This window comes from Camellia sinensis, chromosome 9, assembly GCF_055761805.1.
Source record: "Camellia sinensis isolate YWXY chromosome 9, ASM5576180v1, whole genome shotgun sequence".
Taxonomy (NCBI): Eukaryota; Viridiplantae; Streptophyta; class Magnoliopsida; order Ericales; family Theaceae; genus Camellia; species Camellia sinensis.
In genome coordinates this window covers 41,310,196-41,382,284 of record NC_138969.1, presented here as the reverse complement: position 1 = coordinate 41,382,284, position 72,089 = coordinate 41,310,196, and the positions used below count along the sequence as shown (strand labels likewise).

The window sequence follows — 72,089 nt, the reverse complement described above, 5'->3', positions numbered from 1 at the left end:
CCAAGAAACGAAAGTCTTCTGGAGAAAGTTCATCACAAGGCTCTAAAGGGGGGGATAATAAAAAGTACAAGTTTAATGCCAAATGTTACATCTGTGACAAAGAGGGACATCAGGCCAAAGATTGTTGTAGCAAAGGCAAAAGCAAAAGCAAAAGAAGAACAAGCAAGAAGACTGCTCAAGCCCATATGACCGAAGTGGACAATATTTCCAATGGTGTCGAAGACATCAATCTTTCTGCAGTTGTTTCCGAGGCAAATCTTGTCGGAAATCCTAAAGAATGGTGGGTGGACACTAGTGCTACTCGCCATATTTGTGCCGACAAAAAGATATTCACATCTTATTCTTTAGTGGACAATGGTGAACAACTTTTTATGGGCAACTCCTCAACTTCCAAAGTTGAAGGACAAGGAAAGATTGTACTCAAGATGACATCAGGAAAGGAACTCACTCTCAACAATGTGCTGCATGTACCAGACATTCGCAAGAATCTTGTTTCCGGATCTTTGTTGAGTAAGAATGGGTTTAAGCTAGTATTTGAGAGTGATAAATTTGTACTTACTAAAAATGGGATGTATGTAGGAAAAAGTTACATGTCTGATGGCCTTTTCAAGTTAGATGTAATGACTGTTGTACCCTCAGTTATTAATAATACTACATCTTCTTCTTATTTGCTTGAGTCTCCAAATTTATGGCATGGTAGACTAAGATATGTTAATTATGGATCTTTGCGTAGATTAATTAATATGGAATGTTTACCTAAATTTGACATTGATTCAAATCATAAATGTGAAATTTGTGTTGAGGCAAAATTATCTAAAACTCATTTTCATTTAATTGAAAGAAGTACGGAACCACTTGAATTAATTCATAGTCACATTTGTGATTTTAAATCAATTCAAACTAGAGGAAGGAAAAAATATTTTATCACTTTTATAGATGATTAAACTAGATATAGTTATGTTTATTTAATTCGAACCAAGGATGAAGCTTTGGAAACTTTCATTCAATATAAGAATGAAGTTAAAAATCAACTTGGTAAGAAAATCAAGAAAATTAGAAGTGATAGAGGTGGTGAATATGAATCACCTTTTGGTGAGTTTTGTAAAGAACATGGAATAATTCATCAAACTACTGCTCCTTACTCACCTCAGCAAAATGGAATTGCTGAAAGGAAAAATAGGACTTTAAAAGAAATGATGAATGCCATGTTAATAAGTTCTGGATTACCTCAGAACTTGTGGGGGGGAAGCAATACTTTTTGCTAATTATATACTTAATAAAGTACCCCGAAAGAAAGTGAATCAAACACATTATGAATTGTGGCATGGAAGAGTACCATCCTACAAATACTTAAAAGTGTGGGGGTATTTAGCTAAAGTGGCTATTCCTAGTCCTAAAAAGACTAAGATAGGTCCTAAGACCATTAATTGCATTTTCATTGGTTATGCCAAGAATAGTAGTGCATATCGGTTTTTGATTCATAAATCAGAACATTCCGAAATGCATGTAAATACTATTATTGAATCTCGAAATGCATCTTTCTTTGAACATGTATTTCCAAATAAGACATGACAAGAGACTAGTAACAATAAGAGATCTCATGATGCTATTACTAGTCAGGATCAAGAACATGATCAAGAACAAGAGTTAGATCAAAATAAGGAAGAGGAACTTAGGCGTAGTAAACGTGCTAGAATCTCAAAATCTTTTGGTCCAGATTTCCTAACTTTTTTGTTAGAAAATGAGCCTTTAACTTTTAAATAGGCTATGTCCAGTCCTAAAACTCCTTTATAGAAAGAAGCTGTCAACAGTGAAGTTGAATCCATCTTGCAAAATCACACTTGAGAATTGGTGGATTTGCTACCAAGTTGTAAACCTCTTGGGTACAAGTGAATTTTCAAAAGAAAATTAAAAGCGGATGGATCAATTAACAAATACAAGGCAAGACTTGTGGTCAAAGGATTTAGACAAAAAGAAGGTCTTGATTACTTTGACACATACTCACCGGTTACTAGGATAACATCCATTAGAATGCTAATTGCCATTGCATCTCTATACAATCTAGAAATTCATCAAATGGATGTGAAAACTGCTTTCTTAAATGGTGAGTTAAATGAAGAAATTTACATGGAACAACCAGAAGGTTTTTCTGTTCCAGGAAAAGAAAAGAAAGTGTGTAAATTGGTTAAATCATTATATGGTTTAAAACAAGCGCCAAAGCAATGGCATGAGAAATTTGACAAGGCAATGATGTCAAATGGATTCAAAATTAATGAGTGTGACAAATGTATTTATATTAAAAACACAGACAAAGGTTATGTCATTGTATGTCTTTATGTAGATGATATGCTCATCAAAAGTAGTAATAATGACATGATTAAAACTACTAAGAAAATCTTAAATAAACATTTTGACATGAAGGACATGGGCATTGCTGATATAATTCTTGGTATGAAAATTACCAAAACATCAGAAGGATATGCTTTGTCACAATTTCATTACTTTGAGAAAATACTTGACAAATTCAGCAATGATGATGATCATCTTGCTAGAACTCCTATAGATGTTAATTTGTATCTTTCTAAGAATGTACAGGAAAGTATTTCTCAATTAGAGTATGCCCAAATTATTGGAAGCTTAATGTACTTGATGAACTGCACTCGCCCAGATATAGTTTATGCAGTAAGTAAATTAAGTAGATATACGGGTAATCCGGGAGTAGAACACTGGAAAGCAATTATAAGGGTTTTTAGATATCTCCGATTTACTCGTAAGATTGGGCTTAACTATATTAGATATCCAGCAGTACTTAAAGGATACTGTGATGCAAATTGGATATCAGATACTAGAGACTCGAAGTCCACCAGTGGGTATGTCTTTACTCTTGGTGGGGCGGCTGTATCTTGGAAATCTTCCAAACAGACTTGTATTGCTAGGTCTACTATGGAATCTGAATTCATAGCTTTAGACAAAGCAGGGGAAGAGACAGAATGGCTTCACCACTTCCTTGAAGATATTCTAATTTGATCAAAACCGGTGTCTGCTATATACATACATTGTGATAGTCAATCAGCTATAGATAGAACACAGAGTCATATGTATAACGGTAAGTCACGACACATTCGTCGTCGACATAACACCGTAAGACAACTACTCTCTAATGGAATTATTTCCATAGAATATGTTAAGTCTAAAGACAACATAGCGGATCCACTAACCAAAGGGTTAGCAAGAGAGTTAGTTGAGAATTCATCGAGGGGAATGGAACTTAAGCCTATTAAATAAGAGTTACCTCAACAGCAACCCAACCTAGTTGACTGGAGATCCCAAGATCTAGGTTCAAAGGGACAACTGAGTTGTGATTGACTCAGAAGGATCACTGAGAAGTCAAACTCCTACCCATTTCTATGATGAAATAGTGATGACTGCAGCGTTTGAGGTTAAGTAAAATTTTAATAATTCTTATATCTAGGTAAACCCAGTGAAGTATGGCAGGATACTCTTCATAAGTATCACCTATGTGAGTGTGAACTGGGCCGGTTCTATAAGATTTATGAAGGGCTATAAGTCTTTAGAGCACTCATGAAAGACCAGGTTGTTCAGGGCTAAAATGAACACAATAGTGAGAACTAAACTGTGTCTGGGAATATACTATGTGAGTTCTATTGTCTTGGTTTACACAAACGGTTGAACAGTTCAAGACATCATGTTCACTGGTTAGCTAGTAAATCCGATAGTGTCTCACAAGGGAAGGTTCAAAGCCAAAGCTACCTATCCTTTGCAGAATATTTCCAATTTCTGTACTCTCTGTATTTAGATCATGTTGTTGCATTTTCTCTCCGTCAAATTCCATTCATGTGGGGGATTGTTGGAAAAATGGTTTAATATAGGCATATTTTTTAGCCCAAATTTGAGTAGGCCCCAAACGTTGTTTGGGGTGGGTCCAAAGAGGTAAAGACAGAACGTCAAAACTATTTATGAGTAAATGGGAAATTGACGTCGTTTTTCGAGTCTAACATTAAGTTTTTAGATAAAATTCATTTGAATTTTTTCAATAAAAATTATTGTGGGAATTTAATTTAAATCTAAATTCAAATTTTGGATTCCTAAGTGGTTTCCTAAAGTTTATAATTGTGGGAATTTAATTTAATTCTAAATTAAAATTTTTGGGTTCCAAAGTGATTTCCTAAAGTTTGTACCTCTTCCTTTATTTATTAAACTATTCAAATCTTTTAATATATATATATATATATATATATTCTAATTGTTTAGTATATATATACCAAATAGGGAGTAGAGAATGAGACTAATGATGTACTCTTAGCCCGAGATCTGGATCTTTTAGAAGAAAGAAGGGAGAAAGTTGTAATTCAGCTCGCAGCGTACCAGCAGTAACTTGCCAGGGCTTATAATAAGAAGGTCAACCCAAGGGAATTTCAAGTCGGCGACCTGGTCTTAAGAAAAGTCATCGACAACAAGAAGGATCCCAGGGAGAGCAAGCTTGGCCCAAATTGGGAAGGACCCTACAAAATTACTTCGATATTGGGCAATGGGGCATATCGGCTTGAAGATAATGAAGACAAAGAGTTGCCAAGGCCTTGGAACACTTGCAATTTGAAATTTTTCTATCGTTCGAATTTTTTGTCATTTGCCGAAGTAAATAAATAAAGTTTTAGCTTGATTTATTTGTTTATACACTTGTGACTGATAAAAATACATAACGTTGTTTTCTGGAATACATGTATAATGAGAACCCATATGGAACTTCGGTTCACATTAGGGGGTAGAGAGAAGAAAATTGGTTTTAACACTTGTTGAAACTTGAGAAAAGTTTACAAGTTGAAGTTAAACCGAGATGATATTTAACACTTGTTGAAACTTAAAAAGTTTACAAGTTGAAGTTAAATCGAGATGATGTTTAACACTTGTTGAAACTTGAGAAAAGTTTACAAGTTGAAGTTAAATTGAGGTGATGTTTAACACTTGTTGAAACTTGAGAAAAATTTACAAATTGAAGTTAAACCGAGATGATGTTTAACACTTGTTGAAACTTAAAAAGTTTTGTTAAACTGAGATTATGTTTAACACTTGTTGAAACTTAAAGAAAGTTTACAAGTTGAAGTTAAACCAAGATTATATTTAACACTTGTTGAAGCTTGAAAAAAGTTTACAAGTTGAAGACTAAGATTAAACACTTGTTGAAATTTTATGAAAAAATTTACAAGTGAAACCAAGGTTGTACCAAGAAAGATACTTGGGTACTTGCTGAGGTAAATCATCAGTTTGCATAACCGAGGTGTGTCACCCCGAGAAGGTTGCACAAGGATTGAAGTATATATTAAAGATGTACAAAATATTCTAAGTATAGTAGCATACAAGGCAAACATCCAAGCATTCAAAACAAAAGAGTTGAATTAAAGGCACATCGGCGATGTAAAGAGTTTACATTACTTCAAAAAGAAAAACAAAGTACAAAATACAAAGGAAATAGACATCAAAGTCAAGACATCAAAGTCAAGACTCTTCGGCGACGACGGACGGTTGGGTCTGAAGTTCGGATGACTGCTGGGAAGACACCTCGGCAGCCTTTTCCACCACAAGGTCAGCATCAATTTCTTGAAAGGTTTCATCAAGGCTCTTGTCGGCAAGAAGCACGTCGGCTAATGCCTTCTCAGCTGTAGCATCTTCGGGAACCTCCTCACCCTCCTCATCTTGATTCAAGTCCAGGACTTGCTCATTCAAAGAAAGGGACTTGGTCCCATCAGCCTCCTTTGGTTTCCTCACCAAAGTCTCCTCCTCAAACTCAGATTCGTCGTCGGGTTGACTTGGAGTTGGAGAGAATGGAAGAGGAATGACGTCGGCGTTTCTGAGGGGTGAGTCCTCGGGGACTTCAAGCTTTTTTAGCAATGTCATCCAACCAAGGGTAAAACCCTTGTTGCATGCTTGCTTTACTTGCTTTTCATAATCCACCGTGACATCGGCCACCCCTCATTATAGCCCTTTTCATCGGCTGCCTTGAGCTCGGTGTCCTTCGTGGCCAAGGCCTCTTGCAATTCTTTTTGGGCCTGGGCTGTTTTCTCCTCGGCCTCCCTCTTTTCAGACTCAAGGACCTTCTTAATGGCCTCAGCGGATTCTGCTTTTTCTTCGGTGACATTTTGGGCCTTGATGGCAGCCTCGGCCTGGTTTTCTAACTTCTTCATTTTTTATTGTAAGCTTTTGTTGGCCTTTTGCAGACTAGTAACTTCTCTCTTCTTATCAGCCAGTTCTTTCCGATTCTCAAAAGATTGAATTGAGAAGGAATGAGCATGCTGGATGGCCTGAAAGTGAACAAGACAAAAGTCATTAGAAAATTTTCTAAGTACAAGAAAGGAAGAAAAATGACCAAGTAAAGACACTTACTTGGACAAAACGCTGGAGCATGAGAGTGTAGTTTTCATATTCACTCAACTTGGTGTTCCAGTCGAGATCGCCAAGAAGGAGTAGAGCGGTACTTAGGGCAACGCCGACGTTTATGTCATCGGCACTATCGCTAGCCCTAACTGGCTTATCCTCTAGTGTGATTTGGGGGGCCCAGGGGGCACCCTACTTTTGAGACCCCGATGTGGTCGTGGCGGATGACCTCAGCCTCTTTGATTTTGGGGATTCAGATGGTTGGGCCTCAGCTGGCCTCTTCTTAACAGCAGATGTAGTTCTCTCGCTCGAAGCTAATTTCGAGATCGGCAAAGTATCTTTGGTGTCGACCTGAGTCACCTTTGCCTTAGGCTGAGCCTTCTTGATCCTTTTTGTTTTTGGCTTTGGCTGGGTTGGCGCTGATTGGGCATCAACTGAATCAGGAATATCGGCCAAAAGATCCTTGGCAACTACTTTTTGGCGGCCTATTTCAGCAGCAAAAATAGTTCGTCGCCGACATTGGCGCTGGGATATTGGGATCAGATAAGGAGCCGAGATTGACGGCTGCTCGGCTGGATCAGAGGTCGATCCTTGATCTTGCTGAGATGTGGAGGTAGTTTGAGGAGTTGTGGCAAAAGGAAGAGACAGACTCTTCTTCTTCTTCTTTTTCTTGGGGACGTCGGAAAGAGTTGACTTATACATATGAATAAAATTAAGCAGAAGAGGGGCTTTCCATTTGTGGACTGGCAGATCCAAAAGTTTCCTCAAGTCTTTGCTGGGAAAGAAAGACTGACGGATGCCCTTTGGTGGCTGAGGAAGAGCTGCAAGAAAAACAGACATTAGAAACAAATAGAGTATCGAAGACTTTGAATCAAACAAGTAATATGGACATAGGGCTCTTACCATTGCCCTCTACAAAAACTGTTCGAGGAAGAGAGTAAAGATGAAGGTCCTCATCTGGAGCGAACTCTCAGTTCCCCGAGGTAATGAAGTAGTCATCTCCAGCTCCCTTATTGGAGTCTGGGAGGTCGGCTACGATTTTGTACTCTGTAGATCTCGGCTTGAGGTAGTAAATGTAGCCCGTATCTTTTTTGAGGCCAGACATGGTATAGAAAAACTGGATATCGACTAAGGTAACCCTAACGTTTTCTTGTTTGGCTAAGGCTATGATGCCATTAATAACTCGATAGGAGTTGATGGCAAGCTGCATTGGGTTCAATTTATAGTAGTGAATGATCTCACGAAAAAGGATATTGAGTGGAAGGCGAAGTTTGCACTCAATGAAAGCTACAACAAGAAGGGCCATGGAATCAGCTGTGGGCATGATAGAGTCATCCTCCCCAGCCAACCTCAGATGAACGTCGGCCGGGATGTCAAACTCCTATCTAAAGTGCTCTAATTTGCTCGGGGTATCTACCCTATGTTTCCACATACCCATGATATTGGCCTAACTAGGCGGAACTAGGTTTCAGAATGAAGGTGTTTTAAAAGGGTTATTGGGACCTCGGCAAAAACCTAAAGTATGTGCTGGTAAGAATTTGTGGAAATAGTTTCAGTTTTTCCTAATAATCGAGGGTTCTATAAGCAAATCCCAAACCTAGATCTATGGAAACGAAGATTGAAGGCACGAATCTGGAAAACAGAAAAGCAAGAATGCGCTTCAGAATCAAGAACAAAGATGGACTATCAAGAACATTGTAAATACGAAGGGTATAAGGTCAAGAACAGTGGCAAAAGTGCAGAAGAGTTGTGAGCAGTGCGAGTATTCAAGACATGGGCAAAAAACAAAATCGTGAAATAAATATGCTCAGATACAAGATTCATAAATCAAAATCTTGAGTAAAACAGCAATGGCGACCAAATGATGAAGTAAAACTTCTTAGAGAGCAACAAGAAATAAAACAAGAAGGAGCAGCGGTTTACCAGGAAAATGGAAGCCAGAATGGGGATTGCCGAAGTCTGACAACTGTTGTAAAGGCGGAGGATCGGTAAAAATCTCGCCGGAAGTGATAAACGGAGCAAGTTGCAGAGCTAAGAAAGCTTGAACGATGGAGGGTTTGAGAAAGCTAAGAGCTAGAGAGAGAAAAAGCTTGAGGATTGAACAAAAAGTGAAGCGACAAAGAGAGGGAGAAAGTTTTGTTAAAACTTGAAACGGCGACAAGACAGAATTAATGTGCCTAAAACAACGTGTGCGTCAGACGGCGCATGCATACGCGAGACGATTTAGAAGCACGTACCAAGTACGATCCAGTAAGAGAAGGACACGTGGCTGAAACGGTTGAATTGTGATGCATGACAGCTCATACGCGTGAAGGAGTTCAATGGATTTCTTGTTCTTTAAAAGACATATCGGCCTGTATGATGACCTCAGTTAAGACACTTTAAGCCGACATACTGGCAGGAAGTAACGATATAGGTTCCATCACCTTAGAATGCCGAGGTAATAGAACTTAGGGGGCAGTTGTAGGGATATATTTTCTGAGTCCCAACACGTGGCCAAGGTGACACCGACGTGTCAGCCGAGGTGTCACGTGTCCAAGTTATGACGCTGAGGTTATCTCCGAAGATATCGGAATCCGGGATAAGCGGATAAGGGACAAGGGTCCTAGAATGAGGAAGGACTTTAGCATGGATAAGGATAACACTCTTAGGGAGTTTATCTTTATCTATTGAAGAGTCCAGGATAAGCACTGAGCGGAAGTCCACTGAAGCTAGGCTTCTATGGGGACTAGGATTGAGGTAACTATAAAAGAAAAACACTCCCGATGGGTCTAAGGTACGCAATTTATATTCTGAACGGTGAGTTTAGCACTACTGATTATCTTTGAGAGATATACTAACTTGATCGTCGGAGTGCCCCGGGTGGACAAACCACCGCCAGAATCTTCTCTTTCTGTTGCAGGTCAGCCAGGTGCCATCTATTCTGCCAGTACTCTCCAGCTGAATAACTAAGTTGGCAGTGTGATCGGAAATTCACTCACACAATGAGGTAGGAGGATAGTATGCATTAGTGATGTATGATATAATCTAAGTTACATACGATCTGGATGAAATCTGAAACTAATGAGTAGAAAACAATTCCTCAATATTTCAATGCAAAATCAGAGCACAGATTCAAAAATTAAATCTAAACCTACCAAATTGAATTAGACTGATCAATTTGCAAATTTTACGAATTCATTACTCAATCTTATATACTTAGACAACCGTAAATCAATTGTTCACAGTTACGCCGTGAATAAGCTTTTCCCTTCTTGTATAAATCCGATTTGTTACATGATCGCATACCTAATCGTATTGTCTAAATTAGAAAACATGATTGCTTCGTGATCATAGATTGTCAGAAATTGCTACAAGCTTACCAATACGTACATACTAACATATATATATATATATATGTGTTTGTGTGCGCGCCATGTTTAGGAAACAACTTTGGATTAAAATAGTTATATAAGATAAAATATATTATTTTAGTCAAATAAGATAAAATATCACATTTAATTTATAATTATTTTATTTTTTCTCTCTCAAAAGAAAAAAAAATTAAAAAGTCTATCACAAACGAAATTTTTTAACTCTAGTAAAAAAGTCAAAAAGTTAACTCATATATTAGTGTGGAATACCCCTGGCATGGATTATTATTGTAATAAATTTAAATTATAAAATTATAAATTTTTGAATAAATTATTTTATTTTATTCAATTTTAAAAAAATAATTAATTTTAAATTTTGAAAAGACAAATCTTCTAACATATTATTCTGTTTGATTTGATTTTTAGAAAGTTATTTTTACACAAGTTTTCATGTATTTTAATGATTTTTCTCATATTTTATTCCTTTTTTATTTTTTAAATTTAAAGGATAAATTACACTGACATCCTTGAGGTTTCTGTTTAATACAGATTCCTTTTACATTTGAAAAATTACACTTACTCCCCATGTCAGATTAAAATAACATATTTATTCTTTAGCCTTTATACATATAAAATAATAAAATAATACAGATATTTTGTTCATGTCATTTCATAGAAAATAACAATCATCTTCTTCAGTTTAACTTACACAAAAAATTGAGTTTTTTATTTTTTATTTTTTTATTTTTACTGAATTTTTTTAATATTTTAAGCAATTTTTGTATTATTTATATACACCTAATCTAGATATATTTAAGAAGTATAATATTTTGTGATTTTGTTTTTTAAAATTAACCCAATACAAAAAAAAATTAAAAATACAAAAATTCAATACATCATCTTATTTTGGTTGTATTCAATGGATTTTTTTTAAAAAAAAAAATTGTATAAATTTTATACTTTTTAAAAATATATTTAGATTAAATTGATCTAATCCAGGTATAATGTTGGAGATAAAAATGAAAATTTATATTCATATATAAAAATTTATACAAAAAAATATCATGAAAATGTCGTGATAGTGATATTATTGTAAATATAAATCATGTTTATGGGTGTTTTGTTTTAAAGTGAAAGATCACTATTATGCTATATCATTGTACTAGCGTATGCCCTTGCTTGAAGGTACGGTGTAAATAATGTTGTGATCAAAATACAGTTATGATTCATACGTATCATATTAAAATTTATAAAGTCTATAATATTTTTTGACAAAAATATTGAAAAAATATTTTTAAAAAAATATTATTCTTTTTAAAAAATTGTAACAATTTTACTTGTATCATACGTTTTATAAAACTCGAATAAAATAACAACAAAATAACCCAAAACTCAGGTGATGCAGCCGACAGAGAAGCACCGAAATACTCCCACTGTCGGCAAACAAATAATTATTCTGTTGTTTATAGCCATTGATATATATACTACCAGATCAATAATTATTATGTTGTTTAAGAATTTCAATTTAATAGTTTGTTTAACAAACAATAAAGCTAAATAAATTAAGATTCTAAAAATAAAAATAATAATAAATACAGTATTGTGATTTCTCAAAAGTCGTGAAATTTTCGGACCCCCTTCCCTAGTTGGTGGTGGGTCACCCAAAGCTTTTTTTATCAAATTTATTGACTTAAAATAAATTTTATAAATTTAAAATGTAATTTATCAAATTTATTACTTTGAAATGAATTTTGTAAAAGTAACCAAACATAAATACACCCCAATAAAATTAAAGTAAAAATTAAAAAATATAATTTATTATAAGAATTTGAAGTCAAAATTCTATTAATAAAAAAACTCATCTTTTCAGTTTTTGAACAAATCACACCACTCCCATTATTTCACCTCTCTTTCTCAAAATTCACTTTTATGATCATTTTTTAACATAACCCAATTTAAACCTAATTTAAATTTTGAGTTCAAATTTATCGACACACACCAAAAAAAAAAAAAAACATTTTCTACATAAACATTACTCCTAAACTCAATTTTCATACAAATTTAAATTCACCATTTTTTTTAACAGAGCTCAATTTAAACTCCATTTAAATTTTGAGTTTAAATTTATCCACAAAAAAAAAAAACCAACATTTTCTATGAACACTAGGGAAAAGACTGGTGTACACTAGGGAAAACTAAAACTAAATAAGCAGATGGGGCCTTCGAGCCACTGGTTTCCTTTAGCTTCAACACATGAACTTCACATTTGGGATGAACAGAACGAGCCCTAGGTAAGACCGAGGAGAAGCCAACATTTAGATCCATAGATAGGGGTTCAGCCGATCAAAAACTGGTTTGTGGTCCCTTCTTGAGGTCTCGACCGAGCTGAAAGCCAGAACCGAACTAGGAAGGCCAAATCGGCCAGATAGTTGAGCAAAGGTAGGGGGTCGGACCGGTCAAACGCCCCAAAAAACTTTTGTCGAACTAGGAACATTGACATAGAAGTCGCGCTAATCCTTGGACTTATTTGTTAATAATGCAGAACAAACTAGGACCGACCAAGCCCTTTCAGCGTTACCACCGGTGAGGCTCAACGTCCGAGCAAACACTGACCAAATTTTCACCGAGATACGACCTAAATCACCCCACTAAATAAAACCGGGATAGATAGAGAAGTACCAGTTCATGGTGAGTTCTCCCGGGGCACTGGCCGAGTTCTGTAGAGAGTACAATATTCCAGATGATGTACACTTGGAGCTCGCCAAGAAAGGAGACACTCCTTGGGGCGAGCTGGACAAATGCCCCTTCACGGTGGTGTCCATTGTAGAAGGAGGCCTGCGCTTCCCGGTCCAACCACTGATCTGCGAGCTTTTACGGCAGACTAGGTTGTGCCTAACCCAAGTCTCCAACAACACATACAAAATAATAAACGGTGTGGCCGAGCTAAATAGAGTACTCAGTCTGAATCTCGGCCTTGCCGAGATATTTCATCAGTATAGTCTTAGCAAAAATAAGGGTGGGCTTTACTGGTATCTGAAGGTCTGAAAAGGCCGAGCAAAACTCATCGAAGGTAATTCGGACAAAGAAACCAATGATGACGACTTCTTGTGAGTGTCCGGTCACTATGAAGATACCGAGGCGCCCATACCGGGCTGGTACATTAGAAAAGGTTTTGGGAGTGCCGGTACGCATCTCGGCGAATCATATTATTTTCTTTCTGAATTGGTGTTTTTGTCGCCGATCTAACACTTGCCCTTCTTATTGCAGATTAGAAGCTTTTGGCCAACGATTATTCCCGTGCAAACCAGGAGGCCATCAAGGTTGCATTGCGACATCCGGCCGAGTAAAGGGAATCACACAAGCTGCTCGGCTTTGACCCGAGCTATCGCTACACAGCGCCTCGCAAGAGCAAAGTGACCGACTTCCTGCGTACACCTTCTCCAGAACCAGATCCCAGCCTTCCACCGATCAAACTGGTGCCCTTGACAGCTGAACAAGAAATGGCCAAAATCCAGGCTATAAAGTCGATGATCACTGGGGAACCGAGCGACTCTCAGCTGCTAGAGGCAGCGGGGGGAACTTCTTCTCTATCGGCTGCGCAGGAGAAAGGGGCTGTGCTGGCCCTTGCCAGCGAACAAATTGCAGGCCGGTCAAAGAAAAGGCCGAGAAGGAAACCCACCGAACAACATTTGGCGGATAAGGAATCCACCGAGGGTGCTTCACCCGACTTGGGGGGCCAGACTGAACAACCGAGCATCGAGCCATCGTCTCGCTCCCGTGCTCACCCAGTCTGGTCGCCTGAGGTGACATACAAGGGCCGGGCAGTCTCTACGGCCGATTCAGTCTACGCAGATAAGGACTACTTGCTCGGTTTTAACATGACCAAAGGGTTGCTCCTTCCTGCCGACATGAAGAAGTATGACGAGCCGTCCGACTTGAAGGTCCTCCGTTCGGCCGCAAAGTCGATAGTTTTGGTAAGTTGGCAGTCTCTCCCGTCATCAAGTCATTACTCGGTTTTGCCGTCCTGACATTTTCGTTTTCTTTGCAGGCCACGCAGAAGAATTACTTGCCCCACGAGCGAATGATCTCCGTGTGGAAAAGCCTGTGGGAAGCTATCGCCGACAACAAGACCAAGACAGCCGAGTTGTCGAAACTGAAGACCGCGCAAGAAAAAGCAGTGCTCGAACGCGACAAGCTCTCCGAACGGTTGGCCCGAGCGGATGAGGAGAAGCGGAGGGCCCTGCAGGCGACCAAGGCTCGCTACATCGCCGAGTTGCGCAAACTCTGCAACGCCCATAAAATAGAGTTAGAGAAGCAGGTTGAGGATGCAGAAGACCGCAGTTACGCCGAGGGTGAAAGAGCATACGAACAGCAAGTTCATAGGACCAAGGACATCTTTTTCCAGTGCGGTTGGAAAGCCGCCATGGAAAAACTTGGCCTTGGCCCGGATGCCGAGGTGTTTCAAAACCCTCATGCTGCCTTCATCCCGGTCCATATGTAAGCTTATGCCAGCGTGGTGCAGAAGAGGCTCATCGAAGAAGCTAAGCAGGCAGCTGAAGCGGAAGCCATCACCGTGCAGCCAGCCGAGCAAATTTCTCCTGAAGCTTCTAAGGGGGCCAAAGATCAAAAGACCGAGCAGGAAGTTGTCGCGGTGGTGGACGCTATAGCAGATGGGGCCGATGAGGGACTAGCTGAGCAAACTGTTGATGTAGATTTAGACTGATTCCCTCTCTTTTTCCTCTTCTTTTTTTTTTGGAATGTAATCGGGCTTAGCCCCACTTTTGTAATCCCGCTTGCACAATCAATGAAAAGTTCTACTTTTTGCTCGCCTCACATCTATTTTTGTGCGATTGTTATTTTCTCGGTTATAATGAGCAAATCTTCTTCAATGTGAATTGTTTGTCGAATACAAGTTCCAGCTCGGGTGAGTAAAATTGGTTAGGCCCTATTGCAAGTTGGACAAAACGCCAGTATTTTATTTGGGCGAGCAAACTTAGTTCGGGCCTTTTGCAGGTTGGGCGAAACACCACTTGCGCGAGCAAAATCAGATCGGCCTTTATGCGAGTTGGACAGAACGCCAACGTGTCAATCGGACGAGCAGAATCAGCCCAACCCTTTTGCCATTTGGGCAAAACGCCGAAATTTCATTTGGGCGAGCAAAAATCAACTCGGCCCTTTTGCTATTTGGGCAAGACGCCAAAATTTCATTCGGGCTAGCAAAAATCAGCTCAGCCCTTATACGAGTTGGGCAGAACGCCCACATTTCAATTAGGCGAGCAAAATCAGCTCGGCCCTTATGCAAGTCGAATAAAATGCCCACATTTAAATCGGGTGAGCAAAGTCAGCTCGGCCTTTCGACAAGTTGGACAAAATGCCAACATTTCACTAGGGTGAGCAAAATCGGCTCGGCCTTTCTACAAGTTGGACAAAACGCCAACATTTCATTTGGGCGAGCAAAATCCAGCTTGGCCCTTATGCGAGTTGGGCAGAAAGCCAACATTTCTTTTGGGCGAGCAAAAATCAGCTCGGCCCTTATACGAGTTGGGCAAAACGCCAATATTCCATTTGGGCGAACTGTTTGTACGGCCTGTCTCCGCACGGGTGAGTAAAAGTCAGCTCGGCCCTATGTAAGTTGGTCTTTTTGCCCCTGGCATCCATGGTGGCCCAACACCATTGTGATGTCATTGCACAAAAACACATAATATAAGAAAAAAATAGGGCTATCTCTCATTACATGTCAGCGATTTACATCAAAAGCCAAAAGGCTAAGGTTCAAAAAGCAAAGGAACAAAAACGATTACATTTCAAAAGTAAAAAATCTTAAGATTAGCTGCATTCCATGGTCTGGGGATAGCTTTACCATCTAAGTCTTCTAGGTGGTATGCCCCTTTGCCTGCAAGGCCAGTTACCTTATACGGCCCTTCCCAATTTGCACCGAGTTTGCCTTCGCCAGGGATTACCGTGTTATCCATTACCTTTCTCAAGACCCAGTCTCCGATCTTAAATAGCCTTGGATGCACGGCCTTGTTATATTTCCTGGAGAGCTCTTGCTGATAGGCTGCTATGTGGATCAGAGTCCGTTCTGTTCTTTCTTCAGCTAGGTCAAGTTCCAAGGCCACTGCTTCATTTTTCAAGTCTGGCTGAAAACTTTCAGACCGGATGGTTGGCATGTCGATTGCCAGTGGGATGACGGCCTCCATTCCATAAGCCAAGGCGAATGGTGTTTCCCCGGTCGAATGTCTCGGCGTGGTGCGGTATGCCCAGAGCACATTGGGGAGTTCTTCAGCCCACTTTCCTTTGGCTTTTCTAGCCGCTTCTTCAGCCCATCTAGGATGGTCTTGTTTGAGGCTTCTGCTTGACCATTTGACTGAGGGTAGGCCGGTGTTGAGTTGTAGAACTCGATCTTTAACTCCTTGCAAAATTCACGAAAGAGTTTCCCATCAAACTGAGTGCCATTATCAGAGATGAGGGCCTTCGGTATACCGAAGCGGGTGATGACATTTTGCCAAATGAACTTCTTCACATCTTTTTCCTTTATGGTTGCCAATGGCTCGGCCTCAACCCACTTAGTAAAGTACTCGGTAGCAGCGATGAAAAACTTGCGATTGCCCGGAGCTGTTGGGAGTGGTCCCACAATATCCAACCCCCAAAGCGCGAACGACCAAGGACTTGTAAGGGGGAGCAACTCTCTGGCCGGCTGGTGGATTTGGTGAGCAAATTTTTGACATTTTTCACACCTATGAACGTATTTTTGTGCGTCCGCCTGCATGCACGGCCACCAATAACCTTGGGAAATCGCTCGGTTAGCCAAAGACCTTCCCCCAATATGACTCACGCAGATGCCTTCATGAATCTCATAGAGGAAAGTTTCCACCTTGTCGGGGTGGACGCACTTCAGATACGCCCCAGTAAAAGACTTCTTGTATAAGGCCCCAAATAGAGAGAGCCAAAACCGCTTTGATTTGGCCCGGATTTTATTGGCCGCCTTTTTTTTTTTGGGTAGAATTTTATCTTTTAGGAAGGCGATGATGGGGTCCATCCAGGATGGTCCCAGGTCAGCGTAGAGTACTTCGGACACTTCTGGTTCCTCAATGCTTGGCCGAGGTAGGAATTCTATCATCAAAGGATTGAAGAAAGTTGTTTGCGCGGATGCAAGGCCGGCCAGTTCGTCAGTTGTGTTATTTTTTTCGCGGTTTATTTGTTTCACTCTTATTGCGGCGAACTTTTTGATTTCTGCGCGTACCAGCGCCTGATATTTGGCTATTCTTTTATCCCTGGCTTCATACTCCCCAGAGACCTGATTAACCACCAGCATGGAGTCGTTGAATACCATAAGGGCTGACGCTTTCATTCTTAATGCACTTCTCAATCTGGCAAGGAGGGCCTTATATTCCGCATCATTGTTGGACGTCGGGAAACTGAGCGTAACTGCTTGCTCGATAACCAGCCCGTCCGGGGAAGTCAGCACGATACCCAGCCCGGCACCATGTCTGTTGGAGGCCCCATTGACGAAAAGCTTCCACATCTCGCCAATAAACAACTTCCAGCAGTCGGATGGGTTTTGGGAGCTCCTCAACTCCCAGGTACTGGTTGGTTCATTCTGGTCTCTATCCCTGTCTCGGTCGGGCCTGTATTGCGATAAGTTATCTGGTTTCTCTATGTCGACTTCCATTTGCCCTTCTTCCATTTGTGATCCACTACTTGTCTCAATTACCTGAACCGGGGGCTGCGCCAAATCCGTGCAAGCTAAATCAACCGGGCAAACAGGATGCATTCCAGGGGCAAATTCCGCCACAAAGTCGGCAAGAGCTTGAGCCTTGATTGCAGTGCGCGGTTGGAACTTGATGTCGTATTGCCCCAATTCTATGGCCCATTTCAAAATTCTCCCGGTAAAGTCCGCATTTTCAAAGAGCACCTTAAGTGAAAACTCAATTAGCGCAACTATTGTGTGGGCATGAAAATAGTGCGCTAGTTTTCTGGAGGCCATCATCAGGGCCAGGGCTAATTTTTCTAGCGGTAGATATCTTGATTCAGCCGGGAGCAAGGACTTACTTATGTAGAAGATGGGAAGGTGCTGGGTACCTTCAGCATGGACTAGGATGGCGCTCACCACATATTGAGAGACTGCCAAGTAGAGATACAGTTCTTCGCCCCGTTTTGGTGTGACTAGGATAGGGGCTGAGGAAAGGTATACTTTTAGATCCGCCAGCACACGGCCACATTCGTCATCCCAAAAGAACTTGGCCTTCAAAGTTTTGAAGAAGGGCCTGCAACGATCTGAAGATCGGCTTATAAATTTGTTCTACACGGCTGCCATTCCGGCAAGATGTTGCGCGTCCTTCGTGGAGTTTGGGCGCTCCAGCTCTTGTATCGCCTTCATTTGGGTAGGGACGGCTTCAATTCCTCGATTTGTGACCAAAAAACCTAGAAATTTCTCGGTACCGACTTCGAAGGCGCACTTGGAGGCATTTAGACGCAACTTGTGCCGTTTAAGTATGGAGAACATCTTTGCTAGGTCAGCAATGTGCTGAGACTTTTCTTTGCTCTTTACCACCATATCATTTATATAAGCTTCCATAGTACGGCCTAGAAGGGGAGCGATTATCTTGGTCACCATCCTCTAAAAAGTTGCCCCGGCGTTTTTCAGTCCGAACGGCATGACTTTGTAACAATACAGGCCTCTTGGAATGGTGAATGAAGTGATCTCTCGGTCTGGTTCATACATGGCTATCTAGTGGTAGCCTTGATACGCATCTAGGAAGCTAAGCCTCTGATGGCCAGCGGTTAAATCTACCAGCTGGTCGATTCTCGGGAGGGGAAAGCTATCTTTGGACAAGCGCGGTTGACCGTCTTATAATCAACGCACACCCGCCACTTGCCGTTCTTTTTTGACACCACCACCGTGTTAGATATCCACTTAGGATATTGCACTTCTTCTATTGCCCCCGCCTCCAACAAGTTCTTGACCTCCTCCGCCATTATCTCGGCATGGTGCAAGGCCGAGCGTCGGGTCCTCTAGATGACCGGCCGTGCATTCGGGAAGACATTCAACTGATGGCAAATGAAGCTAGGGTCAACGCCAGGCATATCGTAAGGCGTCCATGCAAAAGCTTCCATGTTGGAAACCAAGAAGTCGACATAATCGAGTCGTTTGGCGCTGGACAAAGATGATCCCAAAAGAAAGAACTTAGTTGGATCGTTCTCGTCGATGCGCACCTCCACCAGATCTTCGACTGATTTCTCCTCGGCCTTTCTTCCTACGTCTTCTAGGACTTCCTTTCCCTCCGGGCCCTCTATCATTTGAACAAAGCCTTTGGTGGCTCGGCTGCCATTCATCGCAACGAAGCACTATTTTGACATTACCTGGTCTCCCCAAACCTCTTCTACCTGCCCGGTTGGCGCTGGGAAGCGCAGAACCTGATGGTAGGTTGATGTTACTGCTTGCATGGCGTGCAACCAGCCCCTGTGTCCAGAATTTGACTTACTTGGTGACCGAACCCGCTTTGACCGGCAATATAATCTTCCCGATCAGCCATTCTAGTTGAGAGTTGAAGCCGGCCAAGGGAGACGTTACAGGGGCTAAGTCCTTGTCCTCTAACTTCATTTGTTTGAACGCGTCATAATACATGATTTCGACTGAACTCCCTTGGTCAATCAAAATCCTTTTGATGTCAAAGTCTTTGATGCATAGAGTCACTACTAAGGCGTCATTGTGGGGCACTTGAATTTTCTCCAAGTCCTTACTTGAAAAGGTAAAGATATCTTTCGTTTCGGTCTTTTCTTTCTTCACAACAGGCTGAACGGAGAGCACCTCCCTCATGTGCTCGGCTTTCTTGATCATCCCTCTCAGCTTGCAGACCTGTGCCAGTTCAATGATTTCACGGATGACATTGATTACGCCTTGTGGCGCTGCGTCCAGGGCCGCTAGGCCGTTTGGCTCGGTCTGTCTCAGCGGGGCGGCTTTCATACCCCCATCTATGTATTGGTCCAGATGTCCCGCTGCCACCAGCTCTTTCAAATGTTGTTTGAGCGGCAAGCAGTCCTCCATTCGGTACGCCTGTTCTTTATGGAAGATGCAGCGATATCTTGAGTTGAAGCCTCTCTGTGTATTCCCCAACTTGGCCGGCCAACGAACGAAAGGTTCACTTCGGATTTCACTCAAGATGCGGTAAATAAGGATTTTAAAGACCGTGGTGATACCGGTTCGCGCTTTCAATTTTCTCTTGGCATCTTCCTCTTCATCACGAGGTGCGTTAGCTCGGTCGTTTCTGTGACCTTTGCTTCTATCATCACAGTTTGAGCCACGTCGTTGATCTTTTGACCGGTCGTTTGGGCTGTTGTCCTCCTGCCCCACCGAGTGAACCTTCCCCGCATTCCGTTGTCCGCTGCAACCGAATTAGCTTTCTCAGTTGCGGAGGCGGCATCATCCTCCACACGGATGTGTTTGTTGATCCGTTGCATTAAGGACTCTATGGTTGCGGGTTGGTGCATTGTAAGTGAATCTCGCAGCCTATGTCCGACTGGGAGACCATGCTTGTATTGGGTAATTGCCATATTGGTGGGGCAGTCGAGGATCTCATTATAAGTTTCCCAGTACTTCGCATTGTATGCCTTCAACGAACCTCCAGACTCCATCTTGACGCCCAGGAGATGGTCGACCTCCTTTGGTGTTCGAGTGTTGGTTTTGAATCTGGTGACGAAGGCCTCCGCTAGTTGCTGCCATCCCTCGATACTCCCCTCCGGAAGCCTTTTGAACTATTTCAGGCCCAGTTCTCCCAAGCTAGCTAGGAATATGAGGCACATCAAGACGTCATTGCACCGGTGTCCAGCCATTACTTGTCGATAATGACTCACGTACATGTACGGATCAGTCTTGCCGTCGTACAACATGAACTTAGGCTGGTGGAATCCGGCAGGGAGTGGTGTACTCTCGATTTCTGGAGATAGCGGCGTAGTTGTAAGTCTCCCTAGCTCTTTGTCCGCAAGCGCTGGGGCCAACACTCTGGGTGCTGGCATTGCCATTTCCTTACTACAACGGATTTGAGAGCTTAGCCTCTGCAATGCCAGCAATCTCTGAGTCTCCCTACGGCGAGCCCTCTCCTCCAACACATCTCTCAGGTCTCTCAAACGGGCGAAAAAGAGTATCGCGATGTCGACGACGGGCGTGAGGGACGGTAGGTGCTGTTGCGAGTGTGAGATTTGCCCACTTGTGGGTCAGAGTCCCCGACCCCATAGCTCTTGGTGATAGAGAAAGAGAGGGCATTCTTTCTTGGCGGCGACTGTCAGAACGAGGAGACGGGGTGCGCTCACTGAGGCTGGCCTCTCCAGCAACACCATTCCCCTTGATCTGACGTTTCAGCACCTCCATTTCAGCCGCCATCTTGAGAATGAGGGTGTCTTGGTCTCTGATTTTGTGCTCCAGGAGTTGTGCATGCGACTCCCCCCGCCGTCGACGGCCCTCTGGACTCTTCGAGCGATCAGTACTCCTTGCGCGTTTGTCTCGCGCACCTCTCAAAGAGGTCTCCAGGCCCGCCATGGATAGAATAGCAGGGGGGCCTTCTCTCCGTCGAATAGACTCTAGCGTGACACCATCGACGACAGACATTGGAGTTTCATCATTGTTAGCCATGGAAACGGTCGAAAAAGCTTGAAGAGCAAGGCTTGTGTATCAAAAAGTTTTCCCACAGACGGCGCCAATTGTACGGAGGCGAAATATTCTCTGTTCTCTATACTTCTTGAACTCAAGCTCCACGTAACGTCTCCTGGCCTGAAAACAGAAAGACGGTGAGCTGCCCGGCGGTATGTTGCCGGATAGTCCCTCCCACGATCAAATTAGACCACTTGAAGAAGAAGAAAGCGCTTTTTTAGAGAGAGAGAGAAAGAGAGAGAATTGTTCAGATTGCTTGAATTGCTTACCTCTAACGTTTCCCACTTCTCCTTTTTCTAGGCTGGCCATGCAGCCTCAGGGATTGTGCGCGCACTACCTCTGCTGTCCTTCCCAAGATAGATGTCAGTGCTCTCCTCTCGCTACCTTACGCGTGTAAAGGCCAAAACCTCCAAACAGCATGTGTCGAACTGCCAAACGGTATTGACGCGTGCCAGGAGTGGATTTCCCATCCATCACACCATTGGTCTAGGTGGCACACTCAACCGGGATATTAAGATCGACCTATCCCTTGGGAAAGGAATACCACCACGACCGAGATGTCCGAACTATAAGAAGTTGGTCCATCTGAGTTGGCCAGTTGTGAAGGATGCCGGCCTTCCGGTCCAAATTCACCCCGGGCTGTGCTCAGCTCGGTCCAGACGCACCCCTGCAGATCCAATCCGAATATCTAGTTGAGTCACAGCTCGGTTGGGCACATGCACGCATTCACATTTCGATCAGCAATGTAGCTCGGCCAGACATAATACGCCGAGAGGCCGTTCTTTCTTAACTCGGTCAGAAATGGTCTGATCCTAGCAGGACCCGCCGTCATGACTCACGACACCATAGCTCGGCACAAATCCCCCTCTCACCCATTTTTATCTTTCTTTCAAAAAGAAATTTAAAATTCAAGACAGTATTTGGAGATTTTGTGAGGAGCTGTTGGATATGGTTGTGGGTCATGTTTGGATTTATGAATTTGTGGAGAGGAAAAAGAAAAATGTAAGAAAAGTAAATGAAATAATTTTTTCTTATAATTTTCTTTTCTATCTATATATTTTTATACAAATTCAAATAGAGGCTTTTTATTGAGTTTATATGATAGAAATTTCTAATATCATTTGTTTGCCCCTGCAGATAGAGTTCTTAGATTGCTTTGATTTTTGGAATGGTGAGTTTGCAAAAGTTGTTTCCATTTTTTCATATTTATTTAAAGAAGAGAGAGAGAGAGAAAAGAGAGAGAGAAAACCATCCATAATTTATAATCTATGGCTAAGATTTACCCATGAATATTCACCCTATCAATTCTTGGTAGATTTTTAATTTTATTTTATGTGTAATGAATGATTGAGCTAGCTGAGTCATCATTAGAGAGATATTGTTGAGTTTTAGTAAGTTTATCGTCTCAAGTTTATTTGGATAATTTGAATTATTTATCTTATTAGTCTTAATATGTCAATCATTTATAAAATAAATAAATAAATAAAAAATTCAAGTTAATCAAACAATCAATATTCACATGGTCGAATCACATTTGTGTTAAAAAAATTTATATTCACATTTGTTATTTATTTTGTAAAATAAATATGATTTAATTATGAATCATTTACTTAACAAATCTTCCAAAATATATGGTCTCTATTATCAAATTTCATAAACCACTAACGAAATACTGAATCAATAAATTAGCTAACGGTGCACAATTTCATATGACAATCAAGGAAGCAATTAAAACCTAATCCAATGTTGTTATTTTAATTATTAAAATATATGAACTTTTTCATTAATTTATAATAATAATAAAAAAATTGCTGCACCTCTGTGCAATTATTTCCCCTAAATAAAACTAGCCATGTGAAAATTTTGAGATAAAAAACATAACAATGAATAATATTAAAGATAGATAAGAGGTCAAAGAAAAAGGATTGATATGTTTAAGAAGAAAATCAAGTAACTATGTATTTTACTGAGCATTGTGCTCACAACTACAAAACAGAGACGAAATAAATTCCACAGTAACATCAAATTATCCTTGTTTCAAACAAAGTAAATACCACTAAAATGCATGTATGGTCCTCAAAATATGTCATTTTTATTTTATTTTTCCACTTTTATTTTTAAAGTCTTTTTTTTTTAATTTAAATCAAATTAGTCGAATTTTAGAAGTTCATCTAAATTATTAAGGAAATAATAACAAAATATACCTATATTCATCATTCGTCTCATTTTAGTTCCTAAGTTTTAATTATTATTATTATTTTTTTTTTCACTTTGGTCTTTAAATGATGATCAAAAACCCAAAACATAACCTAAGAATGTTTAGGAACTAAACTAACAAAATTTCAATTTTGTCAATTTAGTCCTTAAGAGTGTCACTTTAATTCTTAAAGTTCTAATTCTGTCAATTTTATTCATAAAGTTCCTAATTTGAATAATATTGCTCTAATATCAAATGTTCATCTAAATTATTAACAAAATAATAATAAATTTCACTTATAGTTCTGAAAGTATGTGTTTCGTGTTAATTTGATCTCCTAAATTTCAATCTTGCTAATTTAGTTCTAAAACACTCGTGGGCTGTGTTTTGAATTCTTCATCAATGTTTACAAACCAAAGTAAGAAAATTAAAAATTTAGAGATTAAAATGATGCAGAACGCATAGTGTAGAGATCATTGTATATTGTATTAATGATTTAGACAGTTTGTTTAAAGTTGGACTAATTTGACTTAAATTAAAAAATTTAAGAACAAAATTAAAATTGATAATAATACTAAAAGAAAAAAAATGCATACTTTAGAGACAATATATATATTTTAACAATCTATATAATAATTAACCTATTTGAGGAACATAGCTAAGATTGAAATTTTAGTTTCCTTATATTGGTACTGACTTTAAATTCATATAACACAGCTAATTTTCAACTTTTAGTCCAAAAATGATACCCCACTTTGCTTGCTAGCATTTATTAAACACATGCTAGCCATTATTGGGATGTGATTGGGATGGTATTTGTCACAATCGAAGTGGAAAGCAAATATGGTTGAAGAGGACATACAGTGAGGAGAGGTTTTTCAAATTGGTTGCCAGCATTTTGATACATACAACCCTTTTTTTATCTTCTTAAATGTCAAAATAGGTTTAGCTGAAAATGATTCGGTGTGCCAATGGATATTACGAGGTTTATGTCACACATCAATTACCAACTATAATATCTTTTGTTATTGTTCTCAATTCTTAATATAAAATCGTAGGTCTTACTCTTTTTATCAATCACAATCTTTAAAGACACTCGTTACCTATGGTATCATTAGGGACTACTATCACATCGAATAATATTACTGCAAAATTTTAAACATTTTGGTACGATTTACAATTAGCACTCAATCTTAACATTACAAACTTGACTGTGAAAACTAATGCTTTGTCATTGCAGTAACTTGTCATGGGAGAAAAAGAATATATAACCATCATCTTAGCTAGCAACATCATTTTTTAAGCACCTTATGACCCTGTTCGTTGTGACAACAAAGAAACATATGTATCGAGAAGCAAATATGTATGCAGATATTTTTGCAAATGAGGGCGAAGGTCTAATTATCTATGAATGTTGCAAAATAAATTACCCATATTTATAAGATGGAGTTCCTAAACTATTATATGAGTAATTTTATCTATCTTTTGCACCTCGATTATCAAAGAAAAATAATTCTCTAATTCTTCTACTCCACCTTGTACTATATAAAATTAAATGAATTCATTCCTAAACTATACATATTCACATCAAATTTGACTCATTTTGTTACCATACAATTTAATCAAAATCTACCTATTATTTAGTCAAAATCTCAAAATCTACGATACACACTTTCAAAAGGTACGCATGGTACATATGCTCATGGACTTCCTCTTACTACTATAAGATGTGCATGAAGTTGCAACATGATTTAGTGAGTAGTAACTCAAAGATACAGTTCAATATGTTTGAGTTGTAACTTTGAACACATGACATCACAACTTCACACACATTTATAAGAGGTCTGATGGACTTAACCATTTCAACATGAGCTGAAACTGAAGAAGCAAGCTTTAGATATATCCAACCAATTTAAATTCATGCTTGAATCATGAATTTAGAAACGAAATGAAAAATGATAAAAAAAAAAAAAAAAAGGCAAATTACATACACCTCCCTCGAGATTTAGCTAAATTACAGATATCTCCTTGAGGTTTCGGAAATTACAGATATCCCCCTGAGGTTTATATTTTCATAACAAATTGCTCCTTGAGGTTTATATTAAATAACAATTTGCCTCCTAATTTATTATGCAAATAGTACCTTCAGGGGGGTGTCTGTAATTTCTCAAACCTCAAGGGGGTATTTGTAATTTTGCTAAACCTCGAGGGGTATATGTAATTTGCCAAAAAAAAAATTAACTTATATTTTATTCCCATTTTTAATATTTTTCTGTTTATATCCAAACCAAGATTTATTAGAAAACAATTTGGAAGTTGATAATGTATTCCGTTGTAGTCTAGTTGGTTAGGATACTCGGCTCTCACCCGAGAGACCCGGGTTCAAGTCCCGGCAACGGAATTTCTCCTTTTTGTTTTTTTGTTTTTCAATTATTTTCCACCCCCGGTGACGGTGTTTATACGACAGACCAGTAGAAATCAGAGGAAAAAACACAGCCAAAACTGGTGCTCTGATTTTTGTTATAAGCTTCCCTATCTTCCTCTTTTTATATCACTCTGTAACCTCCTCCTCTTTTTTTTTTTTAGGTCTTAATTTGGACTTGTACAATAATATGAATTGTCTACCTTATAAGTTTTATAATAAAAGTCATTCATATAAAAAATAAGTTTCATTAAAAAAATTATAAATTAAAAAATATATATATATTTTATTTTATAAAATAAATAACAAATATGGTTGTAAATTTAAAATATTTATTTTATAAAATAAAATATTTTCCTTCTGTTTAATATTTATAATTTTTTTGATAAAACTTATTTTTTATATAAGTAATTTTTATTACAAAATTTAGAATAGACAATTTGAATTATTAGTTTAGTGGGATTAAGGTCTCATGTGGCAATATTACTTTTTAGTTTAAAAGTAAAAAAGTTACTAAACATATCAAAGCCAACAACTTATATAAAAAAGTAAAAAATTCTCTTTTTTCTTTACTTTTTGCACATCATTTCTTAAAAAATTAAAATGTCATCTAAAATATATTAATTTTTTATATCATATTTTAATTAAAAATTTAAAAAATTACTAAAATTTTTTGTTCCGAAACGAGACAACCGTGAGAGAGAGAGAGAGCCAAAAAAAAAAAAGCATAGAGAGATGAAGGTGGGGGCGAGTAGGGTTGCAAACGAGTCGAATCGAACTGAGCTAAGCTTTAGCATGTTTGTACTTGTTTATTAAGATTTTCACGAGCTCGAGTTTGAACTGAATAAAAATTTAACGAACCGAACTTGAGTTGAGTTGGCTTAGACTCGACTCGAGCTCGAGTCTGTTCACGAGCCTTTATAAGCAAAAAAATTTATAAATTCATACATGCATGTGAAACTAAAGTTACGATTAAAATTTTGATTATACAATTATATATACAATATATATAAGCATACTAAAAAAAATTCATATTTTATTAAAATAATAATATCTACTACCACTATTATATAAATGTACTATCTATAGTTAACTATTATTTATGTTTATATTTTTTAAATATATAAATAGCATATTTCTTTTATTTGTTATACATATTTTTATATTATTTAATATATAAATAATAAATAATAAACAAGCCAGTTAATGAGCCGAACTTGAGCTTGTTTATTAAAAATTTAATAAATTTAAGCTCGAGTTCAAATATAAAAAAAAAAATTAACAATTCAAACTGAGTTTGAACCTGCTTACGAACTACTTTGTTCATTTGTAATCCTAGGGGCGAGAAGCCTCCCCTAATTTTGGCGCGAAAAGAAGACCCATGTGTACTTTATTATTATACAATTACACATAGATACAGATATATATGAAACAAAGAAAGCATTATGATCTGAGAGAAGAGAGAGGAAGTAGGGTTTAGGGTTTTTGGAATACGAAAATGGAGAACCGTAGAATACGAAGCAGAGGAATCGAAGTCAACACCATGGCCATCCTCGACGCCTCTGGATTCGTAAAAGCCACCCAAGACCTCAGTGACGACAGTTACGTATATATATATACTCACAAATTCATATCTCTTTGATCAGTTTCTCAATCTTTTTTGTTTTTTTTTTTTTTTTTTTTTTTGTATAGGGATTACATTTCTCGAAGCTGTTCGCTCTGCTTCTCTGGTTCCAGATAATGGAATCGCCCCAACCTAGTATTTCTCTCTCTCTACTCATATAAATTGATTGTTGATAGTTTCCAATATTTGCAAAGCCAAGACAAAACTCACTGTTGGTTCCCTCCAGTTTTTGCCCTAAAACAATCAGTTCCCCTTTATATGGCCAATTTGTTTCGATCCCTAATTTGTTCTGATTCTAAACATTGCTGAAACTTGAATTTGGCTGTCCAAAACAGTTGATGTTTTGTAGGATTTATTAAGTACTAGCGGCATCGTGTGTAAATTCAAAAGAAGTACTGATTTTTTTTCTTTATTAAAAAAGATGACTATACATCACAAACTCATTTAAAAAAACAGATAGAGAACACTTACAAATTTGATATAAACAAGTAAAATAATAATTCTTGAAAAATTAGTACTCTTTTTAAAAATTACAAACCTAAGATTCTTAGAATACTTAAATTTGGTCGTCCAAAACACTTGATGTTTTGTAGAATTTATTATGTATGTGATTGGATGTAGGAAATTGAGAAGGGAAATAGAAAAGGTATGTGAAATGTGAATGAAATGTACCTTATCTAAATCCGTGATCCAAACATAGCCTAAGTTGGATGTGATCTTAAAAAATATGGAGTAACTTGAAACCCTTAAGTTGTGTTTGGATCATGGATTTGGGTAAGACTTTGGAAAGGAAAAGGGAAATGGAAATGGAGAAAAACTTTAGTTTATATTTCATTCACATTTGTTTTGGAAAGCACGGATACGGATACGAGGTACGGATACGATACGATACAGATACGACGATACGACAAAATCTAAAAAAGTAGGATACGGATACGGTTACGGTTACGGTTACGGTTAGGATACGTTTGTAAAAAATAAAAAATAAATAAATTATTAACAGTGAGTTACACATAAGGTCAAGAATGTTGAGAAACCATAGTAACTTTATAATGCAAAATACTAATCTTTAAGAATTAGATATTAATTTAAGCCAGTAATTAGTTTAGTTTTTAAATTTTCAATAGGTCTCGTAAATATTTCATTTCAATATCAAGTATAATATGTTGATATTATAATATCAAAATAATTCACAACTTGATCCCATGTTTTTTCCTTTTGCACTAGTCAAAAATATTTTATGCAAATTTATTTGCTTATTTATTTATTGATATTTAATTTTACTGTTATTATATTATCTTATTAATCCTTATTTCTATGTAGTTATAGGAGACATGCATGATACCATGAAGATATGTCAATTTGATGAATTTTATTACTTTAGCTTACTATGTTATTTTTATAAAAAAAAAAAACTAAGCAAAGTATTGTAAAAATATTCTATTTATCCTTACAATTATATTATATTATGATGTTATGCAATAAATGATACAATTCTAATTTCGTAAAAAGAGTAATACATGACTTGGAGCATTTGATACTTCAAAATTAATTAAGAAGTATCTAATAATATGTGACTTGGAGCATCCGATACTTCAAAACTAAGTATCCGATACTTCAAAATTAATGAAAAATTAATTAAGAAGTATCCGATATTTTTAATAAGTATCTGATACGTATTCGTAGTTATCCAAGGAGTATCGGTATCCGATACGGAATCGATACGGATACGTCTCCCTATTTGAAATATCTGTGCTTCATATGATTTGTCTACCTTTTTCGTTTTTCTTTTCCAAATCACTACCCAAACCCGTGATCTAAACACTGCTCTAATGAACTCCTTCCTTGTTAGCACTCTGTGGTGCAGATCTTGGATAGTTTCAATATCTAGATTGATGGTGACAATTTTCGTCTTTGATTATCAGTTCTGCAGTAAAAATTGATTTCTTTTTGTGTGTGTGTGTGTGTGTGTTGGGGGGGGGGGGGGGGGGGGGAGCGCTAAACTCTGAACTAGTACCTCCTTGACAGTTTACTCAGCAACTCAACCTGAGACCTGAAAGTAATTAATATTTGTATCCGTGTAGTCAATGTAAATATTGGACCTTTCATTGAAGCTTTAGATTAATGTAACGGTATCATTTATATTGAGAAAATTTATATTACGCGGGAGGTCACATTTTCTTTGAGTTTGTAGCTTTTAAAAATGATAGAAAGCTTCTTTCACTATGGGAAATGCAAGTTTAACTGGCCTAGTTTGTTATTTTTTTTGTTTGTGATCTTTCTTGGGTATCTGATTATGCAAATTGGTCAAACAGCAAAATGTTTGAGGCAATTTTCCAGATCTTGAAGGAAGAGAATTCATTAGAACTGATAATGTCAAGTTATCAGCTTCTAAATGAGCTAGATAAGGTATTTGATGATAACCCTTTTCTGTTTCTCTGCAGATTTTTTTCGTGTTTACATGCTCAAATATTTTAACACCATTATTTTTCGGTTTTTGTCCGTTTAATGTAGCGTTACCCTCGCGTGTATACATCCAAAGTGGAATTATCAAAATTACCTTCACCTAGCAATGCTCCTGAATTAGTTGTGGTCGAAGAGGTATCACAATTTGATTTTGTGTTACAATAATCTGAGCTATACTACTCATCATTACTTGTAGCTTTTATGTCATTTGTGATAGACCTTACTACTCTCTATTGCATGTCAGGCTTGGTCACCATTTACGTTTGCCTCTGATAGTGAGAGGGATGGTGCTAATAAAAACTCTGGTGAATCATTTGACTCCACTGTGAGTTGGATTTACTATGCATAGCTCCATTCTACAGTTCCCTTTGTTTTGCAGTCTACTGTAAATAGAAAATTGTTATGCATTACTTGAGTAACTTTATATTGTACTGCTTTTTTTGTTTTTATGCTTAATAGTCCATTGTAGATGGCATGGCATCTCAGTTTTCAAAATATTCTTTATACCGTTTGTCCGTAAAACTCTATCATAGTAGCTCAATCACTGTTGTTTCCGCCTTTATTGAATTTTCCTTTCCATTTTCAGAGCTTTCATCTTCTAATACAAGATCTTGTTAAAGTGGTCGTTCAAACAAAGTCTGAAGAATTAGAAACAAAGGTTGGTTATCTTATGTTTTTAACACAGGACTTTAAATCTTTCAAAATATTTACTTATGGATGTATGACTTGGGTGACATGGTTGAAATACGGAAAGAGGCTCTTCCTATGCGGCGGGGTAAGATTGTGTATATTTGGCCTTTCCCAAACCCTGCAGTGGCGGGAGGCTCGTGCATTGGGCTACCCTTTTATGTATGAAAGCGTATGACATGGATCATTATAATTTTTTACACTGACATTAAACATTGTGTAGTCAGTTAACTGAAACTTGAGGTGCTTTTCCAGTTGTTTTGTCTTGTTCAAAACCCTTTATCAAGAAGTTGTCAAGGCCTTAGTTTAGTCATAAAGCACTTCCAAGCAGGCTACCATGAAATATGATTGCATATGTTTATATTCGTTATTCCTATAAAGTCTCTGGTTGTATCTAAAAGGAGCCGAATACACGGTGGAATTTTAAAATTAAAAAAATAAAATAAAAAATTTATTTCAATTCCTGTACACATGATCATGTTTGTGATGTATACAAACATCAATCAACCATCTATAGACATAGTTGGGATAAATACTACTGTGGGTTCAATTTTAACCATACTAAAGTGAAGGTCATGAACACAAACTTTGGTGTCACGAAAGTTGCCTGCAACCACAAAGACGGTGTGCACTTGTCGGCTGCAGTGCTCAACTGGGAGGTACTCTCCAAAAGTATCCACACAAAACAAATCTCAAACACAAAAGCTACCACAAGCTTCACAAGTTTTCTAGAGTGTGTAGAAGAGAGGTAGCCAATTAAAGTGCTAGCTCTTATGTGAACTCCTTATTTACAAAACTAAGTAATTTAATTCCACAAGGATTAGTCTATCTTGTCGTCCAAATACAGACTGTCACAATTAACCCTTACTTACAATAAGACCCTTCCTAATTAACTATTAATTTGGTTTAACTTCTAATTCCTTCATATTATACATTGGCCCTATTGTATGTGACCTTTTAGGTTCACACTTATCTAGGCTATATAACTAATTAGAACTCCTAACTAAACCATGAATTCTATAAATCATAACCAATACATATTATGACCACTATAGAGAGCATGAATATACGAAGTGAACACTTCAGCTAGTAGTTACCATGCAACTGAATCCTTTCATCATACCATATCCTATTTAAACCAATAGTATATGGAAAACTGTCAAACCCCTAAATGATACAACTCATGTTAGTGTAATTACAAACTCCTTTCTAATTATCACCCTGCCCTAGCAAAGGTCTTCCTTGAGTAATATTTTCTTGCTTTATTGGAGTGCATTTTTATGAGGTAGCTGAAGTGAATTATTTTCATGCTTTATTGGACGTAACAACCATCAGAACAAGTCTAGGTGGCAACTTCTTTCCCTTGAGATGTACCAAGTAAACTGTTGAGATGGCAGACACCTTAGCTTGACCTTTAGGCCTTGTTTGGCAACCGAACTTTTTAGCCAAAAAACCAAAAAGTTACTAAATTAGCCAAAAAGCCAACAACTCATACAAAAAAGTCAAAGATTCTCTTTTCTCTCTACTTTTTGCACATCTTTTCGTAAAAAATCAAAAAGTCATCCCAAATATACTTAGTTTTTTTTAGCTCATATTTTAGCCAAATAGTTAAAAAGTTACTAAATTAACCTGTTTCCAAACGAGGCCTTAGTACAGTAATTCATGAGGTAAATTGGGTGGTCCAATGTGTGGGCAGAATCCTGAAGGAAGCCTGACTCTGTGTTTTCTAGAGGCTCCTAGCCCTTTATGTAGGTTTGTAGGAAAGTCATGAGTAGAGCAGCAACCTTCTTCGAGAGAGTGGAGAACCTCTCTACTTCTCAGATAGGCCATAACGATAGGCACCTCATTCATTCATAAGGAGCACAGACCTTGGCAAGCCTCCAATTGTTAGGAAATCATATCTTCCTAACCAAGATCGGTGAGACACAAAAAAGCAAGAAAGATAAAATAGATTAAAGAAATCACACACACAAGAACACGAAGATTTATGTGGTTCACCTTAGAATAGGGTTACGCATGGCTACTATGGTTTTCATTATGATCAAAAAACAATACAACTCTCCACAATACAAGAGATATCCCCTTCATTTGTTTATAAGCATAGAATTAGAGCAACATGGAAGCAGCAGGAATTTACTAAAGTACCCAAAAATTTGGGCCGATGGAAGTACCCCTTCCCTTGGGGGGGAGACTCCCCCAAAACCCCCATTGGACCCAAGGCCCATGGAACAGTACTTGTTAGGGTCCACAAGACCCAACACCAATCTCTAGCCTTGAAGAGGAAGGCCTTCAAACTGTCCAAGGCTGGGAGACTCCCCAAAACCCCCATTGGACCCAAGGCCCATTGAACAGTACTTGTTAGGGTCCACAAGACCCAACACCAATCTCTAGCATTGAAGAGGAAGGCCTTCAAACTGTCCAAGGCTGTAAAGTTGTCCTGCTGTAGTTGTCCTTCATGCCCCAACTGGACTCTGCTAGTAGCTTACTCTGGTGTCAACCATCCAGGTGCAGTGTTTTTGTCCTTAAATACCTTTTTGTCTATATTATTTTGGTAATGACGTTAGCTCTTATATGTTTGTTTGATTTCAAATCATGTACATTCCTATATTGTGACATCCATCTCTTCTATGCATTTACTTTTTCTTGCAATTATATGGTTTGAATTGTTATGAGAACCTAAACTATTACATTGTATTGCAGCGTTAAATAATAACGAATTCACGACTTTGGTAGGTTATGAGTTCTAACTTGATCCTTTCTGCAGTCCCTAAGGAACATGTTACTCCTCCAGTACCTCACAAGTGTTCTTGAAGGAGATTTTGTACCTCGTTACTCCATTTGTAAAGGTAAGTTGTTGTTGGTAACTATTTGGATTTTGGATTAATTAATCTCATGGATTAAACATTTCTTTTTTTTATTGCAGACATTATGAACTGGAACCTTTTGAGGGAATCATTGCTAAACATGCTTCTGGTACAATATTTGAGCCTGGTGCCCTTCAATTTTTGTGAATTTTATTCTATATCCTTTCATTATTGATAGGTTATTATTATTAATTATCTCTCATGTCATACTTCTATATTACATAAATTGAATTATTTTTTGTTGTACCATGAAGCATATTTGTGAAAATTATTTCATAGGGGTCAAGAAGGATAAGTTACAAAGGTTTAATCAAGGATTGCGTATCAATTATGTGTGAAATGTCTCATGTTCATACTGAAATCAGTCATGACATTAGACTGCCCGAAAATTCTGCGGTGGAGCAATTAGAAGATTGTGATGCTGCTGTTGCAATTTCTTTTCCTGAAGTAAAGAAGTGTACATGTATTGCTTTGCAGAAACTTCTGTTGATGGTAAGATTCGTGAGCAATACTGAAAGCATTATGCATCACTACTACTAACCATAAACCTTTGGACCCGTTAGGCTATGGAGCTAGATACATCAAAGAAGAAAGCAGATATATTAGGCCTTACCACCAGAGCTGATGGTTTGAGGTATTTGCTTATTTTTTATGTAATGAAAACTGTGTGTGTGTGTTTATTTATCTGTCAATTTAGGTGTGTGTGTGTGTGCAAATGTTCATGCACCAAATATGTACTAGAATTTTTCTTTGCTTATGTATGACCATTAAGCTAAGAAATGATATGGCTATTGGATTTGGTGCAGAACCCCTGCAGTGGAAATAATTCAAGATGAACTTACTTACAACAGAGATGCACTTTTCCCATTTTTCCAGGCAACTTCCATTAACTCTGTGTGTGTGTGTGTGTTTGTGTAATGGGCCTCCTTGCATAGGTTTGCTGAGTGCCTCCAATGATGTTGTTAACAATCCTGTAGTTCTTTTAATAATACTAGAGATGGGACCTCTGCACATGTTCCCACCTCACTATTTTTTCTCTTAAGCTGTTATTTTTTGCTCACTTTCTTGTCAATTAAATATCTCATATTGCAAATGGCATCATTTAAAGAAAAAAGACCAAATTCTGTTGGATAGCTTTGGGTTCATTTTCGAACAGCTAGCTTTTGGGACTAGTGGTGACTTAACGTGGTATTAAAAGCTTAGGTTAGGGGAGGTCTTTGTTTCAAGTCTCTATTTGCATATATATTTCTCATTTGCATTTTGCTTCTCCCTATCACTCTATGGCCCTGTTTGGTAGGGCTTATTTCTAGCTTATTTCAGCTTTTAGCTTAATTTAAGCTAATTTGATGTGTTTGGTTCAGTTTAATAATACAACTTATAGCTTTTTGTAAGTCAAAAATCAACTTATTCTTTGAGTGAGGGAGGAGAAACTTAATTTATAAGTAAAAAATCAGCTTATGTTCACAGTTATAAGCTAGAAGCTGTTAGGCTATAAGTTATAATCACTTTCCTACAGCTCTACCAAACGGGGCATATGTATGTCTTTTTGCATCTCCATGTGCAAGATAGGATTGTACATGATATACATTGTCAGGTCTATTTTAAGCTTTTGGGACTAGTGTTGACTTAAAAATCCACTCACACCAAACCAAATTGGCATATATAATAAAAGACATACTGATTTTGATTGTTTGGCGACATCACTAGCGTTTATCAACATCCAATCACTTATATGGTTTGTTAGAAATGATTGTAATAGGAGATTTAACATTTTCATTTGGAGGTTGCAAAATTACACCAGCAGTACCTATTATGATCCTCCTTTGAGGTCCTCAAGAGATGTTTATTTCGTCAATTTGTGGTGACATGATTCTCTAACTGCATTTTGAAAATGTTGCTTGTCAAAGCTTTGCTTATGCTACTCATGATTCCTTTGTTTTTTTCTTGGCTGACCTTGAGAATGGTTTGCAGGTCTTTAATGAACCTAAATGGAAGCTAGAATTAATTATACAGTATTTTCAGAAGTACATCGCTAAAGTGAGTTGTCTATTTTGATTTTCATGGCAAATCTATTTAATTTCAGAATTCAGATCATCACGGAGTTTTTACATTTATACTGTCGTCAAGGCGTTTGCAGTTTCTCCATGATGTTTGCCTGTTATTTCCTGAAATGAAGTATAGTCATTCCCTGGGAAGTTGAGTTTTGAAAAGTGTAGGTCTACTCTCCATTTATTTCCTTCTGGTACATTTCTCAGAGTGACCTATAATAGTGCATTTACGCAACCATTTGCCGAGGGGTTCCTTTCATCTCCACTTCTTCCAAGCAGAAAGGCACACTTACCACTTACCCATTATATCAAGAGGGGAAAGCCGTGCTTTCCATTTATTTATATTTGCACTACATGGAAATTATCTGAAAAGCTGGGATTAAATACTTCAATCACCTTACGAGTTTGCTTATTTCGGGGACATGGAGCTGTACTCCATGTAATACCCTCAAGATGGTTGGACAGTTTTCAAGGTCCTTTGCTTCTTTTTTTTTCCTTTTATAATTGTAACAACATTGGCATGAGTTTTCCTAGACCAAATCTCCATGTGAATTGTACTACCAGGGAAATTTAGGAATAGTTTATACAAATAGCTGTGTTAGATCTACTCAAATAACCATGGAGAATAGCATATAGATAATAGATGAAAAGTGATTGGGGACTCTTGAACAAACAGAATTTTTATCAGAACATTCAAATAGTTAAATGAACTGCTTTGCAGCCTTTGATATTTGCTCTGGGTTGCAAATTTATTAGTGTCAACTGTCAACCACTTGAGATGAGCACCTGAGTTCATGACCTTGGTTCTTTTTGTCCCATTGATGTATTGCCAAGCATGTGAGCTATAGATCTATTTCTATTTATACAAGCTGCTCAACAGAGACCTCAAAATTTATGTAGGAAAGCCAACTTTTCCCTCTGAAAATAATTATTTATTTATTTTTAACTCTGTAATGCAGCCTTCTACCCGCACTCGGCAGTCAAGTGATCCAATAGACGATGCAACATATGATGGAATTTTGAAGTCCTTTTCAAATAGCAACTGTGCAAAAAATATCATAAAGAAAATCAGTGCAGAAGTAGCACAATTGCTTCTAGCGCATGCTTTTCAGGTGATTGTTCAAATTTAGCAAATAGTCTAGTTTTTCACTTTATATGTACAGGGCGAGGCTCTTGCTCTATCCTATGCACACTGGTCTAGTGCATCTGGGAATGTCTCATTGCTTATTCGATTTTTCTTTCCCTCTACTTTGAGAACAATAATTAATTTGTTTAGTTCATGTAAAAAAAGGTGTATGACTTTTGGTTCCATATGCTAGATACATTTAGTCCAAGTTTTTAACATAAATGTAGAAGAAATAAACAAGTAGGGTTCTTTAAAGTCTGATCACCTGTTGTTAGCTTGAGTTGCATCTCCTATCACCACGAACAGGGTACAGGGTGCAAGCTCCTTTTGGGATATATCAAAAGTTTTTGAGTATGACTTGACTTCTATACATCCCTACTCTCCTTACCCCCAAATGACCATGCTTGAGGAGTGTTTTTGTTGTCTGGGACCATTTTATTTTTACAATTTGAACTTAGTTATGTATCATAATTTTCTTTCAGGCTTATTTGTCATTATCATCCCAACATTCAGCTGAAGGCATCTGTCAGTCTAAGGAAGATGTCAGGGAGAGCTCTCTGGTGGAAATTTGCAAGAATATAATATCTGCCTTTACTAATCTTAGAAGAATAGACGAGTAAGGTTCAATACTATTTCACAATATGTTATTTATAGCATTTGCATTTTTGTCTGTGCAGAATATCTTCGTACTTGCATTCCATAATACTTAATTTGCTTGAACCATAGTATTCTTCTCCATGTGTTTCAGAAAAATGTTTCATGAATCTAACTTGAGCCCCATAGCCCCTATGCCTTTTCCTATTACATGCAAGTGTGCACATGCGATGCTTGTGCTATGAGAAACTCATTAAACCACACTTTAATTATTCACGGTTAAAAACTAAAGCAGTTGATAGGGGTTGAAGAATCAGAAACTGAAACATTTTAACTAAAAATTTAAAAAGTTTCTTATGTCAATTTTGGAATTAGAGAAGTCACGAAGTAGCTTCACCTTTTGGCTGACACCAAATAGGGTTTCTCACTTAATACATGTTACGATAGAACTATGGCTGACAATATACGGTATCACGTCATTTTTCTATGATCTGTCTTGGTTTGTAGATTTTGGTCTGAAAACGTTAAATTTTCTATAAATTACAATAGTAGCATCCATTTGTATAAGTTATCTTTTTTATTGATTATTTGTACTTTTTCATTACCTATGGTTAATTATGTCTTATGCTATTTTCCCAAAAAAATAGTTTTTTCCTGTCTATATCGTTAAGAAGTATGAAGCCAAGTGCCCCAAAGAGAGTCATACTGAAGTCAGCATACCTCATTTTATAGATGTTAAGAACTATTAAGATTTTTAGGGTATATCCAACATCTAATGTCTCAGAATGTAATGTCTCTAATTATATCTACTCAGAAAGATTTCTTATTCAATATTTTCTATTTGTTGTACACATCTGTTAAGTTGGCAACTCGGTTTTGTCACCCCTGATCCCTATATTTGTTGTGTTTGCACCTTTTTGTTCCATTCAGTTGTAATTTAATGAATCATGGTGCAGGAACATGGAAATTTTACCTTCTGGAAAAGAAGCATTGTTTACAGCAGCAACCATCCTCTCAACGAAATCATAGGGTGCATCGTTTGATTTCGTTGTGACTCGTGCTGAGCTAAACAGAAGCTATATTGCAAGCAAGGGTATGTGAACACGAATACAAGTATGTGACTGGGCACGGCCATTTTGTGTAGAACACTACGTACACCAGCAAGCTAAAAAGAGCAGCTATCTATTTTTTTTTGCCTAGGTATGTTGGAAACATTATGATGTAAGTTCATATGTGCATGTAAAACTCAATCGATGAATTGTGGTGACAATTTTAAATTCCTTTGACAGCCCAGTGGCATTGTGATTTTGTACATTTTTTGTGCAACCACTAGTATATCATTTCAATTAAAGATCCTTTCAGCGATAGTATATGATTGAAGTTGTGTAACCTATGTCGGTTCAAGGTTTTTTGTTGCCCAAATTCCATTTTATTCTCCCAACTACATTCTTGTTTTACCACTCCACCATGTCAGTCCATAGTCTCTTCAAACTGCAATTGTTATCTATAATGTTTACAACCCTTTCCCGCATCATGCTCAGTACATGTATCAGAAAGCATGGAATGAAATTTTGAGAAGCTCCCATAAACGTTTTTCTTTTGAATTACCATAAATTGATTTGAATGTAGTGACATTTAGCAAAGCAATCTCAGTATGAAATCATAACACGGTTCTTTAAAAAGGCAAATAAACAAGACAAGTCATAGAGCAGTTTTGTTTTTTATAACTCGTGCCTTTTCGCCAGCTACGTAAAATATTGTGGGTCACAGAAAGATTTCAGACCCGTAGTTGAATCATTCTAATCATTTTAATTGATGGAAACCAACCAATTTATGGTTCTTCAACCGCATCATTTGTATTCCTGAAACAGTGCATCATAAGTTCAGTTTCATACTGATTGGAAATAACTCGAGAGACATCATAGAAACTCAAGCCATTGGACAAGTTCATTGTGACTGGTATGTATGTACTCACTTGGATGGTTGTGACGAGTCAATCTGCATTGTGACTGGTCCATCGTTAACCAAATTGACCTTTCCGCCATCATAAGATCATGGTAAATTATCACCCTCCTCCAACCCAAAAAGATAAACAAATATAATAAAGAAAGTACTCAAAAAAACTGATTTAGGGCGCCTCACCTTCATCATTGCTCCAAATATGCCATCTGTAGATAATGACAAGGATGCAGGAAAGACAGGTAAATACAAGATGGAGAATGCATTTTCTAACATAATGATTAAAAAGATGAAATGTAGCGACCATGAAGTAAATCGAGTGACATGACTACAGTGAGCTAGAATTGGTGAGATATCTGCGTCATATGTGTCAGACTCGATCCCACAGGTGGCAGTACAATACAACACTCCGATACTACATTCTTTTAATTAATCATACATCAGAGCTACTTCAGAATAATGTCACCATTAATGATATGCATGATATGATTAAATTAACAAGATTTTTAAAAAAAATTACGGGATTGGTGAGAGCAACACATAACACTAAACCCTGCTTTGATTGATACCAAATTTTCCTCCTAAATAAATTCCTTAATGCAATGGCTTGTCAAAATTTCTCGGCATGTAACTGTCAAAACCTGAGTCATTTGCAAATTGCAATTAAGCAATTTGACAAAGGTTTTACTGTCCGACCAAAACCCGATTCAAAAGGGCATAGTGAAGATAAACTTAAAGAGAGAAGCTATTTAATATGTAAACTTTCTTTGAAGCTAGAAAATTTCTAAACTTGTTTCGGAGAATCAATTTGCTGAAAAACTAAATGCTATTCCAATACCACTGTGACCTTTGTTGCACTTCTTCCGCTAAATTCCATTCTGTTCTAGAATGTTAATGCAAAATCATCAACTGCTATCGTTTTAGGAGAAGGAAGAAGGAATACAAGAAACGCCAATTATGGTTGCTAAAGTTGAATTCAGATTAGCAATGAGTTCTTTAATACAAAAAATTAACTTCTTAAAGCACTTCTAGCTTGCTAAATGCTGCTGCACATATAACCTGAAGCTATTATGCATTACCACTGGTTGGTAGGTGCAAGCGATTGCAATTTTACATTTAAAATTTTAAACGATTTGATGAATGAGAAAAACAATTTAGCAGTTATTAGATATGACAGGTATTGAATATGGAAGACAATTCTTGGAAGAAAGAAAAATAAAAAAATCTTAACAGTGTTCACACTTTATATAATAGAATCGATAAACAATGCCAAAAGCTATCATTATCCAGCAATACCAAAAATAAACAGATAAATTCAAAATCTAATAGAACTAACCGGCATTAAATTTAACAATGTCATATAGAAAATAAAATAGTACCAGCTAAGAAATAAGCACACAACAGAAAAAGCACATCTACCTTTTACTGCATCAGGGTTGTACAATCTCCGGAATTTATCAACTACAGAAGTGTAGAAGGGCTTTGCTCTCTCAGGCGACATTGCCAAATGAAAATCTGGCTTGTTACCCTTCAAAATCCCATACAATGTAAACTGACTCACTGAAACATCCACACAAAATTAGAACTACACAATGCTTTTAAAACTCAATTCTCAGCAAAAGAAAAGTATTTTGGAGAATTTTCCTGTATTTTTGTTTTTCACTTTGGGTAAAAGAGGAATTTTTTATTAAAAGCATTTGAATTTAGACATCCCCTTTTTTGCCAAGTTTGAAAGAGTGGGGAATGTAACCAAAAAAAAAAAACAGAGATGGATATTTAAAACAAAAGAAAATCAAATAAGTAAAAATGAGATTATAGGGTGAGGTAACAGATGATCTTTACCTCACCGTATAATCTTTATTTACTTTTAGTGCAAATTTTTGTATAAATAAGATATCTACTTCTCTCTCTTAGCCATCTTGCACTCTCTCTCCCCCTAATTTACTCTCTCTCTTTCTCTCCCCTACTTGTACTTATCCCAATCTCAAACTCCACATGGAGCTAGATACTTCAATTTGAATTCTTTCAAATGTAACAGGGGTACCAAGAAGAGTGTCTGCTTTACATAATCGTATTGCATACATGGATACAAATGTCAAAAAATTTTGTAGATATAAAATGAAAAACGGGCAACAATAATATTAGCAAAATTATAACCATGTTATGTACCTAGTAGAACACCATAATTCTTCTGCATTACCTGCAAATGCACATCAAATAAATATTCAGCATGTCATACAAATTTGGAATTTGGGTAAATAAAAGACAGTTAAAAGGAACCAGACAGTCCAACCCGGAGTATGCTGGCACCACATTGCTGTTTTTGATAATCCAATCCAATCATTTTCTAGTTTTAGGTGTATAGATCATTCATGAAATACAAAAATAAAAAAATACATAAATAAATAAAAGAGTAAATTACTCCAACCTCCCTTGAGATTTAGTGAAAATACATTGAACCCCACAAAGTTTGATATAATTACATTATGCTACCTTCAAAATTTTAATTGACATTCACTAATCCGCTTTTCATCAATAATTCTCTAATAGTATAGATTAAAAAAAAAGTGATGTCATCGCTATTACACTCAAATATGCATATTTTACCTTGTTTATCCATGTGTCTATGCACCATTGAACGTTTAAGCCTTACTAAAAGAGAAACCAGTATAATTATACCAAACTTTATATAAAATTTGTTTGGTTTTGAGTATTCAAAAACAATTTTTTGAGTTTTTAATTCGTATTTTTGTATTTTTAATATTTTTTAAAATATTTTAATCAAATTTTTTTTTAGATCCACTTAATCTTAATATATTTAAAAAGTAAAAAAATTATATAAAAATCTTTAAAAAATTCATTGAATACAACAAAATATAAATTTTCATATTTTTCATATTGGATAAATTTTTTAAAGTTTTTTTTTTTAACAAATATTATAATTTTTTAAATGTATTTAGATTAGGTGTATTTAAAAGATAAAAAAAATTGCATAAACTACTTAAAAAAAAAAAAAAAAAAAAGGCCTTGTTTGGATTGTATTTGAGAAACATGTTTTGAGATAAAAAGTACGAAACTTTGTTTGGTTTGATTTTTCTTCAAAAAATATGTTGAATTTTTTTTTGAAAAACACAAACCAAACCAGGCCTCAATTTTCTGAAACCATGGTGATTATATTATATTTTTTCTAAAAATAGTCAGTGTACTTTTACCCTAATTAAATCCCTCTAATAATCATAATCATCATGTTCACATATAAAGAAGTGAATGGTACACTCCCAAAACCATAGTACCCTTTCATTATTTTTTGTGATTAAATATGCCACAATGATTATCTGATTAATTTAATTTTTTCCCTTTTATGATAATCAACACACATAACTGAAAAAAAATCAAATCAGATTACCAAGATGCCCTACTGGAAGAGAGCGAGAGAGAGAGAGAGAGAGAGAGAGAGAGAGGGATTTACATTCTGGTCCCAATTTTTTCCAGTTTTATCATTAGAGAACAATCTCATGTTCAATACTTTTCTACAGATGTACTCAGCATCGGACTCCACATCCGATTCGTGAATCCCGACGAGCACCAGAAGCCCCGGCCCTATCTCCGATACAATTCGACCTTCCACCTGCAGGTGAACCACTTGATATACAACCAAACACATACATATATATATATATATATATATATATAGAGAGAGAGAGAGAGAGAGAGAGAGAGGGTTGATTTTCTTACTGACCTCAACGCTGGCAGAGGCAACTCTCTGAACTACGGCCCTCATTGTCGTTGTGCTTGATTTTGCTTCTTTCTTTCTAGCCGCCCAAACACAATTTCCGTATGGTTAAAATATATCTGATGGAAGGTAAATGGGTCCGTTTGGCCCTGGCGCCATGTTTGGTGGAGTTTTTTTTCAAGTTAAAAGTTGATAATTAAAAAGTAAGATTAGGTTTGGCATAACTTAAAAATGTTAAAAAGTTAAATAATCGTTATTCTATTTAAGTTATATTATTTTATTTAAGTTATATTATCTCTCTATCATATTACTTCAAACTCAATTTATATTTTATAAAAAATCAAAAAGTATATTTATTTAGATCATCCCCAACTATTCCTAAAAGTTCAAAGTATTTTTATTCTAACTTTTAAATAATCAATTTTTTTAAAGCTCATTTTAAGCTATTTCTGTCTAATAAAACTATAAGTAAAAGTCGTGCCAAACAGTCTGACATATACTCTCAAATCAAAATAAGATGTAATCACCCCCAAAAGCTATAACAAATAGTCCCTTGAAGTATTTATTGCCTGGTCTAAAAGTATGGTAAAATTCTATTTCCACACCCATTTATATCTGTGCACATTATTTTTTAACATACATGTTTATTAATTTGATTATATGTTATTATTCTCATTCTATACATCATATATTTTAATTATACTTTTAACTCATATTCTTGTACACATACCACCTAAACCCTTCATCTATATAAATGTTCAAAATTTTAGACTTCTTTTCAATTTCACCGACATAAAAACAACTCTATTGAAGACCATCCATTGACAACTTTATTGAAGACCTTCATTGCATTGTTGAAAGTGAATATCTCCTTTTCATTTCGAAATCTTTTATCTCATTTTGTAATATTATCTCATTTTGTAATATGTTATTCTCTATGCACTTAATTGACTACCTATAATTGTATCTATCTCTTATTTTTCATTAACTCTCGTTTTGTCTTATAAGATTTTTTATTCTGCACATTCAGTACTTGTTTTCTTAATGGAAAAGGTATTATTTAGTTGTTTACTTTCAAAAATTTTACAAATTTTTAGAACTTGATTTTCAAATTTAATTGTTAAATTCGAAACTTGAGTTCCGAATTTGCTAAACAATATTGATATTGATTTGCTGAATGAAAATCACGAACAAAAAAAAAAATTGCACAAAAAAAGTTCATATTTTCATCGCTGCATTTGTTATAACCAGAGATATCTTTATTTGAATTTAAACAATAAAGTAAGTGAGAAACAATGGAGAAATTAAAATTTAGTTTGTTTTACTCAAATGATATTTGAGATTTTTTGTTTTTAAAAGATGTGTATAGAGAAAACTTTGATTTAATATTAAAAGTATATTTTAATATCCATTATGGTCATTTTACTTTAACATATAATTGTTATTAAAATTATATTTCATTAAATATATACACAAAGATAAATAAATGTGTAAAAATAAAATTTTCATGTGTTTTCCCATGTTTATATCTCCCTCCCATTAACAGAATCTATTTTATTCATGGAATAATTTGTATTAAGAAATATATTTGTTTATTATTATTAACTAATAAACATTTTATTATTATAATATTATATAACTTAATTCCCAACACTAGACTTAGGACTTATTTGATTTAGTATTTTATAAGTTGAAAATTAAATATAAGAAAATAGAAGCAAACCTCTCGTTTTTCACTTCTCAACATTTTATTTTATTTTTAATACTTTCTCATCAATCACCACAAGTCACAACTTACATTTATGATTAAATAAAATAAATAGTATTTCATAAAAAAAAAATTAAAAAAAAATCAATAAAATTTTCTCAAAACTCAAACATTCACAAAACCTCATGTACATAACTTTCAACAAAATAGAAAAAATATATATGTAATAATTGAAATGTGACAAAGATGATGTAAAATGAAAAAAAAAAAAAAAAAAACAAACAATCAACCGAATTATGTGAGAATCTCGAGACAGATAAAAACAAATGATTATGTGCCCAAACAGCGAATATCATAGCATATGCATGCTACAATCTTTTCTTTTCTCCCCACGTGTTCTTCCACTTTTCACACCAATTGAACCCATTTTCTCCATGGCCACTACAAATTCTTGAAAAAACTTTTGCTTGTCCTTAGCTAGTTCTTGAACCAAAGGCCGAGTCCTTGGGTCCAAAAACAAAGCTTGGTCTGTTTCTAGCAAGCCCAATTTAGCCTCTAAATTTCCATAATAGGCATTGTCAAATGAGAAAGGTGTGGTAACATCAAATGGTGCAACAATGTCTACATTGCCACCAAAATGTGGGCATGACATTTTAAGGGCTTTGAGGAGCCTTGGATCAACGGAAGGGTCAGGTTGCTTGGAGCCCCGGTAGTCATATAGTCGGGTCACAAAATGTTCGCAATGGGCAAATCCGATTGTGTGCGCGCCTGAGAGGACAACTAGGTCATGGAGAGCTAGGCCTTTGGATGTGAAGAGCTTGAGAAGTTCATCAATGGTGGAATTTGCGCGGGGAAGGTTGGCGTGCACCATGGATGCCATTGATATTTTTCCGTCCCACCTACCTTTCTTCACTTGATAGTATGGTCCCCCTGCCTGCACCATATGAAATCAAGGTGTTTCAAGTTTAAAATAAAATTAAAAAAATAAAAAAACAATCTTGGACAAGCAGTTTTTAATAATTGCACAAAAACAAAATGTTTTATGATTGCAGAGAAATTTTAACGATCAAAAAAATGAAAAAAAAGACTACATACAAGCCATAGAAATATTCATTTGGGGTAGCTTTAATGGCTTAATTTATGTATTTAGTGATTTTTTTTTTTTTAATTTGAGTCAATGTTTTACATTTTAGCTCCATTTAGGCTAAATAATCTTAAAAATTGAAAAAAAATAAAATAAAATAATTTGAACCAAGCCAAGGGTGAACCCACAATCCCTTCAACTAAATTCTCCTGTCCATTTAATGAACCGAAAGGAAGGTCTGTCCCTTTTTAAAATTTTTATTTGTTTCTACATTTTATTGGCTTTAGTCCAATTAAATAATTACATGTATATTGTCTTCACTATCCGAAAGAGAAACATCTGATGTATGTAAAGGAAGAAAATCCTGTCAAATTCTCATACATTTGACACATAAATGTAAGCTCATTTGATAACAAATGACAAATAACTTTTTGCAATATTTCTACTTTAAGGACTTGGTTGATTGGGTTGATTATAGCATAGGATTTGGAATTATTAATTTATAAGATTTACATTTCATTATATAATTGCAAATTTTATTATTCGAATCAGATTTTAATGGCCATTTTCATATTTATTACAAAACATATGTGAACAAGCAAATTATGTATTTCAGTAATCCGGTTGACAACCAATCCTACACTAATATCGCAGATTATTAATCCCTTCACTATTAATTTTTATTAATCAAACAGACCCTAAAAGCACAATAATATTACAAATTCAAAAAAAAAAAAAAAAATCATTAGTCTACAATAATAGTTTTGGGTGTGATACACATCCCATAACTTGAAATATTTTCATCCTTGACATTATTTTTATTAAAAGCATCAACCACCACTAGAATATTTTTTGTTATATAGAGAGAGGGAGAAATTCATCATCACTATTGATTAATCGACCAAAAAGTGATATGTATCCAGTGTTTCCAGGCTGAGCATATGCAGCTGTCATGACCTTTACTATGTATTTGGTTCATTAATTTAGAAAGCGATTTGGAAAGAAAAATAGGAAATGAAATGTGTATAAAATATAATTATATTTCACACAATTTTTCTCTCCATTTTTCTTTTTAAATCTCTTTTCAAATTCATAGACCAAATATACCTTTAAGATGTATGAACTACCGAGCCAATGTCATGTGTTAGATTTTAACTTCTAAGAAAATTACAAATTTTTTTCGATCAGACAACATAGGAAGTGAGTAATGCTCAATTTGTTCACTAGTATCATTTCCTACCATAAAATAATAATAATAATAAATGTTATGTTATAGTGATTAGATTTGATTATTGAATTTTGAATGCTATTCAATGTGTTACTAATGTAATGAATTTTGAATGCTATTTAACTAATTTTGTTATATTTTGTTACAATGGTCATGGTTGGGGGACGTACTCCCATGTAGTTTACTGATAAAGTGGATATGGTTTTGTTTGTTAAGCAACGTTGAGGAAGCAAGATAATTGGTCACTAATTCTGAACTATTGACTCTTTGTGATTATGTCTTTGGTGGGGTTAGAGTTAGGTTATGATTTAAGTTTGTTTTGAGAAATTATTTATTGATTTTTTGTGTGTAATAATCTGTGTGATACTGGAGTCAAGTTATGACTCAAGCCCATCTTAAAAAAGTACTTACAAATCTCTTGTATACAAAAACCTCACATTGTTAGCTTGTCTAGACATCTTTTGTATATGAGACATTAAACGATCGCCCGTCCTACTTTTTGTAATAAAGCAAAAAAAAAAAAAAAAAAAAAAAAAAATTATAAAAGGCCATGATCTAGTCTTCACCATGAAGTATTTTTCAATGATTGTGTGAGAATTAAAGACATGCCCTCTCATGGGCTTTCCCCTTAATCTAACAACAATGCTACCAAGTTATAATAAGTAAAAAAAAAAAAAAATTCAAATTTTTTTTTATTTGAAAAAATAAATTATAATGATCAAATTTATTGCGAAGACATTTCGCGTCACAATAAATTTAAATTTATACCATATAGAAGAATTTTTTTTAATCACTTTTCAAACTATATTTTTTTTGGCTTCTTAGTTTTTTTTTTCCATAATTGGATAATAATTTCACATGATATGACAGGAATTATTTATGAAAATAAAATAAAATAAAATAATGCCACTATCTTACCAAACGAACAAAATCTCTAGCTGCAATTGCAAGAATGTCTGCACAAGATACAACACCAGGACACTTGCTCTCCACCACTGCCTTGGCCTTTTCTATGCTATCATACGCCTCCTTCGCTAGGTCCTTGTTATCCTGCGCATCCCTCTCCGCCAACTCTTTGCTTCCCGGACTTGTCGATATCAATATCGACCCATCACAACCCTTTAATTAATATAACCATGCAAAAAAATGAAAATAAAAAAAATCATTAAAGTCATTGGACTAATTAACTGGATAAATAATATTTAAAATAAAAATAATATCATATAAACAAAATTTTCAAATAAAATTTTCATTCAGAATGATCTAAAAACACTCATATTTACGGTTTATTTGGGAATGGTTTATTTGGAAATTGATTTTTTTATTTATTTTTAAATTTTTACTAAAAGACGAGTAAAAAAAAATAAAAGAATGAATTAATTTTTTATACTGACTTTTTAACTAATTTAACTACTTTCTAAACAAGGCTTTATAATTGCAAATATATCATTGCTACATCATTTCAACCTTGTTTGGAAATGTGAATTTTTCTTTTAAAAAAAAAAATTACTATAAATTATCACATCATTTTCTATACATCTTTTCGTAAAAATTCAAAAGATCACCCTGTTTAGTTTAGAATTTACTTTTCAAAAAATTCTACTTTTTCGTTTTTCATTAAAAAAAAAAAATCACTGAATTTTTTTAATATTTTAAGTGATTTTTTTAAAAAATTTTAGACACAACTAGCATTAGGGGTGTAATTTTGACCCGGCCCGGCCCATCCGGGCTCGGGCCAGGACGAGTCAGAAAACTAGGCCTAGGCCTAAGCCTAGGCCAAGGGTATTTGGGCTTTGGGCGGGCCTAAACAGTTTTTTAAATTTTTTTTTATCTTTTTCACTAAAATTTTAGGGGGATGCACCAATAAATCCCAAATTAATAACTTATGCACTGTTTAGTCCTAAAAGTTTTTTTATAGACTGAAAGGTCCTATTACAATGTTAATAACATCAGATACAATGTTAATAACATCAGAGTCATGTTACAAACATTGGATTTCAAACATCTAATGTTCATCAAATTTCAATAATGTTTGAAAATATAGGATGAAAAACATCTAATGTTCATCAGATTTCAATAAATTTTGAAATTATAGAATGAAACATCAGATCATTTACATCATTCACATCATGTTGATGTAAAAATGGGACTAAATGGAGCATAAGAAAACTTTTAAGACTAAATGGTTCAACGTTTCAAAAACTAGGACTTATGAGTAAATTTTCCAAAATTGTATTATTTTTCATCAAAAATAATACTGAGCATCGGGTGGGTCGGGCGGACTGGGCCTCGGGCCAGGCTTTTGGACGGGCCTTAAGCGGCCAATGGGCCGGACCGGACTTCAAAACGATGGCCCAGGCCTTGAGCCAAGGCCTCGGGCTGGGCTTGGGCTCAGGCCTTAACGGGCCGGGCTCACCTCGGGCCGCTCATGGGCCACGGGCCAAAATTATACTCCTAACTAACATAAATACGCTTAAAAAGTATAATATTTGTTAAAAAAAATTTAAAAATTCACTATATGTCAAAAATATGAAAAAAATATGAAAATTCAGTATATTTTTCGTATTTTTATGTATTTATTAATTTTTAAAAATAATTTTTCACAAATATTTCACTATTTAAATATATCTAAGTAAGGTGCATCTAATAAAGTAAAAAAAAAATTACTTAAAATTTAAAAAATATTCACTAAAAAAAACACGAAAAATAAAATACTCAATTTTCACTGAATTCAAAAAATTAAAACCAAACACACTGATGGCTATTCAAGTCTAAAAATTAGACTCACTTTTTAAGCCCAAAGATGTAACAATCAATTAGGATATTTAAGACAATACTTTCTTATATCTTATTGAATTACCAACTAATCATATAACTTGCACATTATTAAATCTAAAAAATAGATTTATATATTATTTTTTAATTCAAAAAGCTAATTAGTCAATTCTTAAATGAGCCCTTCATGTAGATCCTTAAAAAATATATATATATATATATATATATATAAATTATGTTTGTAAATCATTTTTATTAGAAAGCATTATCAGCTAAAAAAAATGCACTAGGATAGCATATCGTGCTGTGATCGGCTAACATGCGCGGGGATGAAAAAACCAGGGAATTTGTGATATTACTTGAACGAAACAGTCATGGAAGAAGAGGCGAATGGTGGCGGGACCGGCGACGGGTGAATCCTTGAACTGCTGGGCGGTGACGGAGGCGACGAGTTGGTCGAGGTCCGGGCAGGACTTGGCATAGTAGTCCACGGAGAGTTGGCGGGGCGGGCCAGCGGCAGCATTGGTGGTGGTGGAGTGTGAGGTGCGTAGGATAAGGAGAATGAAGAGCAAACTGGTGAAAAAAGAGAAAGGAGTGACAAACATGTTGGTTGCTGGGTTATCTCAAGTGAGCAGTTTAAGACAAAAAAGTAAAGTAGTAGTTAAGTTTAGTAGTAACTAAGCAGAGAGAGAGAGAGAAGAATTCGTAAAGCGTAACCAAAAGCTATTGGCTACAGAGCAAGTTGGGCACTTGCTTTGCTCTGTAGTTCTGGTGCGCCAGAGATGGGCTTGTATAAGTCAGAATCATAACCCGTGAATCCACCAACATTAATAAAGGAGGAGATTCGCTCCGCTCTAAAATCTGGATTCGAGGAGAATTCGTAAAGCTTATTACGGATTTTATTTTGATAATTTAAATTATTTATTTTGTTAGGTATTTTTATGTTTTATTTACAAATCTAAATAACTCCCTTCAATTTAGATTTTGAACTAGAAAAAATCTGCCTCCGTTAATAAAAGTTAGAGAGAGAGAAGGAAAATTTGTGTGTTTTGTGTTGAATTTATTGACGAGTGAAGAACAACATGAACATATTAGGATTGTTTTGTCGACATGTCAAAAAAGTTAAAAGTTAATTTTTAATTTATTTTAAGTCACATTATTTCTTACATAAAATTAAAAAAAAAAAAAAAAATTAATTTTTTAATCATCTTCTTAAAATACCCCTTACTACTTGGATTGGATATAAGTTGCCAAAAGAAAGCCTCTAGTATGTAATCACTTTTATGTATATACATGTATATTTTTATTTCTACTTTTTTTTTTTTTTTTTTTTTTGTTTTTTTGTGCTTTCCTTGCCTATGCTGTGTTTGTTTTCATTTTTTTTTATTTTATTTTAATGTTTGATAGAATAGAAAATAGAAATCAATAAAAACTAAATTTATTTAAACAAAAAAGTATTATTATTTTTAAAATATAAAAAAAAATGTTTTAAGTCTAACTTTTTACAAACGGTGATGCTACAGAGCCCGAATGCGCGCGGCTCGAATGGCTCAAAAAAAAATTTTCTAATTTTTTTTTTTTTTTTTTTCTTTTCAGCAGGGGAAAGGAGGAGGAAGACGAAGAAGGGAAGGAGGGGGAGGGGGAGGGGGAGGATGGAATGGAGGGGGCCTAACAAATGGAGGAGGAGGGGCTGAGGCGAGGCAGACGCGATCGGCGGTGGCCGACGCGATCGGAGCAGGCGACGCGATCGGCGGAGGCGACGCGATCGGCGGAGGCGACGCGATCGGCGGAGGCGACGCGATCGGCCGCGATCGGCGCACGGCGCAGGCGACGCGACCTCTCTCTCTCTTTCTCTCCCTCTCCCTCTCCCTCTCTTTCTCTCCCTCTTCCTCTGCACCAGAGGTTGAAAATGGCGGAAAAAAGGAAAAAAAAAAAAAAAAAAAAACGGAATGCCCAAAACGACGTCGTTTTGGGCATTCGGGCCATTCGGGGCAAGCGGATTCGGGCCCCCAAACATTATCCTTTTACAAAATATCTTCGACCAACTATCATCACCGTCACCTTTACCATCCCATCAATGACCTCTATCCCGCCACCACCACACTTTAACAAGTCACAATGAACCTTTCTTTTTTCTTTTTTTTGGGTTACAGGAAAATGCTCCCTGCCCTCTCGCAGGTTCAAGAGAGCACCCCTTACAGAGATCATCAGAGTGTCCTGTTAATCGTTTCAAGCGAGGAGACTATAACCTGGGAACTTGCCCCGACCTCTCAAGCGAGGAGACTATAACCTGGGAACTTGTCCCGACCTCTCAAGACAAATTCTGCTTCAGTCAGGACTTGCACAACGGGAGAGCAACCCAACTATGCTTCGCCCAGGAAATTAGCCTGGGGGAAAGGGGAATTGAACATGTGACCTTGGGGCTTAAACCCCAAGCCTTAACCACAATGCCACCCACCCTTAGGTTATCACAATGAATCGTATTTTTATATATCTACTTTCTTTGAGACACTAATTTTTTGAAGAATAATTACTAACAAATTATGTTGATTAAATTTACTTATGTACTTAAGTTTTATGTAATTTTTTTTTATCTATTTATCCCTTATTTTGATAATGTAAAATTTTTGAGATTTTGTAGATGTGCTTTGTGTTTGTGAAATGATCATTTAGTACCAATAACAAAACTGAAAATTTTATCAAAGTAATAAATAATTGAAATATTTGATTTTTATATGTAAGTTTCGATTTATTTTTAATTATTTGTATTAGTTTTTCTATTGAAATGTGATGTTGAAAGCGTAGGTAATTAAATAATTAATTTATCATGAAAAATCAGATTGAGATTTTTTGATAAATAAATCCGATTCGTATAACCTGTTGGCAACTATCCCTAATTTTTAACTAGTCACTAAACATGTTAAAAGTTAAATAATGGTTAACAAGTGGACTAATGATGAAAATTTTGCTTTAGTTAAACATAAATTAAGTGGTAGGTACTTCAATATAAAAATTAATAATAACTGCCTATTCACGGCCATAAACCATTCTTCTTTGAAGACAACTTGTAATATATTTATGCTTTTTTGGATCAAGCATTAGAGAGAAATTTTGTAACTAAAAAATAAAAAATGAAAATAACTTATATTGTATTCATCTTCTCTTCTTTTTTTGTTTTGCTTCACAACTTCTTAGTTTAAATTATTGATCAAAACACAATTTTAATAAAATATTTTTTTACAGCAAGAATGTCCAAATTGTGCCATTTTTTTTAATATGACAAACTAATGAATTAGCAAAACTCTAAATCAATTGCCTTTTCTTGCAACCAAACTTGCCAAGTTTGAAAAAATAACAACAAATATTCTATCAAATCTATCAGCAACATTTTTAAGTTTCGATTTTTATAACATGATTAGCCAAATCAATGAATTATATTGAGGTACTTATAATGTTTTAGTTTTTCCCTTATTATCATAAATAAATAAAAAAAATTAAAGTGAGTTGTGATATAGCAGCAAAGAATTCACTTTTATAACGGCTAATTACATTACTTATTTTTTAAAATAAATTAAAAATGCTAAATGGCACTTAATTTTGTTTGATTTTATAACGGGCAAAACCTAAAAGTCATTTGGTGTATACTAATAGGGAGCTGAGGCCCAACGGTAATATTGCTTTATTGCAGTTTTGAGTTCAACTTTCATGATAGATGACTTTGTATTTGTTATAAGAGTTAATTACATTATAATTTTCTTAATTATTAATGTACGGGAAAGAAATAAACATTCTCGTATGATCCTGTTGATCAAGTCTGCGCTTCTCCGTACGTCGTCGCTTTATCACCTGAAAACACAAACGTGAGCTAGCCGGCGGGTGTGTGCCGGAAATCTCTCCGATGCCTAAGTCAGTAAGCTTGACAAATAGACAGAAGCTCTGTGTATTCAGAAAGCAAAGTTGTGTGTTACCTCTCTAAACGTGATGCTTGTGAGCTTTTATAGGTTTCGTGTGGCACAATCCTAGTAGGACTTCTACTCCTCCATGCAGAGTCTCCCTAAGATTCATACTTTTGAAGGATAATGCTTATCCTACAACACCCCCCTCACTGCTTAAACCAAGTGAGATGGTTTTTACCATGGCCGAACTCCAACAGGACCGAGGTAATCATGGCTATGCTGAGTCGTAGAGTAGGCCGAACCGTCTTCAGTTCGGTTCTCGTTTTCACTACTCCTTATCTCGGTTCCTCATGTACAAAGAATGGTGTGGTTAGACCGAGCTACCGAGTAGCAAGGTTCTGACCGGTCTAACCACAATACGTCATGACCGGGCTAACACTGAGACCGGTCTAATTTCAAAGCGTCTTCAAACCGGCCTAACTCCAAGTCACTTTCGAACCGGAGTAACTTTACATCTCTTCCGGGCCGGAGTAACTTTACATCTCTCTCGGGCCGGAGCAACTTTACGGCCTTTTTACTCAGCTCTTAGTACTGTGGCCCATAACAACTCAGCTCGGCCCATTAGCCAGTTCAGCTCAATTTTCATATAAATTACCCTCTCAATTAATGAATTTTACCTTACTTTCCTGGTTAATAAACTTGTATACTTTAATGTTTTAAATTATAAAAATCATACAAATATTTCTTCTGAAGGAGTAAGAAGTGATGAAAGTGATGCATTTGTACAAATATTCCATTTGAAGGGATAGTATATGGTAAAATGACACATTTTATAGTTGAGGAGGTTAATGTATACATTCATAGATAAATGAGGTGAGATGTTTTGACAAATAGCTCAAGGGTCTTGGTGTAATTAACCTTGTTATAATTGTTAGGCTTGTTATATTTCTAGTTCTCTTAGGACCCGTTTGGGAAGTAGTTTTTTTGGTGTTTTTTGGCTTGAAATAAGAGGAGAAATGCCCAATATGTTTGGGAAGAATTTTTTGACTTTTTACAACAAAAAAGTATAAAAAGTAAAATGAAAAAAAAGAATCTTTGACTCTTTTATAGAAAAATGTTAGGGACCCCAAAAGTTTTACTAAATTTTCTACTAAATGTCTCATATGGGTGTGAAACCCACACCATATGGATCCCATGCGAGTCTCATATGTGGTAAAAAGTTTAGTAAAATTTTTAGAATATCTAACATTACTCTTTTTATATGAGATGAAAACTTTTGACTTTCTAATTTTTTTTAGTAGCTTTTTTACTAAATTAGCCTATTTCCAAACAAACCTTAATGCTTATAAATTAGAATTAGGCTTGTGTCCAGTCTAGAATATTCTAGACTAGACGTGTTGTTCGGGACCTATGATGCCTATCATGGGTTTCATTTTAATGATTTAAACTGTTCATTTTATAAAATTTCAGTGTACATCATTTATGAAAAAATTTAGATTTGTGAACCCCATAGATTCAGACAATACCAGATTCTGAACTGTTGGACTGAAGAAAAACCTAATCTTAAAAATTATTTCATATTTAGTGTGAGAGAGAGAGCGAGCGTTACTTAGGCCTCGTTTGGGAACAGACTAATTTAGTAATTTTTTGGCTATTTGACTAAAATATGAGCTAAAAAAAACTAGTATGCTTGGGATAATTTTTTGACTTTTTACGAAAATATATGCAAAAAGTAGAGAGAAATTTTTTATTTTTATTTTTTGGTATGAATTGTTAACTTTTTAACTTTTTAAATAATTTTTTGACTTTTTTTATTAAATAAATTGATTCCCAAACGAGACCTAAGTACTTTTTAAAAATATTATGTGTCCATTGCTTATGTGCCAAACAAATGAATCATAAAACACATGGGTCAAGATTAGTTTTATGAATAACATGACATGACACGTCAAAATTACTATAGACAATAATTCGATAGATAGGGTCTCAGGAAAAGCTAATCCTAGTAGAGATAGAGTGAGGCCTCGTTTGGGATTAGTCGGTTTAATTAAAAAATTAAAAAGTTATTATAAAAATTAAAAAATTAACAATTAATATAAAAAAGTTAAAGATTTTTTTTTCTATTTTTTGTATATCTTTTCTTAAAAAATTAAAAATTATCTCAAACATATTAATTTTTTTTAATTTATATTTTAACTAAATAATCAAAAAATTATTAAGTTAACTTGTTCTCAAACGAGGCTTGAGGCTCATTTTTACAATTTTTAAGAGAAACCATGCGCAGCATGGGACCTTGCCAGACCTAAAGTACCTTTTTCTTAACATAAGACTAAAACTTGGCCTGGACAGCAGTGTTGCTTCCAATTGCCTAGTACAATATTCAGTTTGTTGCAACTTATGAAAATATTTATAACCTCTTTTTTAATTAAAAATCTGTGTTAAAATGTTTGAATTGCAAATAACTTATGAGATGAAAATAATTTGAATAAATTGTCTATTAAAAAAAAGAGAAAGAGAGAGAGAATATACTTTTTGACTAATATTTCAAGAGCAATGTTAGAAATACAAAAACTAATATAAAATAGGGCATACATGTCTCAAAATAATGGAACTCACATATGAGTCTCATTTTTTGTGAGACGTGTGTTTCATTTCATATTTAGTCCTCTATTTATTTAGACATATTAATATTTCAATTTATAAAAAATTATACCAAATAATCCCAGTAGCCCCTTTCAAGTAGAATGAGGTTTTTTTGTTGCGAGTAGAGTAAAAGCTGTGGACCAATCTGCTGTCTCATGCCTAACTTTTAATGGTGATGAGCACATTAACGGGAGGCAAGTGAGGCGGGGACCAAAAGGCCCAAAAGTTTTGTTTTGGAGTGGGTGTCCACTTTCAAGGATTGTATGGATAGTGTGTACGGTGCGATTCCGACAGTTTAAGAGTAAAATTATAAATTGAATGGTGAATTAGTAGATTAACAAATTATAGTGTGAGTGATTTTAGACGGATTGACGGATTGAAAAATATTTTAACTAATTATCAAGCTTTTGTATAATATATAATACTAATTTCTATAATATTTAAATATATATAACACAAACTAATTTTACATAATATTTTTCATATATATAACTATTAATTTGTAATAAATTTTATATATCAAATATCTTTTACACTTATTTTTACTTTGATGTTTCATTATAAGTTGAAAAATATATATGTATTAACTATAACAGAGCAGAACAATTTTGAAGGTGAATTATAAAGTTTAAAATTTAAATCGTAGTTAACGGATAGAGTTGTGCGAATTAATACAAATTAATATAATTTTAACGAATTATATGATATTTTGTACCGCTCTAATTATATGTATATATTGACTCTCTCAATATGGTTACACATGGATTGGAATGGTTTATGTTTTAGTACTTGTGTCTTGGTTCAGCCAAGCCCTGATTAGTTGGATGAGGAAATTAAGGGATGTAAATTGAAAGTTGTTTTTTTTTTTTTTTTAAAAAAAATTTGACTTTTTTTAAAAAAAAAAATCATGCAAAAAAATAAAGAAATGATATGATCTAAAAAAGTTAAAAAATTAATTTTTAATCAACTTTCCAAAATAGACCTAAATGCATCCACAATGGATGAGTTAGTGTATTTGTTAGTGTCAGCTGCCAATTTTTAACCAACTAAAAATATTGTTTTGTGCTGCAATGGAGCAGCTAAGGGGTGTTAGTATCGGCCATTAGTGTCAGGTATTAACTTATGTGTTAACTGTGATTAGCAATATAGCCCGCCATTGTGAGACCCACTTGAATATAATAATATTTTTCAAACAACAACCCAGAATCAATGTTACTGTTGCAACTAGACATTTGCTAATTCAATTTTTTTATCATTGTGCACAGTTTGTCTTTTTCAATAAAATGCAAACCTGTATCTATTCTTAACCATTTCCTATTCTCAACCCTTCCATTAAAAAGGATTTCAATTGTATATCAGCCAAAACTTCCAAAAAATGAATCCTCCATTTTTCAATAATCAATTCAATCAGCAACAAAACTCTCGGCCACCATTGCAATTTGATTCTCAAGCATTTTCTCAATTCTTTTCAAATCCACAATATTGTCAGACTCCATTTACTAAATTTATTCCAGAGCAATCTCAATTACAATCTCATGAACCTCCTCCACCAAGTGACATACATCTATCCACAGCACACAAAATAAAAAAAAAGGGAAATGGTGAAGTGCAACAAAAAGAAAGAAATCAAAATAGGACAAAAGAGGAAGATGAAGCACTTTGTAAAAGCATGGTTGCATGTCTCAGAAGATGCAGCTACGGGTACAGATCAATCGAGAGCGAGGTTATGGAATCGAATTCGGGATGAGTTCAATCAACTCTTGGGTTATCAGAGCGATCAAATCAGCTCGGGTTCGATGCATCGAAGGCCCAGTATTCAATCTCACATTAACAAATATTCTGGATTTGTTCACACAATAGAGAGGACTTCGATTAGTGACTATAACCTTGAAGATTCGGTAAGTTATAGTTTACACATTTTTCTACTCAAATGATTTAATTGAAAAACTATTGATTTTTGTTTCTAATTTTTTATAGGTAGGAGATGCAAAACAATTGTGTTATAGCTCACAGGATCACCACTTTAAGTGGCATGGTTGTTAGATAATCCTCAAAGATAGAGCTAAATGGTTTAACCATACAAAAGAATAAGAAGAAAAAAAAAAACAGAAAATTTGTCGAAGAAAGAGAGGTGCTTTCAATGTGGATGTTGATCAAACTATAGATTCCTCAAATCCGTCTACTCTGGCAACAACACCCAGTTCAGCTACAGGATCAATTAGTCTTGACAATGATGATGATTCTCTTTTTACTGAAAAAGCTCATGAATTACCTCGACCCGTTGGACGAAAAACAACAAAAAATATGCATAGAAAGAACACTGATCAACTAGAAGCTATAAACTTATTTGTTGCTGAATTTAATATCTTGAGAAATGAACAAAAGGAAATTGTTGGACAAGAGGTCATAATGGAAAATGAACGAGAACGTCTGAAACTTCAAGCTAAACAAGAGCGAGAACAACGGAGGGCAGAGGTTAAACTCGAACAAGAGCGAATGAGAATTGCAGCCAAACGTGAGCAAGAACGGATGAGGTTTGAAAAAGAGATTATGATGACTGATCCAAATTTGATCCCTACTGAAGAAGGAAAAGCTTGGGTCATTGCACAATATAAAGCAATTTGGGCACATACGAAACAATGGGGCCTTGACGATGGATCAAGTGGTAGTGGTTTAAATTAGTGATTGGTAATTGAATTTAGTGATAACCTATTGTAACATTTAAAGTTAAATTTGTAGTATCATGTTTTAACTTTGTAGTACCATTTCACATCCACGTATTAATTTTAAGAAAAACTTGAGCTTTCTTATGAAATGAAATGGTTAAATTTTGTTAGCTCTTATATGATTTTTAGTTTTTGTTGATTTTTCTCATTGATATATTTAGCTCTGATATAGTTGCCCTGATAGAGAGATTGAATTGAAGAAAGAAGGGTTAGAAGATAGAATGAGAAACAACATCATTAACTCATTGAGAGTTGAGATCAATTAACAACTTCGATCAAAATGTTTTCATCATAATGTTCCTCTTGAGTGAAAAATAAAGCTTAAATAGTTATTAAATGAAGCCATGAACAACAGCAAACGAACAGCCAAACAGCAGCAGCACATAGCAACAACAAAGAAAGTTGGCCCAAGAAGGGGCGGTCGTCCTGCCGGACGTCCGGGAGGACAATTGAAGGTGGTATTTCGGCCCAGAACAGCTTCATTTTAGCTCTGCTCTGTATGCTTGACGACCACGGATGACAACCTTCGCAACCAAGCCTCACGAGACATCCGAGAGGACATCCAGAGAGACATTTAGGGGGACATCCGAGGGGACGTCTGGGCGGATGACTACCAACCTCTGGGCGGATGACTACCAAGAACAAAGATGGGTGTAAATAGATGGATGTAAATAGTTGCCAAATATAGATAAAACAAAGATAGGTCTTCTTGATTACTCTTATATATTCATTCATATATAAAGTTCTCTATTTTTCTAGATAAGCAAAGCACCTTAGGTCTTCCTTTTCATCTTTCTCCAGATTCTGAGACATAATAGGTTGTGGCTTTTGAGTTTGGTTTTCAATTTCCAGAGGAACAGACGAGACACTGCTGTGGTTAAGATTAATCCAATAATGTAATGTATTATATATGAACTGACAAAGAAGTTAACATTATGAAAGGCGATTTATCCCACAATCTAATGTATTACAACAAGTTAAGATTAAAAGGTAGTGTGATTAAACTAACAACCTCTTGTATCACACTTTATGTCATTACAAATTTATATCTTCATCACCAAATTGATTCCACAAATGTTCCATTAGATCAATTCTAAGCATTGCATTAGTTCCTCTATTTTGAATTCTTTTAAGACAAGATGAGATGTGTGCCACCAAAAGTGTTGGGTTTCGAGCATATTCTGGGGGAGATACAGTTTCATCTGTCGGAGGCCTCGAACTTTCAATGTCGGTTCTACACTCGTCTTCAAAGATCATGTTGTGTAGTATGATGCACGTTTTCATTATCTTACAAACGTCTTCTTTTTTCCAGTAACGCACTGGTCCTTACGTTATACCCCACCTTGTCTGTAACACACCAAATGCTCTTTTAACATCCTTCCTAACAGCCTCTTGCTTTTGAGCAAACAACTTTTCCTTTCTTATCTTTAGGTGCATGATGGTTTGCATTAGAGTTGCCCATTGAGGATATATACCATCAGATAAATAATAACCTAATATATATTCATGCCCATTCAAATTGTAATTAATTGGAGGCATTTTACGATGTATGAGATTGTCAAATATCGGGGAATGATCTAAGACATTCACATCATTGTGTGAACCTGACATACCAAAGAAAGCATGCCAAATCCATAGGTCTTTTGATGCAAATGCCTCTAATATAAGGGTAGGTTTATTGTAATGGCCCCTGTTAGTATATTATTATACTTTGTATATAATATAGCATTGTTATAGCATTAGCTTTCGGCGCCTTTGTTATCATTGTGTTTGTTCCTTTCGGCTAAAGCATTAGCCTTGCCTTTCGGTGCCTCGCGTCTCGCATGGCATGCCCAATATCAGTCTATAAATAGAGAGCTAAGCTCCCTTTGTAAAAACACACAACAAATTCAATATACACATTTATTCATTTGCTCTCTCTCTCTATCAATTTATTTTACATGGTATCAGAGCGTCACATTTAGACAGATTGTTGCATCTCTCGAACTTCTCTGTCTTCTCTATTCAACCACACCAATCTCTTCGTCTCCTCACGACGAATCCATCGCCACCAAATTCATCACCGTCCGACCTTCCACGCGCCTCCACGCGCTGCCAGAAGTTCAGGCCACGCTCACCCTCGTTCTCCGACGCGCTCTACGCGCCTCTGCACTGTCCCGTGCTACTGTGCGCCGCGGCCTTCTCTGCTAACGTGAGCCGCGTGTTTCTGCGTCAGCCGACGTCAGCCCTACTGCTTTCGTGCGCCGCCTGCTGTCCTCTGCTATTGTGCGTCGCGCATCTCTCTGCTAACGTGCGCCGCGCACCTCTCTGCTTTCGTGCGCCGCCTGCTGTCTCCTGCTATTGTGCGCCGCGCACTCTCTGCTAACGTGCGCCGACCGAATTTCTGGTCCTATTTTTTGGTCCAGTCACTCTTTTCCCACTGATTTCGACCTTCTGAATTCACTGGTACCCTCGGATTTTTCAAATTCTACCTCAAAAGTACGCTTTTGCCCTCATGGATCGTCTCGACTCCTCTAACCACCCTATTTCCGTTGTTCTTGACGGGACTAACTATGTCTTATGGGCACAAGCTATGTCTGGGTTTCTCAAAGGAAAGAAACTTTGGCGCATCATCACTGGGGATGTGTGCAAACCCATCCATACAACCACCGAATCCGCTGCCACCACAACCACCGAATCCGCTGCCACCACAGACTCCGCTGCCAAATATATCGATCGTCTGGAGGATTGGGATAGTAAAAACTATCAGATCATTACCTGGTTTCGCAATACCTCTATCACATCTATCAGCCTTCAGTTTGGTCGGTTCCAACTTGCCTCTGCTTCCTCTCCCGCCAAGGACATCTGGGATTTTTTACAAGAACGCTATCAGACTACTGGCCTTGCTCACCAATATCAGCTTCTGAGTCACCTTCACCGTATGCGCCAAGAACCAACTCAGACCATTAATGATTTCTTGTCCCAAATGTATTATGTTTGGGATCAACTCGCTCTTTCTGAACCTCCATGGGCTTGTACTAAGGATGCTGCCTTGTTTACCACTTACCGTGACCAACATCGCTTGGTTCAGTTTCTCATGGCTCTTACTTCCCGTTTTGAGCCCGTACGAGCTTCTCTCCTCCATCGCACTCCTTTACCCACTCTTGAGCAAGCAATTTCTGAACTCTTGTCAGAGGAAACTCGGTTTGGTACTCTCCATCCGCACCCTGTGGACTCTGTTCTTGCTACTCCCCAGACTAAGAGTTCTCATTCCCCTCCTTCACCACAGAAGCCAACCTTCTGCAACTACTGTCAAAATCGCAGTCTTCCGTCGACTCATCTTCTGGTTAATTGTCCTGTTCGCCTCTGTCGGTTTTGCAACAAGACTGGTCCTGGTCATCTCCAGCAAGATTGCTTCCGCAATCCCGCCCGTGCTTCTCGCAATGGTCCTTCCCCCGGGCATTTTTCCCGCAGCACCTCCCATGGTCGGTTCCAACGCACTGCTGCTGCTGCCTCAGAGGATGTACCTTCTCCTGTCCCTATAGATCCTTCCACTCCAGTCTTCTCTCACACAGATGTCGAAGCCATGTTTCAACATTTTTTGCAAAAATCTGGTACTCCTTCCTCTCCTGCCTTGTCTGTCACTGCAGGTAACACTTCCTGGTACTTTGACTCCGCTTGTTGTAATCACATGACCTTTGACTCTACTATTTTTACTCCTATCTCTGTTACTCCTCATGTTCCTTCTATCCATACTGCTGATGGGTCTCTTCTGTCTGTGAGTCATGTTGGTTCTGTTTCCACCTCTCACTTATCTTTATCTCATGTCTATCTTATGCCTGCTCTCACTTTAAATCTTATCTCCATTAGTCAATTATGTGAGCATGGTCTAACTGTTACCTTTTCTCCTACTGGTTGTTTGGTGCAGGACCCTCGGACGGGGCAAACCCTTGGGATAGGCCGTAAGCATGGACGCCTCTACGAACTTATCCATCTTCATGTTCCGGATTCCTCTCAGATCACAGCTCCTACCACTACTACCACTGCTCCTCGTTTATCTCCTTTTCAGCTTTGGCACTATCGTTTAGACCATCTTTCTGCTGGTCGTTTAAAAACTTTAATTTCTAGTGGTCAATTAGGTCCTGTCAGTTCTGATGCTTTAGATTGTGTGTCCTGTCAACTTGCTAAACAACCTGCTTTGTCGTTTAATAAAAGTGACTCTGTTTCTCTTGCACCATTTGATCTCATCCATTCTGATATTTGGGGACCCTCTCCTACTCCCACTATGGGCGGAGCCCGCTACTTTGTTGTTTTTATTGATGATTTTTCCCGTTTTACATGGTTGTTCCTTATGAAAACTCGCTCTGAGCTCAAACAACTTTATTACAATTTTGCTGCAATGGTTAACACACAATTTTCTAAAACTATTAAGATTTTTCGCTCCGACAATGCCATGGAATATAAAGATTTTGACTTTCTTTCCTTCCTTCAGAGTCATGGTACTCAACCTCATCGTTCCTGTCCCGGTACGTCTCAACAAAATGGCCGTGCTGAACGGAAACATCGGCATCTTCTCGACACTACTCGTGCTCTTCTTCTATCTTCCTCTTGTCCAGAACATTTTTGGGGAGAGGCAGCTCTCACTGCTGCTTACACTATCAATTGTATCCCTACACCTGTCATTCATAATCACACTCCTTATGAGCGACTACACGGCACCCGTCCTCCTTACACCACCCTTCGGGTCTTTGGCTCTGCCTGTTTTGTTCTTCTCCAACCTCATGAACGTACCAAACTTGAACCTCGTTCCCGCCTTTGTTGCTTCTTGGGCTATGGTATTGAACATAAAGGGTATCGTTGTTGGGATCCTCTCTCCCAACGACTTCGTATCTCTCGTCATGTGGTCTTTTGGGAACACAAAATGTTTTCCTCTCCCTCTCTCTTCCGTTTGTCTGTTCCCTCCCCCTCTCTGTTTTTTACTGATCCTTTCACCGATCTATTTTCTGATGATCTTTCTCCTCCACCCACGCCAACTTCTCTAGAGGTCGCCTTGCCTGCTGGACTGTCCCATGCTCCTGCTCCCTCTGATGGTCCTGCTCTTACTTCCTCGGCCTCCTCCCCTCCTGCTGAGTCTCTTCCACTGGCTCCTCCTCCGTCTGCTCGACCACGCCGGGTAACACAACCTTCTACTCGTCTTCGTGACTTTATTGTTGGTTCTACTGCTTTTTCTACTTATGAACCGACCTCCTATCGTGAGGCTCGCTCTAATCCTCTTTGGCAGCAAGCTATGACTACTGAATTGCAGGCCTTAGCCAAAACTCATACTTGGGATATTGTTGATCTTCCTCCTGGCAAGTCTGCCATTGGCTGCAAATGGGTATACAAAATCAAGACTTGTTCTGATGGATCTATTGAGCGCTACAAAGCCCGCCTTGTTGCCAAAGGCTTTAACCAAGAATATGGTATTGACTATGAAGAGACCTTTGCTCCTGTTGCTCGTCTCACCTCTGTTCGCAGCTTGATTGCTGTTGCTACCTCCCGCCACTGGGATCTTTATCAAATGGACGTCACCAATGCTTTTCTTAATGGTATTCTTCTTGAGGAAGTCTACATGCAACCTCCCCCTGGGTCTGATTATCCACCTCCTAAAGTCTGCAAACTTCGGCGTGCCTTATACGGTCTCAAACAAGCTCCCCGCACTTGGTTTGCCAAGTTCAGCTCTACTATTCATGACTGTGGCTTCACCTCTAGCTCTTATGATACTGCTCTTTTTATCCGGAAAACAGCTCAAGGGACCACTCTGCTTTTACTTTATGTGGATGACATGATTATCACCGGTGATGATGTTGATGGTATTCTTCGCCTTAAACAGTTTCTTAGCCACCATTTCGAGATGAAAGACCTTGGTCCTCTCAGCTATTTCTTGGGTCTTGAAATCTTCCATGATTCTACGGGTTCTTTTATCTCTCAAGCTAAGTATACCTCTGATCTTCTCACCCGTGCTGGTCTTACGGATTGCAAGACTGCCTCCACTCCTCTCGAGCCTCAGAGTCGTCTTACCCCTCTTGATGGCACTCTTCTCTCTGATGCTACCCTATATCGACAGCTGGTTGGCAGTCTTGTCTATCTCACTGTTACTCGTCCTGATATTGCCTATGCAGTTCATATTGTCAGCCAGTTTATGTCGGCTCCTCGTACCCCTCATTATGCTGCCTTACTTCGTATCCTTCGGTATCTCAAAGGCACCATGTTTCATGGTCTTCATTATTCCGCCCGCTCCTCTCTCCAGCTTCGTGCTTTTTCCGATGCTGATTGGGCTGGAGATCCTACTGATCGCCGGTCTACTACTGGGTTCTGTTTTTTTTTGGGTGATTCTCTTATTTCTTGGCGCAGCAAGAAACAATCTCTTACTGCTCGTTCCAGTACTGAGGCCGAATACCGTGCTCTTGTTGATACTACTCAGGAACTTCTCTGGCTTCGTTGGCTTCTTACTGATCTGGGTGTTCCCTCCTCTGGTGCTACTGACCTTTTTTGTGACAATCACAGTGCTCTTCAAATTGCTCACAATGATGTTTTTCATGATCGCACCAAACATATTGAGATTGATTGTCATTTCATTCGCCAGCATGTTACCTGTGGTACTGTCCATCTTCTCCCTATTGCTTCTGTCGATCAACCCGCTGATATCTTCACTAAAGCTCATCCTCCTGGCCGCTTCACTGATCTTGTTTCCAAACTCAACTTGGTTGATGCTTTCCCTCCTTGAGTTTGCGGGGGGATGTTAGTATATTATTATACTTTGTATATAATATAGCATTGTTATAGCATTAGCTTTCGGCGCCTTTGTTATCATTGTGTTTGTTCCTTTCGGCTAAAGCATTAGCCTTGCCTTTCGGTGCCTCGCGTCTCGCATGGCATGCCCAATATCAGTCTATAAATAGAGAGCTAAGCTCCCTTTGTAAAAACACACAACAAATTCAATATACACATTTATTCATTTGCTCTCTCTCTCTATCAATTTATTTTACAGCCCCTATGGGTTCCATGCCAAGATGTGGAACAATTCTTCCATTCCCAATGCATATAATCTAAAGACCCAAGCGTACTTGGGAAGCCTCTCGCCTTCCTTTCTTCAAGTAGACGTTTTATGTCATTTTCATTCGGTGAGCGGAGGTATTGTTCCTCATATAAGGCAATAATAACATTACAAAAGAGCTTCAAGCTATCATTAGCAGTGGTCTCACCAATCTTTATGTACCCATCACAATGGTCTAATGAAAATCCATAGGCGAGTATACGAATTACGGTTGTAATTTTTTGTATAAGAGAGCACCCCAACTATCCAACACAATCCTTTTCTTGTACAAAGTATTGTCATACCCTTTAACATCATTCAAGATGCGAAGAAACAACTCTTGACGCATTCGGAATCGTCTACAAAAATAGTTAGGTGTCAGATACGTACAATTCTCAGCAAAATAATCTCTTCATATTTGTCGATCACTTCCCTCGTGATCACGCCTTATATATTGCCTCTTAACTGGTTTTGAGATTAGTGTTAGCATTTGCGGCGGAAAAAACAAATTCGTCATCTTTTGAACATGTTTATTGTAATGTTGTGACACCGTCTCTTGATCCCCATCGGATGAGCTATTATTGTCGGTTGAAGAACTAAAATGTGTAGAAGAACAAGACTCCATGGTAGGAATAAATTGAGACGATGATGCCATTGATGTTTTTATGGGGAAAAATGAAAGAGAAGATAAAAGAACAAATAATCTACTTATTAGATTTAAAAAAAAAAAATGCACTTGATTTGAATATATAAAACTTGTTCATTTAGTTGGTGACAATACAATATATATCTGTTTGTTATAAATTATAGCCGTTGTCGAAGTGAAATATAGTCGTTGGCAGTGCAACACTGGTAAAGTGAAATATAGCCATTGGCAGTAGAGAGAAAGGAAAGTAGAGTTGGCAAAAGGGTGGGTCCCACATTTGTTTATATATATATATATATATTTTTTTTTTTAACACACATTTTAACACATCCATTGCACCACCACTCACTCTCTAAAATTAACAAATTCTTAACACATCTTAACACACATTTTTTTGCCCCACTTTTATCACTTTTTGTCATATAACACACTTTAACACACTTTTTTAGCTATTCCATTGTGGATGCTGTAAGCAACTCTTTTGTCCATGAAAATTATTCAGCTTGTTTGATTATGGTTTTTAGAAAATAGTTTTCAAAAAATTTTACTTTTTTATTTTCTGTATTTTAATGTTTTTAATGAATTTTTTAAATATCTTAAGAAATTGTTTTTTTAATTTTTAAACGCACTTAACATAAATACACTTAAAAAGTATAATATTTGTAAAAAAAATTAAAAAATACACTAAATACCAAAAAATATTAATTTTTGGTATTTTTGTGTATTTATTAATTTTTTAAAATATTTTTCACAAATATTTTACTATTTAGATACATCTAAGTAAAGTGTATCTAAAAAAGTAAAATAATTACTTAAAATTTTAAAAATATTCACTAAAAATAAAAAAAAATAAAAAATAAAAAATTCAATTTTTAGAAAATTGAATTCAGAAAACTAAAATCAAACATACTGATTATTGTCCTAAATAAATTTGTTTTTCATTTGAGTGGATTACGCACACACAAATAAAATAATTGATCCATCTTATTCAAGATAATTGATCCATCTCATTCAAGTAATATTGCTTAGGACATAAGAAATGGTATTATAGTGAACTTAATCTCGTGAAAGGCATTAAAGTTTTGTGATAGAAGAGTAGAGATTTCATAGATAAAGGGTGTGTTTGGTTTGCTTTTGAGAGAGTGATTTAAAAAAAAAAAAAAAATTAGGGAGAGAATTTAGAATTTTTTTTGGTTTGTTCGGTTATATATTTTGAAAGTAGTTTTGGAGTTATGAAGTTTTGGATTATTTGATATTTTGTTGTAATTGAGTAGATGTGTGAGAAAAAAAGTGATTGAGAATGAGAGAGAAGAAAAAAAAAGTGATTGATTGATGTGTAAGAAAGAAAAAGTAATTTTGGAAATTTTTTGAGAAAAACCATAAACCAAACAAAATTTTGGAAAAAAAATTCAAAAACAACTCTTCCAAAAGCAAACCAAACAAGCCCTTTAACTCTACAACCTACAGTAATGATCGCAATGGGGATCCTATCCTATGGATGCCATGGAGATTCGATCCAAATATATGAATTTTTTCCTTTGTGTCACACATCAGGTGAATTAAGGGGTGTTTTTTAAATAGTAGTTGAACCCACGCGCTACGCGCATGGAGGTCGTATTCCAATTGGAGTGCTTGTTTTCTATATGTATACATTGTACTATATTGTCTGATTGTTTATTGTATTTGATTTATGAAAAAATACATTACAAATGGAATTACCATTCACCATTATAGGAGAATAGTCATTCTATAGAGAGACTAAGGAGTGACTATTTTATTTCATTCTAATGAACCAAACACTATATAAATGATTATCACACAAATTTACTAAAGTGCAAGATGATAATGTACTTTCAAATCATCATGCAAAATATACAGAAAATAGAAACATAAATATGACATTACTGGTATTATTTGAATCTAATCTATCAATCATATTCTTTTTTTTTTTTTGCTGATCAAATATGAAACATCAAATCAACCTTTAACTTGGAGTGCATTCATAACAATTTGGTAAACTCTTTTTCCATTAGGAGTTGTTTGGGGATGATCTCAATAGGTGCACTTATTTGATAATTACATTTATTTGGATCATATCATCTCTCAATTTTTCTGCACATCTTTTTGTAAAAAGTCAAAAAATCCACTAAATAAGCAAACAATCAATTACATGCTTCTTTTCATTGGAGATGAAAACAACAAATAGATCTGATCCCTCTGCATCTGTTACTCCACTTGTGCAGAGCTTTTTGCAAAGCAAATATACATTTTTCCCACTACAAAAATAATATAAAAAACAACCCAAAAAATCTTGATTAAGGAAATACGAAAAAGAAATAGATGAAGGGTAATTCATGGTTAAGTAATTAAATATGGACAAAGAAAATTCACAATTATATGCTTGATAGAGATCTAGCCTATATTCTTGCATTCAATATATATATTTGATTCAAAAATTATTCATTAAACTTAATAAAGTAAATTTATTAAAAAAAAACTATTTTATTATCTTATAATCAAGCATATCTAGTAACCATACCTCATATACAAAAAAATCTACGCAAAATTCTTGTCAGACCATGCCACATTTGCTGCAATGTATATGATGACCAACAGTTCTTTGCCTGCAAAACAACATGGCCATTTCATGATTGTGTAAAATTTAATAACCGTCTCCAACCCAATCAAAAGCAAATGAAGAATACAAATAGAATATTAAACAAGAATGGAAAAACTATGCAGCCAAATGATTAAGTAATGAGTAACAATAAAATATTAAAACGAGCAATCTAGAGTGATAATATAAGAACCTTAAAAAATTCAGCTCAAACTAAGAATACTTCTTATCTATTATAACTTTTGATGTACACTATGATTTGTGACTTGCCAAAATGATGTACACCGTGATCTCCGCTTAATCGAAATAATTACAAATAAATGATAAACACACTCTTGAACCATAAGAAGAAGACCAAACAAAAGTGCAATGCAAAAACACTAACCATAAACATGCACAAGAGGCTTTTTTGAACCATGCAAATTTCATAGAAAAGGAAATTGTATGCAACAATAGAGATACAAAGGAACAGATTTGAGAAACAAGGAAATGCACTTACACAGAAAAGTGGTTAATCATTTGCCCCAGTCTCCAAACGCGATCTCCTCTCACTTTCTTCAATAAAAGAACTTCACACGGACCTCAAATCAAGCTAGCCATTATGGTGCTACCATGATTAGACTCGTAAAGCTACAATGGACTAACAAGAAGTTCATACAAGCCCTACACTGTTAAACATGGATTTTTTGTTTAAACCCCAAATCAGAAAGGAATGAGAATACTTGTTCATGGCATCACCGTTTGAGAAAGACAACAAACCACACTGCCTGCTATCCACCTCCTCCTTAGAACTCTCAGGTCCAGCAGGACAGTTATTAGAGACAAGAAACTTCCAGTGCTCCAAGTTGCTGGTGTTTTGTTTTTTTGTTCCTCTGTTGAAAATCACCCACATAAATGAACTAACAAGTAATCATAAATGAAGAATAAACAAATTCCTACTTACAGTTCCAGATTTGATAATTTCTTTGTATTTTTCAGTCTTCCAATCCTACAGATAAATAACCCTCAAATATTCAATAAATACAGCCAACTATTTGATGATACAAATTTGTAAAAAAAAAAAATCTCTTCAATTCTTTGAAATTAGCACAAATAAATCAAGAACTTCCATACAAATTCAAAGATAATCAAACCTTTTTTCGCATATCAAAACCAAAAAAAAAAAAAAAAAAAAGAATTTCTCAATATATTTAGGACTTGATCATCAAATTGAATAAAGTACCTGGAAAGTATCTGTAAATCAAAGTACAACGCAGGGGTAAAACATTCAGATCATACCTTAGGTTATAGAACTTGAAGCGAAAAATCTCGTGGGTAAATCACATGCTTCAAAAATGCGAACAACGAACCCAGCAGTGGAGTGATACCACAATATGAGTATCACCCACACAAGTCACAGTGCAAAAAGCTTGATCGTTGTTTTAATGAGAGAGAGTCAGTATGGGAAAAAACATACGTTGTTTTCCTTATACCCATATCCCATATATCATATCAGATATATAGGATATATATATCATCTATCCATATAAGTTGATATGATAGATATAGATATCATGAGTGGTTATCCAAATAAGTTTTGAATTCAAATTCAAACTTACATGGATAAGGTTCAAAAGGTTCAAAGGCTCATGTCACATGGGCGCCCAATTTCTAACATCTCTTACTCGCACAAGAGTTGGCATGACACTGCCACATCTCTATCTCAATCTCCCTAAAAAAATGAACAATCTCATACTAGCCAATGCACCGTGCGACTGCTGAGAACATCTGCATGTGGGAGCTCTATACTAGAAACTAAAAAATGAGCCAACATAGAGACATCAACCCATAAAGAATAGAAATAGTGTCTCATATACCCCAGACCCATCTAATTACACCGGTCCAAAAAACATCTCTAATCCCTCAAAAGACCATGTTTGACCCTCTCAATTCTTGCAATATATATTCACACTCAATCCGCCTCTCATACAGAGTGATGTGAGTTGCCGACAAGGAATATATAACAGTGGTGTAATTCTAGATGATCTTCCCTTTGCCCTCATGCCATTTAGTTTAGGATTGACTGCTTTCCCAGTGATGTCCCTTAAGGTCGAATCATACATGACCGCAGGCAACATACCAAAATAGCAGAACATCAACCCCTTATCTTATGACATAGTCAAAAGTCACAAAAGGGTACACAAATAAAAGTCATATCAATAATGACACATAAGACTCACACGGTGAGGAAACAATGATCCATTCTCTCACCTCATTACTTAGTCGCCAAGCACATGTAGTATGAATACATGTTACGGTGGAGTAACTCTTCCAAAAAGAGTGACGTCATACTCGATACACCGTACATATATTAGGCTAGTTGCTTTCTAGCGCCTAGCTCGAATTCTCTATTTGCTCGCCTTCTAAGCGCCAAATGAGATCTCGCACTTGGCTAATCATAACAGGCACAACATGGAAAGTGGGTACTAACATCCATGTTTGGTCCTTAACACGACCTCATCTTGGTTGTAACCAATGCGACATACATAGTGGATAATTTAAGCCTCTTTTGGCTCCAAATAAAAATAAACCACTACTCGCATCCTTGCTCGCTCCCAAGCGC

At 36.2% G+C, this 72,089-nt stretch overlaps 4 protein-coding genes and 1 non-coding gene across 6 annotated transcripts; 2 read left to right on the top strand and 3 right to left on the bottom strand.

Annotated features, from left to right (window-relative positions):
* Positions 1-15,547: 15,547 nt before the first annotated feature.
* Positions 15,548-17,730, bottom strand: LOC145799371 (uncharacterized). The gene is made up of 3 exons (XM_082888933.1): positions 16,987-17,730; positions 16,035-16,440; positions 15,548-15,861 (listed from the first exon to the last, which is right to left on the bottom strand). The coding sequence occupies exons 1-3, from the start codon at positions 17,728-17,730 to the stop codon at positions 15,548-15,550; spliced, it is 1,464 nt and encodes a 487-aa protein (XP_082745059.1).
* An 8,185-nt stretch (positions 17,731-25,915) lies between these two features.
* On the top strand, positions 25,916-25,988 carry TRNAE-CUC (transfer RNA glutamic acid (anticodon CUC)). The gene has a single exon. It is a non-coding gene; the product is annotated as a tRNA-Glu (tRNA).
* Positions 25,989-27,270: 1,282 nt separating this feature from the next.
* On the top strand, positions 27,271-38,788 carry SNI1 (negative regulator of systemic acquired resistance (SNI1)). 2 transcript variants are annotated; one of them, XM_028224979.2, is made up of 15 exons: positions 27,271-27,610; positions 27,702-27,768; positions 29,949-30,042; positions 30,148-30,234; positions 30,344-30,424; positions 30,686-30,757; positions 33,551-33,632; positions 33,710-33,759; positions 33,930-34,142; positions 34,214-34,284; positions 34,457-34,526; positions 35,622-35,687; positions 36,658-36,810; positions 37,307-37,440; positions 38,375-38,788. In XM_028224979.2, the coding sequence occupies exons 1-15, from the start codon at positions 27,508-27,510 to the stop codon at positions 38,445-38,447; spliced, it is 1,416 nt and encodes a 471-aa protein (XP_028080780.2). In that variant the 5' UTR covers positions 27,271-27,507; the 3' UTR covers positions 38,448-38,788. The 2 variants fall into 2 exon arrangements, with proteins under 2 accessions (XP_028080780.2, XP_028080781.2); XM_028224980.2 differs by having other exon boundaries at positions 37,307-37,445.
* A 199-nt stretch (positions 38,789-38,987) lies between these two features.
* Positions 38,988-43,273, bottom strand: LOC114282331 (D-Tyr-tRNA(Tyr) deacylase family protein). The gene is made up of 7 exons (XM_028224981.2): positions 43,117-43,273; positions 42,847-43,005; positions 41,547-41,577; positions 40,797-40,937; positions 39,561-39,586; positions 39,394-39,452; positions 38,988-39,280 (listed from the first exon to the last, which is right to left on the bottom strand). The coding sequence occupies exons 1-7, from the start codon at positions 43,156-43,158 to the stop codon at positions 39,250-39,252; spliced, it is 489 nt and encodes a 162-aa protein (XP_028080782.2). The 5' UTR covers positions 43,159-43,273; the 3' UTR covers positions 38,988-39,249.
* Positions 43,274-44,941: 1,668 nt separating this feature from the next.
* LOC114282326 (Peroxidase superfamily protein) lies at positions 44,942-50,700 on the bottom strand. The gene is made up of 3 exons (XM_028224978.2): positions 50,265-50,700; positions 48,049-48,249; positions 44,942-45,752 (listed from the first exon to the last, which is right to left on the bottom strand). Exons 1-3 carry the CDS (start codon positions 50,508-50,510, stop codon positions 45,171-45,173), a joined length of 1,029 nt encoding a protein of 342 aa, XP_028080779.2. The 5' UTR covers positions 50,511-50,700; the 3' UTR covers positions 44,942-45,170.
* Between the last annotated feature and the right edge of the window lie 21,389 nt (positions 50,701-72,089).

Bases quoted from the DNA above. Each gene is read 5' to 3' on its own strand.
- LOC145799371 (XM_082888933.1), bottom strand. From the start codon at position 17,730: ATGGCCTCCAGAAAACTAGCGCACTATTTTCATGCCCACACAATAGTT. The intron at 16,441-16,986 runs GTACGCGCAGAA...CAAATCCACCAG, and splicing joins TAGCCAAATATCAGGCGCTG to CCGGCCAGAGAGTTGCTCCC. The intron at 15,862-16,034 runs GTGGGCTGAAGA...AAAATGAAGCAG, and splicing joins GCTAGAAAAGCCAAAGGAAA to TGGCCTTGGAACTTGACCTA.
- LOC114282326 (XM_028224978.2), bottom strand. From the start codon at position 50,510: ATGTTTGTCACTCCTTTCTCTTTTTTCACCAGTTTGCTCTTCATTCTC. The intron at 48,250-50,264 runs GTAATATCACAA...TATTAATTAAAG, and splicing joins TCCATGACTGTTTCGTTCAA to GGTTGTGATGGGTCGATATT. The intron at 45,753-48,048 runs GTAAGATAGTGG...CATATGGTGCAG, and splicing joins CTAGAGATTTTGTTCGTTTG to GCAGGGGGACCATACTATCA.
- SNI1 (XM_028224979.2), top strand. From the start codon at position 27,508: ATGGAGAACCGTAGAATACGAAGCAGAGGAATCGAAGTCAACACCATG. The intron at 30,235-30,343 runs GTATCACAATTT...ATTGCATGTCAG, and splicing joins AATTAGTTGTGGTCGAAGAG to GCTTGGTCACCATTTACGTT. The intron at 35,688-36,657 runs GTGAGTTGTCTA...TCTGTAATGCAG, and splicing joins TTCAGAAGTACATCGCTAAA to CCTTCTACCCGCACTCGGCA.
- LOC114282331 (XM_028224981.2), bottom strand. From the start codon at position 43,158: ATGAGGGCCGTAGTTCAGAGAGTTGCCTCTGCCAGCGTTGAG. The intron at 41,578-42,846 runs GTAAATCCCTCT...GTGCATTTGCAG, and splicing joins GAAAAAATTGGGACCAGAAT to GTAATGCAGAAGAATTATGG. The intron at 39,453-39,560 runs GTGAGGCGCCCT...GATGGCGGAAAG, and splicing joins TATTTGGAGCAATGATGAAG to GTCAATTTGGTTAACGATGG.